The 72,089-nt window shown below is 41.4% G+C and overlaps 1 long non-coding RNA gene across 2 annotated transcripts; it reads right to left on the bottom strand.

Annotated features, from left to right (window-relative positions):
- Positions 1-17,391: 17,391 nt before the first annotated feature.
- On the bottom strand, positions 17,392-67,435 carry LOC117355595. Of its 2 annotated transcripts, none has more exons than XR_004538404.1 (4): positions 67,313-67,435; positions 65,535-65,571; positions 39,328-39,458; positions 17,392-18,282 (listed from the first exon to the last, which is right to left on the bottom strand). It is a non-coding gene; the product is annotated as an uncharacterized LOC117355595 (long non-coding RNA). The 2 variants fall into 2 exon arrangements; XR_004538403.1 differs by lacking the exon at positions 17,392-18,282 and adding an exon at positions 38,831-39,125.
- Between the last annotated feature and the right edge of the window lie 4,654 nt (positions 67,436-72,089).

Raw genomic sequence — 72,089 nt, 5'->3', positions numbered from 1 at the left:
GATGCTAAGAATTATTAAAAAAGGGATGGTTAACAAGACTAAGAATGTTATAATGCCCCTGTATCACTCCATGTTGCAACTTCATCTGGAGTATTGCGTTCAGTTCTGGTCTCCTTATCTCAAGAAAGATATAGTGGCGCTAGAAAAGGTTGAAAGAAGAGCGACCAAGATGATTAAGGGGATGGAACTCCTCTTGTATGAGGAAAGACTAAAAAGGTTAGGGCTCTTCAACTTGGAAATGAGACGGCTGAAGGGAGATAGTACAAAATACTAGGGAGCACATAATGAAGTTACAGGAAAATACTTTTAAAATCAATAGGAAGAAAATTTTTTTCACTCAGAGATTAGTTAAGCTGTGGAACACATTGCCAAAGGTTGTGCTAAAAGCGGAGAGTGTAGCTGGCTTTAAGAAAGGTTTGAAAAATTTCCTGGAGGAAAAGTCCATAGTTTGGATCGATAGCATGGAATGTTGCTACTCCTTGGGTTTTGTCCAGGTGACCTGGTTTGTCCACCATGAGAACGGACTACTGGGCTTGATGAACCATTGTTCTGACCCAGTAAGGCTATTCTTATATTGTTAGAGCAATTAGGTCTTATATCATAGCTGCAAAGTTTGAAAGTACTTTTTTACCCATTAGCATTGCAGTAATTTAAGGTTTCCACATATTTTTAGTCTGAAACTAGATTAAAGAGAAAAATATATATACACACTTGTACTTTCTTTCTATGTGAATACTTTTATTGACATAGAGGTTGATATTCAAAGTACTTATGGCCCAGAATACTGTGGCGAGATTTTTAACTTTGAGTCTACAGCAAGCCAGCACCACTCAGATTGTATTTCAATTACATTGGCTGCCTATATGGGAGAGGAGTAGGTCTAAAATTATGTTTTTGACTTTTATAGTTCTGATATTCCATGTACTTCTTTTGCTTTGCTCATGAATTCATATGCATACTCTTGGATGCTAAGGAGTAGTGGCTCATGGCCAGTAGGGGGTGATGTCTATGGGACGGTAATGGAATGGATGTCAGGACATGATAGTGCAGTATTTTGTGAAGTTTTTCTACAAAAGCGCTGGTTTTTCGTATGATTCTGGGTAACTCTAGTTAGATACAAGCATATGTGTTAGTTAAGGCCACACCCAATAGAAGCGTATGAAAAATTGGTGAATAAAAATCTGAATATGGATGTAGGCAAGGCCAGAAAAACTCACTATAGATTAATATTAAGGAAAAGCATAATAATATTATTTTAATGTACTTTGCTATTAGGCTAGATCATGAAGGAAATCAGGATATACCTGACCTCCATCTTGAGGTAGTGACTACATTTTGGGTTCTTTGTCTTTCTGTATCTTCTGCCTGGTTTTACTCCATTTTGTGTTCAGCCTGTGTCCCTTTTGTTTAGTTTTCCGCTTCTAGCCTCGTGGTTCTAATTGATACCAGATGTGCCTTAGGCTGGTTAGGAAAAGTATATTAGATTATCCCAGGACAAGCAGGCAGGTATTCTCACTAGTGGGTGATGTCATCCGACAGAGCCCCGACACGGACATCTTGAAAGCATGTCTTGCTTGAAGAAACTTAGAAGTTTCGAGATGCCCGCACCGCGCATGCGCCAGTGCCTTCCCGCCCGATGTACCGGGCGTGTCTCCTCAGTTCTTTTCTTTCCGCGGAGCTGAGAAGTTCTCTTCAATCTGCGCTGACTGAATTTCAGTTTTTCTTTGCCTTCTTTACCCGCGTTTTGGTTTATTTCTTTGAATTTCAATTTACTTTATTTTACTTTAAAAAAAAAAAAAAGTTCTAAATTATTTCTTCCGGCGGTTCGGCCGGCCCGGCCTCGTGGCTGCGGCCTACCTCTTTCGACATTGCAGCGTCGATTTTCCGGCCTATGTCACGGCCAATCACCGGTTTTAAAAAGTGCAGCAAGTGCCAGCGTGCGATTTCGTTGACGGACCCGCATCGACGCTGCCTCCAGTATCTTGGTCCGGACCACGTTCCGAAATCGTGCAGGCCTTGTTCCACGCTCACTGCGCGCTCGTTCAAACGGCGCTGTTTACTTTGGGAGTCGATGTTCAAGATGGAGACTGCCAAGGATCTGTCTGCTTCTACATCTGCTGAGGTTTCGCCAGTCCGCTCGAAACCAGCATCGACGACTCCCGCATCCAGCATCGTGAAGCCAGCATCGTTTACACCGACTGCGGCTTCCAGTTCCGCTGCGGCGCCTGCCTCTGTCTCTTCGGTTCAGGTACCGCCTTCCACTGTCCCTCCCGTGGTCATTAAGGTGCCCAAAGCTACTAAGCAGAAGCACTTGGCTGCGAAGGAGCGCGAAGACCGTGCAGGAGGACCCCCTTTCGGTGCGGATCCATCCATATCGGCTTCGCTTCGATCCCTGCTGGAGGCTCAGTTTGTCGAGCTTATGCATACTATGGGGCCCCGGCTTATCGCCAACATTCAGGGTGAAGTCCGAGCACCGGTTCCTGAGGGCGGTCCGCCCCCTCCTCCTCCCCCTCGCCGCTCGACCTCGCTGCTCGACGAGGAGGATCGGCGAAAGGCGGCGGATGCCTCCAGGAGGGCTTCCCTTCCGGATATGCCGCCTTTAGAGCCCATTACTCCTCCTCGACAACAGGGCGCTGGGGCGGTCCCTGATATTCGGAGTCCTGGGCATACTGCATCGCAGGAAGAGTTCTTCCGCACTCCATACCAGACTTGGGTGGCGCTGCGTGAGTCCGCGTCCTTGCCACCTCTGCGATCCACCGCTTCGAGCCCCATCCATTCCTTAGAGGCTTCGGGGGATCGGGCGATGCACAGAAGTTCTCGCTCCCCATCCCGGCACCGGGAGGGGCATCGTTCTCGTCACTCATCTCGACACTCCTCTCGTCATTCGGAAGTGTCTCCACAGAAAAAGATGCAACGTTTGGGATACTCATCGTCCGATGTTTCCCAACCGGAGGGACCAGAGTATGAGGAACCATCTACCTCTTATTCTCCATGCCGGTCTCAGCTCTCCCTGGACCCGGAGGCTTCCACTTCGTCTAGTCCGTCTCGGCGGCCGGCCTTGGCGGATCAATTGTCTTTCTCATCTTTCCTCCGACAGATGGCGGATGACTTAGATGTGACTTTAGATACTGGCTCTAAATATTCTAAAGAGTATTTAGATACGATGCATTTGCCTCACCCTCCGGCGGAGACCCTTCGGCTTCCTTTGCATAAATTACTGGACCAGACTTTCATGCGCTGTTTTGAGACACCGTATTCTATCCCTGCGGTTCCCAGTAAACTGGATGCTCGATACCGCATCGTTCACCACAAAGGGTTTGAGGGAGCTCAACTTTCTCATCAGTCTCTTCTGGTCGAGTCTTCTCTCAAGCGTTCTCACCCTTCCCAGGTCTATGCTTCTGTGCCTCCGGGCAGAGAGGGGAGAACGATGGACAAGTTTGGTAGACGAGTTTACCAAAATTCGATGATGGCGACTCGAGTGCTCAATTACAATTTTTTCTTCGCTTCCTATTTGGATTTCTTCTTGCCGGTCCTCCGCAAGTTCGTCCCTTTCATCGATGCTGAAGCTCGCTTCCAGTTTGAGGAGGTAGTGGCAACCCTTTCCCAGTTGCGGCTGCAGCTGATGCAATCCTCCTACGATGCCTTCGAGCTTTCGGCACGGGCTGCGGCCTGCTCAGTCGCCATGCGTCGCCTGGCCTGGCTTCGCACTATTGATATGGATCCGAACCTCCAAGACAGATTGGCTAATGTGCCTTGTGCGGGAGCGGATCTATTCGATGAGTCTATCGAGACTGTTACTAAAAAGCTTTCGGACCACGAGAAGTCTTTCCAATCCATTCTGCGTCCTAAGCCTAAGCCTCAACAGTCTCGTCCATCTAGACCGCCTCAAATCTACCAGAGGCGTTATCAACCCCGACAGGCTCCCCTAGCGAGACAGCCTGCGAAGAGGCAGCCTCCACAGAAGTCTCAGCAGAAGCCTCAGATGCCGGCTGCACCCAAGGCTACTCAGCCCTTTTGACTCTCTTCCAGGGAGCATAACCAACGTTCTGTCTTCCCTTGTGTTTCCCATCGGGGGTCGACTCCACCATTTTTATCATCAATGGGAGTCGATAACCTCGGACCTTTGGGTCCTTACCATCGTAAGAGAGGGATACTCTCTTCATTTCCAACGGGTCCCCCCGGACCACCCTCCAAGAGAGTATCCTTCCAACTCGATGCAGTCCGCTCTTCTTCTACAGGAAGCGCAGGCTCTTCTTCGGCTTCGAGCCGTCGAGCCGGTGCCAGTAGATCAGCAAAACCGGGGGTTCTACTCCCGGTATTTCTTGGTTCCGAAGAAGACGGGCGATCTGCGTCCCATTTTGGACCTTCGAGTCCTCAACAAGTTTTTGGTCAAGGAGCGGTTCCGCATGCTGACCCTTGCCTCTCTCTACCCCCTCCTCGAGCAGAACGATTGGTTATGCTCTCTGGACCTCAAGGAGGCCTACACTCACATCCCGATTCATCCGGCCTCCCGCAAGTTCCTCAGATTTCGGGTGGGACATCTACATCTGCAGTATCGAGTGCTTCCATTTGGCCTTTCCTCTTCGCCCAGAGTCTTCACGAAGTGTCTGGTGGTGGTGGCTGCGGCACTCCGGAACATGGGTCTTCAGGTGTTTCCATACCTCGACGACTGGCTCATCAAGGCCCCGTCGGCCCCAGAGGTCATTTCGGCGACCTTGACCACGATTTGTTTTCTGCAGAGCTTGGGCTTCGAGATCAACTTTCCCAAGTCACATCTTCAGCCCACCCAGACTCTCCCCTTCATCGGGGCGGTCCTGGATACCATCCAACTTCGAGCGTTCCTCCCTCCTCAGCGCATGGATGCTCTTCTTCTACTCTGCCAATCGGTGTCTTCTCGCCCGTCCATCTCAGCGAGACACATGATGGTCCTCTTGGGTCACATGGCATCCACAGTTCATGTGACGCCTTTTGCCAGACTACATCTCAGAATTCCTCAATGGACCTTGGCATCTCAGTGGACTCAGGTCTCCGACCCATTGTCCCGACACATTGTAGTCACTCCTGCTCTACGGCAGTCTCTTCTTTGGTGGATGACCTCTTCGAATCTATCCAGAGGTTTGCTGTTTCACTCTCCTCCCCACCAGAAGGTTCTCACGACCGATTCATCGAACTATGCATGGGGAGCTCATCTGGATGGTCTTCGCACTCAGGGGTTCTGGACCAATGTGGAACGACTCCATCAAATCAATCTTCTGGAGCTCAGAGCCATCTTCAATGCTCTTCAGGCTTTTCAACATCTCCTTCACGACATGGTGGTCCTCGTTCGCACCGACAATCAGGTCGCCATGTATTATGTAAACAAGCAAGGAGGCACGGGCTCGGCCTCCCTTTGCCAGGAAGCGCTTCGGGTCTGGGATTGGGCGGTCCGCCACAACACCTTCCTCAGGGCTGTCTACATTCAGGGGAAGGACAATGTCTTGGCAGACAAATTGAGCCGTCTTCTCCAACCTCACGAATGGACGCTCAATTCCAAACCCCTTCATCAGATATTTGCACAATGGGGGACACCTCAGATAGACCTCTTTGCAGCCCCCCACAACTTCAAGCTGCCTCAGTTTTGCTCCAGGATCTACACTCCTCTCCGCCTCGAGGCAGACGCTTTTCTACTGGAGTGGGGGAATCGCTTCCTTTATGCGTTTCCTCCCTTTCCTCTCATTCAGAAGACTCTGGTCAAGTTAAGATCAGACCGTGCCACCATGATCCTGATTGCTCCTCGGTGGCCCAGACAACCTTGGTTCTCCCTTCTACTTCAACTCAGCAGCAGGGAACCAATACTTCTTCCAGTGTTTCCTTCACTGCTTACTCAACATCAAGGTTCACTGCTTCATCCCAACCTGCAGTCTCTCCACCTGACAGCTTGGTTCCTTTCAACATAACCCCTCACCAGTTCTCTCAAGCTGTGAGGGAGGTCTTGGAGGCTTCCAGGAAGCCTGCTACTCGACAATGCTACTCCCAAAAATGGACGAGATTCTCGACCTGGTGTATTTCCAATGCTACAGAACCTCAGAAAGCTTCTCTGTCGTCTGTATTGGACTATCTTCTACACCTGTCCCAGTCTGGTCTCAAGTCTACTTCTATACGAGTCCACCTGAGCGCGATTGCGGCTTTCCATCAGCCTCTACAGGGGAAACCTTTGTCTGCTCATCCTGTGGTTTCCAAATTTATGAAAGGACTTTTTCATGTCAATCCTCCTATCAAACCTCCTCCTGTGGTTTGGGATCTCAATGTGGTCCTGTCTCATCTTATGAAGCCTCCGTTTGAGCCTCTCAAAACGGCTCCTCTTAAGTATCTCACCTGGAAGGTGGTTTTCCTGGTGGCCCTCACGTCAGCTCGCCGAGTCAGTGAGCTTCAGGCCCTAGTGGCAGATCCACCCTTCACTATATTCCATCATGACAAGGTGGTTCTCCGTACTCATCCGAAATTCTTACCTAAAGTGGTTTCTGAATTTCACATCAATCAATCCATCGTGCTTCCAGTGTTTTTTCCAAAGCCTCATTCTCATCCTGGAGAATCTGCTTTGCACACTCTGGACTGTAAACGTGCTCTAGCTTTCTACTTGGATCGCACAAAGCCACACAGAACTGCACCTCAACTTTTCATCTCCTTTGATCCAAATAAGTTGGGACGACCTGTATCGAAGCGCACCATTTCTAACTGGATGGCGGCTTGTATCTCTTCCTGCTATGCCCAGGCTGGATTATCCCTTCCCTGTAAGGTCACAGCCCACAAGGTCAGAGCAATGGCAGCCTCTGTAGCCTTCCTCAGATCGACACCGATTGAGGAGATTTGTAAGGCTGCCACTTGGTCCTCGGTTCATACCTTCACCTCTCATTATTGTCTGGATACTTTCTCCAGACGGGATGGACAGTTTGGCCAAACTGTATTACAAAATTTGTTTTCTTAAATTGCCAACTCTCCCACCATCCCATTGGGGTTAGCTTGGAGGTCACCCACTAGTGAGAATACCTGCCTGCTTGTCCTGGGATAAAGCAATGTTACTTACCGTAACAGTTGTTATCCAGGGACAGCAGGCAGCTATTCTCACGTCCCACCCACCTCCCCTGGGTTGGCTTCTCAGGCTAGCTACCTGAACTGAGGAGACACGCCCGGTACATCGGGCGGGAAGGCACTGGCGCATGCGCGGTGCGGGCATCTCGAAACTTCTAAGTTTCTTCAAGCAAGACATGCTTTCAAGATGTCCGTGTCGGGGCTCTGTCGGATGACATCACCCACTAGTGAGAATAGCTGCCTGCTGTCCCTGGATAACAACTGTTACGGTAAGTAACATTGCTTTACGTATCCCAACCTGAGATACATATAATGTGTGAAAATATGAATGGGGCCCCTGAATGTGATATGTGGTGATATGAATGATTTGTCAAAGAAGGGGTACTTAAAATGAAATGGTTTATAAAAAGAATACTAAGGAAAAATCCTGAACACAGCATCTGGAAATGGTTAAGTTAGAATCAGAGATCTGTAGCAGTCTCTAGCATAGAAAGGGGGGAAACAGCCCCTCTTTTTCCTCTAAGGCTGACCAGTTTTCAGCACTTTTTTTAGGTGTAACATGAAACTGTTAGTTGTTCAAAGCAGGAGGAGGGAGTACCCCTCTTCCAGGATAGGGCTGAGAACATTTCAGCAGCTTGCTTGATACATAGACAAACTGTCTGAAATAAGTTTTAAGAAGGACAAAAAGAATATTGGATATGGATTAAAATGTTAATGTATATTCAGAAATGAATGTAAACAAAACAAATATGATTTCTGAAACTTTTAAATATGTAGAGGAATTTTCTTTGTCTGAATTTAAAGACCACCTCTGTTTTTGCTCTGTATTTGGTTGGCCCACGACCAATGATATCATACTGGACTAAAGGTATATAATGGGGAGCTTTGAAGTATCGAGTTGAATTCGTGATCAGAAGGCCAGCATTTTGGCAACTATAACAACTTCCCGCTACCGCAACTAGCCTTTTGAGGTCCATGATGGAAAATAAAAGCAATAAAATTATATTTTGGTGAACCTTGTGTTATGCGTCATTTTCCATGTTTTTTGCACCTTGAGTGAAAGCTAGCAGCTTAATTGGCAGCTGCAGCTTTATGAGTTCGCTGGTGTCTCATGGTCCATGCTCAACGCTCACTGTTCTTTGCGCAAAAGAGTTTATTGCTTGATCCTGATAAAAGGATCTTTGGAAAACAAGAGGAGGAAAAAAGCATTTGGGCAGTTAGCAGCTGAGGGTTGGAATAAGCTGGGTATCCCTTATTGGATTCTGGAAGGTAGAGGATCACCATATTTAAGAATGTGAAAACCTGGACGCATGGCCCTGCCCCATTCTGCCGCAGCCCCACCTCCAAACCTCTCTGTTCCACCTCCAGCCCCATCTCAGAAAGCTTCATTTCTTTTTTACTGATCTCCAGGCTATGTCTGGAGGGCCTCGGCATGCACAGATGCATGTGATGCCATCTGTGCATGCTTGTTGAAGGCCCTCTAGATGTGGCTGGAGCTCGGAGCTTTCCAAAACCTGGATACACTGCCAGAGATGGAAATCTGCTGTTTTAACTTTGACTGCAAGGACTGCAAGGAGCTGATTGTGGAAGCACCCATGAGTTTTTGACATGCAAGATCAAGGTGAAGCTTCACAAGAAGATCATTAGAGCTCTGAAAATACAGCTTGAAAACATTCCATCAGACTATTGGATAAAACTAAACAACAGGTTTGCCTTGATTGATAGCCCGAAGAGTTATAGAACAACATCAAAACTATAATTAGTGATGAAGCTAAAAAAAAAAACAAACCTCCAGAAGAAAAAGAAAGCCATGAAATCACCTTGGCTCTCAGAAAAAAAAACAGAAAAGTAGCAGAAGAAAGAAGACAAGCAAATCTATCCGGTGATAGAGAAAAAGTATCACAAATAAACTGAGTGTTTCAACATCAAGTTCGGCAAGACAAAGAACAATATCTAAACTAAACTAAACCTTAAGTTTATATACCGCATCATCGCCACGGATGTTGTGGAGCTCAGCACGGTTTACAAGAACTTAAAATATAGGAAGAGAAGGAAAAAAAAGGTTTACATGAACTTATATACAGAAGAGAAGAGTAAGGGGGGAATAGAATTACATTTTAGTGAAAACCAGGTTTTCAGTTGCTTGCGGAATAATTGGAGGGAGCCCAGGTTCTGCAGCGGGGTAGTAAGGTCGTTCCAAAGACCTGTGATTCTGAAGAGAAGGGATTTTCCCAGTTTGCCTATATAGCAAATACCGTGTAGAGAGGGGAAGGATAATTTATACCTTTGGGCGGGTCTGGTAGAGTCAGGACTCGAGGAGTTATAAGATAAGGGGATTAAGGGAGGAAGGATGCCGTGAATGATCTCAAGGATATTTGTCAGAAAATTGAATCGGAACATGTAAATGGAAAAACCAGATTAGTTTTTCAGGAGATTAAGAAATTGCGTCAGAAATTCCAACCTCGACTAGGGATGCTTAAAGATGCCAATGGAATGATATTGAATGATCCAGAAATCATTAAAAAGAGATGGAAAGAATATACGGAAAATTTATGCAAACAAGGCAATGAGGATTACATTGTGGAAATTAAACTGGAAACTGAAGCTGAAGAAGAAACAGATATTTTAAAAGAAGTAACAGCAGCGATTAAAGCTTTATCGAAAACAAGTCACCTGGTATATACGGTATTCCAACTGAATTAATAAAAAGCTCAGAAGGTGCTATCATGGCTCTCACTCGTCTGTGTCAACAGATTTGGAAGAAAAAAACATGGCCAACCGATTTGAGAAGATCACTGTTCATAACTATATCGAAGAAAGGTGAAGCCAAGGACTGTAACAACTACATTACAATTGCATTAATTCCAAATGCCAGCAAAATATTGCTAAAAATAATACAATGAAGGCTCCAATCATATGTTGAGCAAGAACTACCCAAAGTTCAGGCTGGTTTCTGAAAAGGTTGAGGAACAAGAGACATTATTGCCAATGATAGATGGATATTGGAGAAAAGCAAAGAATACCCAAAATCCCTATATCTTTTCTTCATTGACTACAGCAAAGCTTTTGACTGTGTAGATCACAATAAACTATGGAGAACTCTAGTGCAAATGGGAATACCCAAACACATAACTCAGCTGATAGAGAGCCTATATGAAAATCAAGAAACTGCAGTGTGAACTGAACATGGCAACACTGATTGGTTTTCAATAAAATGTGGCATTAAGTAAGGATGCATTTTGTCACCTTACATGTTCAACTTGTACAGTGAAACCATTTTCAGAAAAATAAATTTGGAAGACAAGAGTGTTGGTTTCAAAGTTGGTGGCTGAAATATAAACAACCTGCGCTATGTAGATGATACAACACTCATCACCAGTAGCAAAGAAGACATGCTGTATATACTCAGAAAAGTCAAAGCTGAAAGTCATAACATGAGATTAGAACTGAACATAAACAAGATGAAGATCATGAACATGGAAAATGATGAAGATTTTGAGCTTAATGTGATAGAATAAAAGTTGTAAAGGATTTCAATCTCCTGGGCTCTTTTATAAATAAAGAAGTAGCTAGCAGGGAGGAAATACTCCACATAATAGCACTTGGTTGCTCTTCAATGAAGGCAAAGAGGTCACACTCAAACAAAGATCCGACTTGTCCACACACTCATTTTCTCAGATGTGAAAGCTGGACACTAACAGAAACAAGACAGAAATAATATTGACTCATTTGAGCTTTGGTGCTGGAGAATGATTTTAGGTGTACTGTTGACCACCAAAAGAGCTAACAAATCAATTCTGGAAGAGATCAAACCGGCTATGTCACTCGAAGCCCAAATGATGAAGTTATGACTGTCTTATTTTGGTTACACCATCAGAAGAGAGATCACTGGAAGAGGACATCATGTTTGTGAAGATCGAAGAAATCAGGCAAAGAGGGTGACCTGCAATCACAGGGGTGCCCAATAGGTCGATCGCGATCGATCATCCAGGACTCACTTTGCCTTGGCGATCTATCGGGCCGATCAGTCTTCCTCTCCCCGACGTCAATTCTGCCGTCGGAGAGGAAGTTCGGGCCAGCCAATCGCTGCCTGGCTGGGCAGAACTTCCTCTCCGACAGCAGAATTGACGTCGGGGAGAGGAATGCTGGTCGGCCCGAAGCAGGGAGAGCATGGCGCAGCGTCGGCGGCGTCTTTGGGGCCTGTTATCCATTGGTGGCAGTTTGGGTCCTTTTTCCCCGATGGCAGCGGCAGTAGCAGTGGCTTGGGGAAGGGCAGGGAGAAAGAAAGAAAGGGGGCAGGCAGGGAGACAGAAGGAAAGAAGAGAAACAGAAAAAAAGAAAGGGGGCATAAAGAGAGAAAGAAAGAAAGAAAGGTCAGGGAGACAGGAAGAAAAAGCTGGGGAGGGAAAGAGATGTGGAGGAGAGGAAGCATACAGGCTGAAAGAAAGATTGGATGCACAGTCAGAAGAAGAAAGTGCAACCAGAGACTCATGAAATCACCAGACAAGGTAGGAAAAATGATTTTATTTTAAATTTAGTGATCAAAATGTGTCTGAATTTATATCTGCTGTCTATATTTTACAATATGGTCCCCTTTTACTAAACCGCAATAGTGGTTTTTAGCGCAGGGAGCCTATGAGCGTCGAGAGCAGCGCTGGGCATTCAGCGCAGCTCCCTGCGCTAAAAACTGCTATTGTGGTTTAGTAAAAAGGGAAGGGGGGTGGGTATTTGTCTATTTTTGTATGGTTGTTACTGAGGTGACAGTGCATAGAGTCATCTGCTTTGACCTCTTTGAAAAAACCCAGGAATAGGAATGATAATTAACATTTTCTATGCGTACAGTGTGCGTTGTGTTTTTTTAAAATTTTATTGTTGGTAGATCATTTTGACTTGGTCATTTTAAAAGTAGCTCGCGAGTCAAAAAAGTGTGGGCACCCCTGTGCAATCAGATGACTAGACACATTGAAAACAACCACAAGGATGACACTGGAGAACCTTTCCAGACTAGCACAAAACCGATTTCTTTTTAGAACCGCAATTCATCAAGTCGCTAGGACTCTTTCATGAGTCGATGGCACCTAACAACAACTTGAGCATGTAAAATGTTTTTCTAAATGTCCAAGTCCCTTATAAAGTTACCTCCTTTAAACTATGGCAAATATGCTTAGTATACCTGACCCCTGTGAGCATTATTTGGTAGTTATACCTGAAACTAATTCTGACATGAGCTTTAGAATTCTAATTGCTCTCCCAGATGCCAATGCTATGATCCTCTTTGTGGACATAAAAACAAACATTGATGAAATCCTGTGCTCCAAACTGCAAAACCACAGAAAAAAAGAGAAGTTAAAAACTTAAAGTTAAATATGATACAGTTTTATTTTTCTAATGAGATGCTAGTAGAAGCAGCTCTTTAGATTTCTCCAGAGGCTTCTGGTTGCCGAAGGCAGACACAATATTTTCTCATTATTAGCTCTTCAGCAGAAAGGGAGCAAAGTATCACATTTTTACCAGTCACATAGAGGAAGGAGCACTTCAACCAGAAATTTAAGGTAAGCAAATGAAGGAAAGATGGCTGTGCATTTATAGTGGTGCATCATTACCATCATAAAGGACAGGAGCTGTGAATATGTCTGTTGATTTTGTTTCAAGGCAAGATCTCTAGAGGAATCTGATTTAGAAAAGGGAAAAAGCATCACAGCAAATTTCTTTTTCAATACATTTTACACATTTATTCCGGGTACTGCAACATCTTTAAGCAATGCAATTTCACACATTTCAAAACAAGTCTTCAAAATTTACAAGTTGTATTGTATATATTTGTCCCTATTGGTTTTCCATTGATTCTAAAATGTTCAGTGGGCAACCTGAGGAGTGGCCTAATGGTTAGAGGTGATAGGGGAATGGCAAGGCAACGAATAGAGAAAAACCAAAAATAACTTTTCGTATGTTATTCATGGTTTTTCTGTAAAAAAACCCAAACAAACCCAAAAAAAGAGACACAAAACTGTGAATAACCTGACCTGTTCCAGTGAAGAAAGTGCAGCTGGGAGCAGCGATTTTCTCTGTGCAATGCAGGGCAGGATTTTCTCTGTGCAACACTAGGAGCAGCAATTTCATGTGATGTAAATCTAGGGGTGGGGTGAACCATGGAGGGGAGGCCCCGGGCCCATAAGCCACTCTAATCACTGTATTCATGGTGAAAAATGTGCACTCCCAAAAAACCCTTTTGCACTGCCATATAAGTGGCTTCTGCAGCCATAAGGGCTATTGGGGTGGTAGATAAGTGGGTCTAGTAGGTTCTGGGGGTGTTTTGGGGTGCTGTAGTGAGATGTTTATGTGGCACCCTTTTTTTGAAGTTCACAGCAGTGCCATGTATGGTACCCCATTACTCTGGTGCCAGTCTGGGTGTCCAGTCCATCACTTTTCTGGCCCCTCCTGCACCCAAAAGGCCTTTTTCTAGGCATTTGTGACTTGGACGAATTTGTGGATGAAAATGGAGTATAAAGATAAATGACTTAGCGGTCTGGACAATCAGAAAGCAGGACATACAGTTGGACGATTTTCAAAATATATATATATATGTTGGACATATTTTTCAAAAATGAACCTTTTCCCGTGCCCGACTTTGGGCGACTTGCGACTTAGGCCCAAAACAGACTTAGACGTTTCTTTTGATTATGCCCCTCTGTAACTATATGACAAAAGAACTACTTCTGTATGCCAGTATAATATTGCTGAAAATAATACAAGAAAGGTTACAATCATACATTGAGCTAGAACTACCTGAAGTTCAGGCTGGTTTCAGAAAAGGTTGAGGAACTAGAGACATTATTGCTAATGTTAGAGGTATATTGAAGAAGAGTATAGAATATCAAAGGCCTGTATATTTTTGCTTCATTGATTACGGTAAGCATTTTACTGAGTGGATCACGATAAACTATGGGGAACCCTAGTGCAAATGGAAATACCAAAACATATCATTCAGCTGATAAAGAGTCTTTATGAAAATCGAGAAGCTGCAGTGAGAACTGAATATGGTAACACTGATTGGTTCTCAATAAAACGTGGCTTAAGGCAATGTTGCATTTTGTCACCCTATTTGTTTAATCTTTACAGCAAAGCTATTTTCAGAAAAGCAAATTTGAAAGAAGAGAGCGCTGATTTTAAATAACCTGCGCTATGCAGATGGCACAACGCTCATTGACAGTAGTAAAAAAGATTATGTACCTACTGAAAAAAAGTTAAAGCCGAAAGTTATAACATGGGATTAGAACTGAATACAAATAAAATATCAGAACATAAGAATTGCCATATTGGGACAGACTGGAGGTCCATCAAGCCCAGTATCCTTTTTCCAACAGTGGCCAACCCAGGTCCTAAGAACCTAGCTAGATTCCAAGCAGCAAAACAGATTCTATGCTGCTTATCCTAGGAATAAGCAGTGGATTTCCCAAAGTCATCTTAATAATGGCCTATGAACTTCTCTTTTAGGAAATTATTCCATCCTTTTTTAAACCCTGCTAAGCAAACTGATTTCACCACATTCTCCAGCAATGAATTCCAGAGTTTATTTTATTAGGTATTTATATACTGCCTATCAAGGTTATCTAAGTAGTTTACAGTATAATCCAGTTCTCAAGCATTTTCCCTATCTGTCCTGGTGGGCTCACAATCTATCTAACATACCATCCCTGAGGATTGAATGACTTGCTCAGGGTCACAAGGAGCAGTATGGGGTTTGAACCCACAACCTCAGGGTGCTGAGTCTGTAGCTCTAACCACTAGGCCACGCCTTCCTCCTTCTTTAATTACATATTCTCCTACTTTAATTATACATTGTGTAAAGAAATATTTTCTCCGGTTTTTTTTGTCTACTACTTAGTAGCTTTATCACATGTCCCCTAGTATTTTTGGAAAGAATAAACAAGCGATTCACATCTTTCCACTCCACTCATTATTTTATAGACCTCTTATCATATCACCCCTAAGCCGTCTCTTCTCCAAGCTGCTTTAGATTTTGAGCCTGAAGGTAATAGAATAGAAATTGTAAAGAGTTTTAATCTTTTGGGCTCTTTGGTAAAGGAACAACTAGCAGGGAAGAAATACTCCACAGACTAGCAATTCATAAGGTATTTAAAGGCAAGGAAATAATAGTTAAAATAAAGATCAGATTGGTCCATGCTCTCATTTTCTCAGTGGTCAATTATGGTTGTGAAAGCTGGACATTATGGAAACAAGATAGAAAAAGGATTGCCTCATTTGAACTCTGGGGTGTCAGGTCAAAAGCGCGCCGGGACAAAGGTGCGCCCAGACAATTGAGCGCAGCGCGGAGGCGCGCACCGCTCTAAATGACTGTTTTTAGGGCTCCGACGGGGAGGCATGGGGGAACCCCCCCACTTTACTTAATAGACATCGTGCCGCATTGTGGGGGTGTTGTGGGGGATGTGGGGGGTTGTAACCCCCCACATTTTACTGAAAACTGAACTTTTCTCCTGTTTTTAGGGAAAAACTTCTGTTTACAGTAAAATGTGGAGGGTTACAACCCCCCAAACCTCCCATAACGCCGGTGCGATGTCTATTAAGTAAACTGGGGGGGTTCCCCAACAAAACCCCCCCGTCGGAGCCGCTATAAACTGTAATTTTGTGCAGCGTGCGCCTCCGCGCTGCGCTCAATTGTCGGCGTGCGCTTTTGTCTTTCGCGCCGTTGTCTATGAACTGAACTCTGGTGCTGGAGAACGATTCTATGAACTGCCAGGAGAACTAAAAAATCAGTTTTGGAAGAGATTAGACCAGATATGTCACTCAAAGCCCACATGATGAAGCTACAACTATCTTATTTGGTCACACTGTTAGAAGAGAGAGATCACTGGAGTTGGGCATCATGTTTGGTAAGATTGAAGAAACTAGGCAAAGGGGATGACTGCAACTAGGTGGCTAGACACGTTGACAACTACTAAGTGGATGATGATGTACAGAATGACACAGGGACAGAATAACAGTGGGAAACTATCCCGTGTCATTCTTTAGTATCTATCTCAAACTCAGTCCTTCAACACCAGCATTCTTCAACGCAACACATGAGGGTCTGTGGCTGAGCCCATTCATACTCTGATTCTTCCCTCACTCCTTAAAGAATGACATGGGGATGGTTTTCCATGGTTAACTGTAGGGATGGGGACAAATTCTGTCCCTGTGTCATTCTCTAGGGAGGACCTTGTCAGTCTTGCACTTGACCGACTTCTTTTAGAATCTTTAACTCATCAAGTTGCTAAAGATTCAAACTAGAGTTGATGGCACCTAGCACACACACACAGTGTATGAACAAAAGTACCATGCAAATTGACTATGAAAAGCGTGGTGTGTATGAATTAGACAAATTAGAGCATTTTCAATTTAAGCCCCTTTCAAAAGAACTGAATGACAGTAGGGTGAGGGGAGGAAGAGATAGAGAATGATATGGACAGGCAGACTGCATGGGGCTTATGGCCTGTATCTGCCATCATTTTCTATATTTCAATGTAAGTTGAAACACATTTGTTCTACTTCTTTTCAGAAGTATATGTTGCACTGTTGCAGTAAAGAATCAGCAGAACAAAGCAACTTGGGGAAGGGAGGAAGAAACAGAAATCACATGAGCAGTCATGCTGGATACATTTTCACAGGCAGCCAAATAAGCCTATATCTACTTCCCTTCCCTCAAATCTCATGACATGATGTCAGCAGCTCAGCAGGAAACTGAAAAACACAAGCAATTCATCACCATTTTTTTCTTGTCACAGTAAAAAGGTGGTAGAAAGGTGCTGGATTCAGAAAGAGACTTTGTTGAATTTAAAATGTGTTAAAAATAAAAGGAGTAAAGTTCAGCCTATGGTGCTCAGATTTTATTTTTTTTTTAAGCTGCTTACAATCCTAGGTTGAATTAAGCCTGAATATTCAATGATGGGTTAGGTCCATGCACTGGCATTGACTATCCAAGTAAGAACAGACACATCATCTCTCCTAGAACTTATGTGAATTCTGGCTGATATTCAACCAGACACCCACATAAGACACATATGTAGGTCCTGATTGATTATCAGCCAGGACCTAGATAAGTGTATCTGGACAGATACAAACCCTTACCCCCTCTGATTTGGTTCACCCCATCCCTCCCTGCTGTGAGGCTGCAACTAGAGGTCACAGCATCCATTTTGAGATGGAAGCCATGACAGGCAGAAGTGTGAGTGGGCAATGTTCCTGCTCCTTCTCTATTAAACCACCAGAAATCAGAAAGGTAAGCCCAAAGGAGCCTAAAGGGGGGGGATTGCTGTTAAAGGGACAATGTTCTTTGGGGAGGGGAGAACAAGAAGGGAGATCAGGTGCAAGGTGATTCACCAGTAGTCTTTCAAGGGGGAGGATGGCCATGCTCTTCACAGGGATTGGGTGGGAAGGAAAAATACTAGCAGTCACTACTGGAGTGCCAGTGTCTAGACAGCTAAATTGGGAGAAGATAGGACTGATTTTTGTGTGGTCCTATATGCCCTGTTTGCTATGTAGGCACTGGTACTGAATATAGCCGGCACCTGCATAATTGATGGTTCCTCCCCGATTCTGCAACTATAAAACTCTGCTCCTGCCCAGTTTCAGATTATCTCGTTAGTGCCGATATTCAGCCCCACTGCCCAGTTGAATGCCACTAAATAATCAGCAGAAGGTCAATTGAGCACAATTTAAGCAGACAGGAACCTCTCCTGTATGCCAACTCATTTGTATATTGACCCCAGAGAAATCAAGTCAAAGAATACAAGTAGGACTTTGAGAAAGTAAAGAAACACTGGGCATGATATTCACATAAGTGATTGTTGTTTTGCTGCCAGTATCAAACCCTAAAATTCAATGGGCACCATCACTGAATTAAATTCCTCCTCAGTTTTATTTCATAGCTACCATATTAGTGAGATGTGTCCATAACCTAGTGCAGTGTCCATCTGAAAAAGAAAAAAAACAGCTTCTTAAACACAATTTCTCAATAAGTGCACTGAAAAATGATAAAACAAATGCATTTCAGTTTAACCAGCAGACTGGAGATGGTCCGATGAGTTGCCCCATTTCGAATCTTCCTTGGGGGCCTTCTCTAAGAGGTCAAGTCTGCCACTTTCAAAGATGCTCAGCTAATTTTTCTTCCAACGGGCTTACCACTCGCATGTGAAAGATGCCTTCTTGAACAATTTCCTGCATCGAAAGGACACTAACATGAGGGACGTCTTAAAAGACGTAAGGGCTTGTTTGATGAAGCAGTTATTTAGCACCTGTTCATAGACTGTGTGTGTTTACTATCTTTTATAAATATTGAATCACTAGCTGATGCCCCGGCATTGCACGGGTATTTAATTATAGCAATAACACTGTAAATGGATTCAAATAAAGATACTTTATAGTGGTGAATGAAATTATTTTTTTACAGCTTTATAAAAAGTACAATATTCAAATTATAATGTGAAATATTTGACAAAATGAAGACAATACAACACACACAAAACTTGAATATAAACAACATTTTTAGTTTCACCTCCAGGAGCAAGAACATATAAATTCTTGGGTGAAGAGACCCCCAGAACATATCACCCCAGGTAGTGAGGGATCTGCATACCAAGTTTCGTTCAAATCGGTCAAGCCGTTTTTGATTTACTGTGAGAATGGCAGCTGTTTACATTTTTTCCATTGACATGAATGGGTGAAATCTGATTTTCTGTTTGTAGCTCCGCCCACGTGTGCAGGTGGGCCGCGAGACCCCCAGAACATATCACCCCAGGTAGTGAGGGATCTGCATACCAAGTTTCGTTCAAATCGGTCAAGCCGGTTTTGATTTACTGTGAGAATGGCAGCTGTTTACATTTTTTCCATTGACATGAATGGGTGAAATCTGATTTTATGTTTGTAGCTCCGCCCACGTGTGCAGGTGGGCTGCGAGACCCCCAGAACATATCACCCCAAGGTAGTTGGAATTACTGTGAGAATGGCAGCTTTTTACGTTTTTTCCATTGACATGACTGGGTGAAATCTGATTTTCTGTTTGTAGCTCCGCCCACGTGTGCAGGTGGGCCACGAGACCCCCAGAACATATCACCCCAGGTAGTGAGGGATCTGCATACCAAGGTTCGTTCAAATCGGTCAAGCCGTTTTTGAATTACTGTGAGAATGGCAGCTTTTTACATTTTTTCCATTGACATGAATGGGTGAAATATGATGTTCTGTTTGTAGCTCCACCCACGTGTGCAGGTGGGCCGCGAGACCCCCAGAACATATCACCTCAGGTAGTGAGGGATCTGCATACCAAGGTTCGTTCAAATCGGTCAAGCCGTTTTTGAATTACTGTGAGAATGGCAGCTTTTTACTTTTTTTCCATTGACATGAATGGGAGAAATCTGTTGTTCTGTTTGTAGCTCCGCCCACGTGTGCAGGTGGGCCGCGAGACCCACAGAACATATCACCCCAGGTAGTTTGAATTACTGTGAGAATGGCAGCTTTTTACATTTTTTCCATTGACATGAATGGGTGAAATCTGATTTTCTGTTTGTAGCTCCGCCTACGTGTGCAGGTGGGCCGCGAGACCCCCAGAACATATCACCCCAGGTAGTGAGGGATCTGCATACCAAGGTTCGTTCAAATCGGTCAAGCCGTGTTTGAATTACTGTGAGAATGGCAGCTTTTTACATTTTTTCCATTGACATGAATGGGTGAAATCTGATGTTCTGTTTGTAGCTCCGCCCTCGTGTGCAGGTGGGCTGCGAGACCCCCAGAACATATCACCCCAGGTAGTGAGGGATCTGCATACCAAGATTCGTTCAAATCGGTCAAGCCGTTTTTGCGTGATCACGGCACATACACACACACACACATACATACATACACACATACATACCTCCGATTTTATATACAGTGGTGCCTCACACAACGAACTTAATTGGTTCCAGGAGCAAGTTTGTTATGTGAAACGTTCGTTATGTGAAACGCGTTTTCCCATAGGAATACATGTAAAAAAAAATAATTCGTTCTGCAGCATAAAATATGCTAAGATGACATAAAAAAGATAAATTTTTTGTTATTATTTTTATTTAGATACATCTAAAAACATACATCTCCCTGTCCTTTTACTTCCACTATCTTCCTATCCCATCTCTATTCCCTTTTGTCCCTCTCCCCATGATCAATCATCTCACCACCTCTCTCTGCCCTCACCCTCAGGGTTCAAGATTGCTTCCACTCTTTTTCCTGTTGTTCTCTCTGCCTGTCACCCTATGATTTAGCATCCCTTCTGCCCTTGTCCAATATTTCCCCTTCTCTCCCTCCCTCTCATCCCCTGCTCCAACATGTGCTTTCAGCGGCCTTCTCCCCCCTTAAGCGTCTTTTCTTCTCCACTCCACCTTTCCTCCCTCCCTGCCTCCACCTTTGTGGCGCTTTTGCACCCGACCGACAACAGAACAGGCCCGGTCGGACAAATCTCCCTGTCCTGTAGCCGCGAATCTAAATTACCTTCTTACCGCAGCTGGATTATTGAAGCTGCTGTAAGAGGTAATTTAGATTCGCGGCTACAGGGCAGGGAGGTTTGTCGGCCGGGCCTGTTGTCGGTCGATCGGGGGACCTGACCAGCTGTGCACATTCTTCGGGGCGGACCACCCCCTCCCCCCTCTTTCGTTCGCCATTGCCTTCTTCCTACCTGCCCTGCCGCAGCCGCACACAGCCGAACGGAAGTCTTCCTGATGTCAGCGCTGACGTCGGAGGAAGGGAGGGCTTTGCTTAAGCCCTCCCTCCGACGTCAGCGCTGACATCGGGAAGATTTCCGTTCGGCTGTGTGCTGCGACAGGGCAGGTAAGGAGAAGGAGACTACCCTCGCGGCTCGACCAACCCCGCTGCGATCCAACCCCGCAGGAACCCCGGACTTCGTTGTGTGAAACGAAGTCCGTTGTACGAATCAAGACATAAAGTTCGTTGTGCGCAGCGTTCGCTGTGCGAGGCGTTCGCTGTGCGAGGCACCACTGTATATAGATTGACAGCAAGCAGCTACTATTTAGTGATAGTGTTAAGTGTCCTTTCCATATCACATATAGAGAGTTATATGAGGATTAGGATTAGGATTCTCCTACTATGAACATTCATAACAAAGCTGCAAGTAGATGTGAGGCATAACCTGATGATGTAACCAACGCAATGGATTGAGAAGCAAGGGACCATGTTCATATCCCACTGCCACTCTCTTTATTTGTTTTCATTGTAAGCCCCCCAGGGACAGAGAAATACCCACTGTACCTGAGTTTATGACACCTGCAAATCCGAAGGTTATTGAAGAGGTGTACATTCAGGTACAGTCGGTATTTTTCGGCATCCTTTAATGTTTCGTGTGTCTATATTAAACTCTCTAGTTGCTTAGGATCTAGAAAAATATCATCTATCCCCTGAAATTTCATGTTATACTGTCAGGAAAAAAAGTCATACACAGGGACAAAGCCCTAGATTTCAATTGAAGAAACTCCCTATGGATCATCACAGTTCTTCGAGAGACATCAGGACAAATATATACTGTATAAGAGAGCTATGAAAATTAGTCAATCTTTTTGTAAAGAGATTTATCAAAGCTTTATCTCTATCCTCACCACAAGAGAAGGTAACCATTAAGGTACATCTTAATGTAGTTTCTAGAATAGATGGCTCTAGCATAGTAGTTAGGTCTACTGCCAATGTCTCCTTCAGCCCCCCACCTGTAGTATTCTTAATTGATGAAGAAATATAATATGCTTTAGAAATTTGTGAGGAAGAATTTAGAGATATAATATCCAACATATACTGTTTTAACATCTCTTTAGGGGAAATAGAATTATTATAAGGAAATTTAAAAAAAAGCAAAGATTATTGGCTCTAAATGGGTTCTCCAACTTCGCTAATCTATTCCCAAGTATAATATTTCCTTTTACCAAAGAGACACTAGTAGCTTCTAATGATTCTATTTTCCCTGAGCACTCATTTAATTAATCATTACATGAAACCAAATCAGTCTCTAATGAAGCCACCTTGGTTGCTGCTTTCCCAGTAAAGGATCACAACTGAGTCAGTTAGTTAATTAGTTAATGTCCCCTCCATTCTAGTTATTAACTTCCAAATTTCCACATTAGGGACCTTTTTAGGAACCAATGGAATAACAGAATCCTGTCTCAAGCAGCCTCCAAATGTGACTGGTTTAAGGGTCAGTTTAATAGATATCGCATCCTTAGAAGGCGACTCAGTCAATGATGGTAATGACTCAGAATGAACTGCATCATCTGGTTGAGAAACTCCCACAGGTTCCAATTGCTGACAAAGAGCTCCAACCCCATGTACACATAAAAAAGGACTAGAAGTCACTGGAGCAGAGTCTGTGGATACATTGGATGGACTAAGTACTATACATTGATCTGGATTTAAAGAAGGAGCTTCCAAACTGCTATCTCCTAGGAAGAGGAGTTGACTCTACAGCATTGTTAGAATGAGGACTTTTAGCTATAGATAAAGAGTCCACAGATCCTTGCACCACTGTTTTAGGTCCTTTAACTACTCCTTTTCTTTTCTCCATAGCAAAAAAAAAAAAAAAGTACCACAAAAAAATTATCTTATAGAAAATACCTGAGAGAAAACTGGAACAATCCACAGATGACAAATCTCATATTCCTCAACTGACTCTTCAGTTGGCTCCTCAGCTGGCGCCGAAGGGGCTCCAAAGGGGCATTCCCATTTGGTCACGCCCCTTCAGGCACACACCCAAAGGCATGTGACCATGGGCAATATACTGCAACACCCCAACACCAAAGAATGATGTCACATGCCCAGGACAGCTCTCCCCTTGAGGCTTCTCTTTCTTCCACCAACGATCACCTGGAGCAGTGAAAAGCTGGCTATTACGGCCTCCACCGATAGACCACTCGACTCTCTTTATGCTGGTTCAAATAATATAAATTTAATAATCAAACAGCAATAGCTTGCATGAACAAATCATACAGCATACAGAATAATAGAGCATACACCAGGCTGGCCAGACTGAAGGAGAACTTCGGGTCAGTTCTGAAAACTTAGTTCAAGGAGCTTTCTTTTATATGATTCTGACAGCTCTGGCCCACGTTGGTGCATGTTACATCTCACATTTTTATTGGTTAATCATATTCATTATCTCACTTATTAATCTATTGATTGGTCAACATTTCTGAGTGATACTGTGTGTCACGCCCTTTCTATCTATATCTATTCTATTTCCCAGTAAATGTCCTGTTAATATACCAAGTTCCCCTTCTTGAATACCTGGGCCCAACAGCTTTCAACTCTGTGGTTAAATTTTCTTAAGTTTTCACATCCTTAGTCTTGCGAAGCATCCCGTCAGCATCGTAGTGAAGCTTTCCATCAGCATCCTTATTCTTGTTAAACTTCCAATAGCTGCTGGCCTTGCTAACAGGGAGGGGGGGGGGGGCAGGATACCTTTTTCACTAGAATTGTTTTTCTTTCCAGCTGTGCCTTCTGTTTGACCTTGCTCTTTTCATAAAAGCAGAAGTGTGCCTTACAGAGCTGACAGCTTTTAGTCAGTGTGTGTTTTTCAGCCATTTTGCTCTTCCAGCAACCATTTTAGGTTTTAGCTGTATTGGCCCGTTTCTGCTATATTGGGGAATTCTCAGGGGTCTTCACCTGGGCTTTTCCTACACAGGACTTCTCTTCCCTTCCTCAGCAGGTACAAACAGCAACTCTCCTCCCACCTTTGCTATCTTCAAACAGGACAGAGGAGTGGCATAGTGGTTAGAGCACCTGCCTCAGCATCCTGAGGTTGTGAGTTCAATTCCCACTGTAGCTCCTTCTGACCCTGGGAAAGTCACATTGAACTTTATTACCCCAGGTACAAAATAAGTACCTATCTAAAATATGTAAACTGCTTTGATTGTAACCACACATAGTAAAAGCAGGATACAAGTCCCATCCCTTTACCCTTTATATCTCAGTTGCCTGAACATCCCCTTCACATCTTCACCTAATCTGATTTGGTGCTATCAATTGCATTTGCATCTGAGAGGATGATGATCTAAGCCTCATCTTCCTTTTTTTCTGCTCCAGTAATTAGATCCATGTACATTTATGAAGTGGTTCTTATATACCAAATTTTAAAGTAAAACTACATGTGCTTTCATTTTAGCAATTGCCTAAGGAAAAACAACCCCGAAAGAAATACATTTAAAAATAGAAATTTACAAGTTGCTTCAATCCTTGCCCTAATGCCACCCCCTGCAATGTCTCTGCTAAATTCTGATAACAGCATGAATGACTTTAAAAATTTCTCTCTTGATCTCTTTTTCTCCCTCTAATACTGACTTCATGTTTATTCCTTGGATTAGAATGGTGGCCATTTTCAATATGATGCCCAAATCAGAAATTGGATGTTTTGCAGAAGATGCACAAAAATCCAGTAACAAACATGCCCATTTTCATAACTGTAAAATATCTAGCTTGTTTTTTTGAAAATGACCATTTTTCAGATATGTGTCTACCTTATTGAACAATTAAAAAAAAAACTCATCCAAAAGAAAAACACACAAAGCAAGCCATTGGGATATAGGAGGAGCCGGCATTTGTAGTCACACAGACAGCCCAGCAGAGCAAAGAGGCTAAGGGGACACTACAATGAACTTCATATAAAAGGTCACAGGTATACATCTTACCATAACTCCCTTATTTTGTGTGGTGAGCTCTCCAAAACCTACTGGACCTAACTGTATACCACAACAAGCTCCTTTGCTTACAGATGGCACCTCTATGATGGTCTAATCAGTGGCATAGTGAGGATGAGAGGCACCCGGAGCATTGATGCCTCTCGCCTGCCCTTGTCTCTGCCCCCCCCCCCCCTGCTCCTTCCCTGATCCCGCCTGCTGAGTGTGCCTCCCCGCTCCTTTCCTGATCCCACTTGCTGTACGTGGCCCTCCTTCCTTTTCCTTCCCCCATACCGCTAGTTGAAGTTGTTGCTCACGGTGGTCAATAACATGTTCCTCATGACCTTGTCAGCTCTCCCGCTGATGTCACTTCCTATGTGTGGCACTCAAAAGTGATGTCAGTGGGAGAGCCGAAAGGGTCACGAAGAGCATCTTGTTGACTTCCGCAAACAACAGCTTCATCTAGAGGTATGAGGGAAGGGGCAGGGAGGGGGGCAGAGAAGAGGAAGGGTGCCAGCACCCCCACCAACATAGTGCCCAGGGCAGACCACCCCCCTTGCTCCCCCCCTTACTACACCACTTGGTCTAGTGAGTTTTAGGTGGGTTTGGTGGGCTCATATGCCCCACAAGTATAGAATTTAAAGTAGGACATGGGCCTGGGTCCCGTTCTTTGCAGTTCACTGCATTGACCACCAGGCAACTCTAATAGAACTGCCCAAAACATCTGAGGCTTTCATACAGGTAAGTATGGCTTTTTCATTTACATTTTGGGGGGGGTGGAAGGAGTCAGTAACTACTGGGAGAGTATGGGTGATTATGCCTATACCCCTCTAGTGGTCGTCTGATCAGTTTGGGCACCTTTTGGCACTTATACATTGTTATAACAGGTCTAGCCTAAACATCCAACTTGTGCCCTGGATGTTTCTAAAATTTTCTATTATGGCAGAAAAGCATCCGGGTCATAAGCCTGCCCTAGTCCTGCCCAACCCACACCTCTAATATGCCCCCTTGAGATTAAATGAACTGCAGATGAACAGCCTAGAACTCCATCTAGAAAATAGGTTTTGAAAATAATGAATTGGAAGGGTTTGGTGAGAAAAATGTCTGTCTGTCCCTTTATGCCACTTTTTGGATGTTCTTTTTTGAAAATGAACCCTCCTGATCTGTGTTTGATAAATGACATAAACAACATAAAACTCTACTAATGATTCCAACAATTTAAAAAGAAAAGAAGAAGTGATGCCTTTACAGTGAAAATAATTAATACTTTCTATGTTCAAAAGCAAAATGTTATGTTGAAATCCAGTTTTACAGGTCTGGCCAATTCTTAGCTATGTATCTTTTTAAAGGGCATTAAGTCACTCATCAGTTAGAACTGAATCTGTAGTCTCAGCGTTAAACAATGAAACAAACAATTAAATGGCTCGTAAATACAAGGGGGTGCTGAAATGTTCTCAGCCCAACCAACCAACTTCTTAATTCTGGGTTTTATTTTGCCACTATAGCTGAAAAGAGTGTTATCTTATTTCGTTAAGTGCCAATTTGCAGAAACAAAATTCTATGTTTTGACATTATTGCAGATCGTTGATTGAACCATATCCATGTCATTCTCTCATAAGGTTACTTCTGTACTATAAGGAATTAGAACTCATCTTTAGACAAATTAGATTGCTTTAGATATGTTCCTTTACAAAACAGAGATAACAATAGAATACTCATCTTGTCTGGATTTGTAGCTCATGTGTTTTGCAACCTTTACTCCCCAGCTAGAGCCAGGGACTGTGTATTGATATTCTGAAGGGAATTTGCACAGCATTGTAAAGAATGGGCAAATGATCTGAAAGCCTCAACAAAGCCATGACCATTCTGGTTAGAGCCTGGCATTTGTTTGTTTGCTCTTTACCTCAGACAGTATGCTAGCTGGAATTAGAAATACAAAAGGCAAAGGAACTTCCCACTGGGAAGAGAATATTTTATTTTGTTTTCATGAGACATTGAGGTTGTCAAACTGTTGTTTGGTTTTTTTTTTACCTGAATCATTAAAATAGGATCATGCTTAGGTTTTTTTTCACTCTATAGAACTGAATTGCTTTATATAGTTTCAAATTCTAAATTCCAAATACAATACAATGCAATACAATACCATGTCTTACTGTATATACACTTCTGTATATACACTTTCAGTATCCGTGGATTCGGTTATTCACGATTTTTTTTTTTTTTTTTTACAAACAACCTATCTTCATTTTTTGCCTATTTTTAAGCCGTCCAAGCCGCCCCAGAACCTTACCTGGTGGTCTAGTAGTGAAGCGGGGCAGGAGCGATCGTCCTATGCTCCTGCCCTGTGCAGAGCCGTCATCAGAATGGCTGTCGGAAGTTCCCATTGTAGTCTCCTGCCCCACTTCACTACTAAACCACCAGGTAAGGTTCCGGGGACACAGGAGGGAGACTGGGATGGGTCAGAGCTAGCCGAGAAGTTATTCGTGATTTTTCATACTTCGCGGTCCAGCTCTGCACCTAACCCCCGCGAATACCGAGGGAGAAGTGTACCACAATTTTCTGCTTGGAATCTGCAGTTTACAATATAATTTGGATCAAGTTCTTAAGTTGCATTATTAGCATGATCATTAGTTTAGGAGGAGCGTGGAGGGTTCAAAGAGAAGAGGTAAGTCATTAGTTTCTTTTGGAATCCAAGGTAGTTGATGGGTTGTCTTAGGTGTATCGGCAGTTTGTTCCAAATTAGGTCTTTGGTACTCAATTTGAATATCTTCTTTCTTATTTGATGAGGAGAAGGGAATGACAGTTTGTAGCATTGCATGGTGCGTAAATTGAAAAAGGAGTGTGGACTTTAATGATCAAAGGCATATAATTGATTTGCATTTTAATATAAATTAAATATTTCATATTGAAAAAAATGCATATCTTTGTATGAGTTATTGGCTTAGGGAGTAACCATGTTGGGTGGGGACACCGTATCCCGCGCTGAAGGTATAGCACTAGGACTGACTGCGCTATTGTCCTGAAGCTGCCCTTGGTCAAGGCTGGTCTTATTGCCCTTAGGTGTCTCATCTTAAATAATTTTTTTTTTCAGAGTGGTCAATGTGTGTGCTTATAGTTAGGTTCAAGTCTAGAGTGACTCCCAGGACTTTAGAGTTATTCTCTATCTTTAGGCTCTCTCCAGTGGACAGCTCTAGCTCTGTGCTCTGCTGATTCTAACTTATCCTTGTAATTCCAAATTGCTAAACAGATTGCTAATATACTCCCCTTTTACTAAGCTCGGTAGAGGTTTCTACCACTGCCCAGAGCACTAAATGCTCCAACACTCATAGAATTCTTGTGAGCATCTGAGCATTTAGGCCCAAATTCTGTAACCAGCGCCTAAAGTTAGGCACCTATTTCGGAGGTGCCAACTAGATAGGCGCCTATCTAAATTGAACAACAAGCTCAATTAAGCTTTTAAATCAGCACTAATTGAAACATAGGCGCCTATCATGAAAAGCGTGATTCTGTAACAAGGCGCCTCTAAAAATTTAGGCGGCCTTAAAAAAAATAGGTGCTATGCATGTTAGGCGTGGGCGCGTGGTTACATGTTAGGCACCTTCTTACAGAATCACTGCTCTTAAGTGTGCTTAAGCACTTGCATGGGTGCCTAACTTTTAGTTGTGCGTAGAACCAGGGCAGGATTAACCAATAGGCCAAGTAGGCACGTGCCTAGGGCCCAAAGTTGTCAGGGGGGCCCGATGAAACAGAGGACTCGTTTTGTTTTTTTTCCCTTGGCAACGCGGGCCCCCCGGGAAAGATCAGCAGCGGTGGACCGGCAGAAGCAAAGAGTTGCTGCAAGGTCCCATGATGACTGCATCTGCCGGTTCTGCTCAGAAAAGAGGTAAATGATGTCGGAGGGGTTAGACCAGCAGACGCAGTCATCGCGGGACTTTGCAGCAATTCTTTGCATCTGCCAGTTGAGCAAGGGTCATTGACGCCTTTGTGAAAGCTTCAGGTTTGAAAATAATTATACATGCAAAATGACACCAGCGCAAGGTTTTAAAATTATAACCAAGATTTATTGAATTATTGTTTCTATTTTTCCATTATTAGATCAAAAGAACAGCATAATTGCTTACGTTGCGCTCATGGGAGATCATCATCGTGGCCAAAGGCTGGCCTTCTCACAATAGTCTCGTTTTTCTATCTCATTACATTCTATTATATAACTTTTAGCTCAGTGACATCATCAGTATACTAACGAATGACAATTCACCAAAGAGGTGGTCTTAAAAGTTTTGACAAAGGAAAATAAATCCCTCCATGTTTCCATGTTTAAAAGTTTAGAACAGTACATTTGATTTCTGGATTAATATTATAACATTATGCAAAAGAATTCTACAATTATTAATATGGTGCTGAGAAATTCTCAGCCTCTCCCTAAATTGACAGTAACTTTAGTCTGGAAGAGGAAAGCTGACAGCTTCATGTTACACACAGTGATAAGCATGGGCTTCCAATGCCCCCCTTCCTATGCTGGAGACTGAAGCAACAGTCTCTGACTCTAATTACTCCCAGATGTTGCCTCAGGATTTTCCTTAGTGTTTCTTCAGGTTTAAAATATATAAAATATTAGAATTTAAGTACACACCATTCTTTCATATATCTCTCATATCAATCATTCCTTCGTTCATTCGGGGCCCCTTGCACACATTCATACTTAATGCATTTTATCTCTTAGTTTAGGACACTTGATCTTCCTAGCCAGTCTACAGTACATGTGGTATTACTTAACACCACGCTGCTGGGAGCGGGATAACTCAGAGAGGACAAAGAAGGCAGAAAACTAATCACTGGCACAAGATGGTGTCCAAACAGAGAACCCAAACTGGATTTCATGTAATCATGATTTCCACCATGATTTAGCTCAACAGCAAAGTACACAAGAAAACACCATTCTTTCCCTTATATTAATCTTTAGTGTGTTTTTTCTTCTGGCCTTAGCTACATTATATTTAAATGTTTTATTCACCTGTTTTTCCGTACGCTTCTATTTGGGCGTGGTCCTTAACTAACACAGATGTTTGTCTAACTAGAATTACCCAGAATCATACGAAAAACTGGCCTTTTGTAGAAAACAATTCCACAAAAAATACTGCACTTATCATGTCCTAACATCCATTCCCATTTCCGTCCCATAACCAGCCACGAGCCACTACTCACAGTTCACTCCCTCCGACGTCACTTATTCAGGTTGGTTGATGGTGATGGCGATGCCGGGGGAGGTTGGTGTTGTCGATATCCCGGGGGGGGGGGCAGCGCTGCCGATCTTTCCAGGGGGGACTCAACACTGCTGATCTTTCCCGGGGGGGGGGAGGGGCAGCACTGCCTATCTTTTCCAGGGGGCCTGCATTGCCAAGGAAAAAAAAAACACTGAGTCTTCTGTTTCTTCAGCGGGCCACCTCTGACCTAGAAGATTGGTGGAGGGAGAGAAAGGGGGCAGGGTGATATGGAAGGATGGTTGAAGGAGAGAAAGAGGGCAGATGCTGATGGAATTGGCGTGCAGGGAAAAGGGAGAGATATAAGGGGAAAGATATTAAACTAAACTAAACTAAGCCTTAGGTTTATATACCGCATCTTCTCCACTGAAGTGGAGCTCGACACGGTTTACAGAGTTTAAAAAATATGGGAAGAGAGAAGAGAAAGAGTTTGGGTTGAAAGGAAACAAAGAGGGCAGATACTGATGGAATTGGGGTGCAGGGAAAGGGAGAAGGATACTGGATGGAATTGAGTTGGAGGGAAAGAAAGGGGGCTGATGCTGATGGAAGTGAAATTCCAGACCGTGTGGGTGTGGGAGAGGGAAGGGAAGGGAAGAAGAGGAGAGAGATGCCATACCATTGGAGAAGGGAATGGAAGAAGATGGATTCCAGACCAATGGGAGTAAGAGAAAGATGGAAGGGGGAGGCATAAATTTTCTGGAAGTGGCACAGAATGACAGAAGATGAAAGGAAGAGAGTGACAAGAAGATGAGGACAGCTGAAACCAGACAAGACAAAGGTAGAAAAAAAATTTTCTATTTATTTTTTATTTTTTGCTTTAGGGGATGTACATTGCTGTTTCTGTGGTGTTGCATTGTATGCAGAGTCCAGCGTCTTGGTGGTTTTATTTAACCTTTGTCTACGTATTTCTATTTTATCCCCCTTTTTACAAAACTGTAGAGCATTTTTTTAGCGCTGGCTGTGGCTAAAAACCATACACCAGTTTTGTAAAAGGGAGGAGAGGTTAGTTTGTGATTACTTATTCCATACTAGGCAAAGGTGTTTTCTGTGTTCTGTTTGTATGAAAGATATTTTTTTTTGTTAGCCTTGTTTGGCGAAATGCATCAGGCAGGGTTCTTGGGAGTACCTTGAATTAACCTGATTTGAATCTCCTTATTTTCTGCCAATCTTCTTTTGTTTCACGTTGGATTCTTTGGTGGACTGCTTGCCTTGTTGTTTTGTTGCACATTAACATACATGGAGTGGAACGTACTAGAGGAGTTATAGATTTGGTTGTTTGTACATACATATGGGTTACAGTTGGTCGATGTAGAGTGAGGCAGTTGAGAGGCGTTGTAAACTTGGTTATTAATAGACTTATATTTCAGATAGTATTACTGCTTTACAAATATTTGAACACTTTCATATATGCATGGAAAGAGTTCAGAGTTAAATTTCTGGGTAAGTAGGTGGGAAGGAAGGGGGATTTGTTCAGAGATGTTTGGGAGTTGCATAGAAGAAAAACTGTGCACTGGTATATTAATCTTTGTTTTGAATTAAAAAAAAGAAATACAAGTGGAAATAAAAAAGTAAAGAAAAAAAATAGATAAATGAGGGCGGGACATGAGCAGGGTAGGGTCGGGGCAGGGCCAGGAGGGCCCAGTGTACTTGTGTGCCTAGGAACCGAAGAATTAATCCTGCCCTCCCTAGAGCTGGCCTATTTACTGGGCACCTCCAAAATCGGTGCCGCTCAGCGTGATTCACTAAACAGCACCTAATTGTGTTAGAATCGCGCTGAACGGTGCCTATATTGGCGCCTAACTTTTGGGCTCTTATAGAATTTGCCCCTTAGTGCTCCTGGCTGCAGTAGAAAACTCTACTGCAACTTAGAAAAAAAAGGGGGGAGGGGCAAGCAAAATGCATATTTAAAATGTACTCTAGACATCTTAAAAATAGGCAGATGAAGAGATAGACCTGGTAGAAGAAGTTCAAGTTCAAATTCATTAGTTTTTATATATCACCTATCAATGGAGGTTATCTAAACCATAGTTCTTCAACCGCCGGATTATGCTGGATTATGAGGAGAGGGAAAAATGTGATATAGGTGTTGTTGGAAGGGGATGGTAGACCCAGGAGGGGGGATTGGTGTGACAGAAGGAAGATGGTGGATCCCCTTGTGGGAGGATAGTTCTTGGAACTAGGTGGGAATTGGAAGAATAGGGACACAAAGATAGATGCTGGACCTTGCAGGGGGCAGAGAGACATGGAAAATGTTGAACATGAGGATGGAGTATAAAGACAGCAGTCAAATATTAGACATGGGTAGAGGGAGTAGGGAGACAGAGGTCCATAGGTGTAAAAAGGTTGAAAAACACTGGTCTAAGCGGTTTACTTTCAATGGAACACTGCAATACCAAGGTACAAAGTAGATTTAAATGATAGGGGGATCAAATTCATAGATGAATGAAGCTATACTGTATGTTAAAGAGTCATACATGTTAAAAATTCTGCAAGAACAAAACTAACTAATTTTATGGATAGAAATTCCCTCTGTGAAGAAGAAAATACTAGTGGGGGTACATTACATCCACTTGGCTTGAAAGAACAGATTATGAAATGTTAACAGAAACTAAAGCAGATAAAGTTGAAATAAAGATGGCAAAAATCACATGCAGAAGAAAAATAGCTAAAGACATAAAGTAAGGTAGCAATGCTTTTTCAGGTATTTTAAAAGAAAGAAGAAGTTTTTAAGGCCAATTACGGCTCCTCTTAGAAAGCCACAATAGATAATATTTTCCTAAGGAAGAAACTGGAAGTACTGGAAAACCAAAGTAGAGTTAATAATTTACGTATACACTTCCCCCTCCAAATTCACGAATTCCGTATCTACGGATTCGATTATTCGCGGTTTTAAATTTTAAAAATTTATTTTCATTTTTTGGGGCTATTTTAAGCCAGATTGTCCAAGTACCGATAATCAAAGATGGTTTTAGATGTATCTAAAACCAGCTTAAGCCTTTCCCCTGCCTCTAAATGCCTAGAGTGAAAAGCGGCGTTTTTAGAGGAGGAGAAAGGGCGGGAGGTGGGCAGACCTAGACTTACTCATACAGCAAGTATAACCAAACAGTTTAACCGGTTGCCCAGTTGGAACTTATACTTTTTGACTTAGACCAGGTATACGCTCCGAATAGGGGCCGCTGAGCTGATCATGGCTGCCATGATCAGCTCAGTAGCCCCGGTAAACCTGCCCACCCCACCACAATGATCGCAGCAGAAGAGAAGGTTCATCTCCCCTGTCGTGATCGCGTTCCCCCCCACTTCCAAACTACCACGACCCGTGGCAGGAGAGATGCCCAATCTCTCCTGCCATGGTTCACAGCAATTCGGGGGGGAGGGTATCGCGATCATGGCAGGAGAGATTCCCAATCTCTCCTGCCACGATCATGATCCACCCCCCCACCCCTGAACCCTGACACAATACCGGCAGGAGGTAACCCAACCCCTCCTGCCGAGGAGCGAGCCCCCCCCCACCAGACACAATACCGGTAGGAGGGAGCCCAACACCTCATGCCAAGGCACGAGCCCCGCGACCCCCCCCCCCACCCCCTTTAAAATATGGGCAGGAGGGATCCCAGGCCCTTCTGCCCACTGCGATCTCCCCCCATCCAGCTCAATATCCTGTTTCCAACAGTGGCCAATCCAGGTCACAAATACCTGGCAGAAACCCAAAGAGCAACATTCCATGCCACCAATCCCAGTGCAAGCAGTGATTTCCCCCACGTCTGTCTCAATAGAAAACTATGGACTTTTCCTCTAGGAATTTGCCCAAAACTTTTTAAAACCCAGCTATACTAACCACTGTTATCACATCCTCTAGCAATGAGTTCCAGTGCTTAACTATTCTTTGAATAAAAAATATTTCCTTCTATTTGTTTTAACAGTACTTCCATGTAATTTCATTGAGTGTCCCCTAGTCTTCATAATTTTTGAAAAAGTAACAAATTGATTCAGTTTTACCTGTTCTACAACACTCAGGATTTTGTAGACCTCAATCATATTTCCTCTCAGCTGTCTTTTTTCCAGGTTGAGGAACCCAACCCTCTTAATCCTTTCCTGATATGAGAGGGGTTCCATCCTCTGTATCAATTTGGTCACTCTACTTTGAACTTTTTCTAACTCCAGTATCTTGAGAGCATAAGAACATAAGAATAGCCTTACTGGGCCAGACCAATGGTCCATCTAGCCCAGTAGCACGTCCTTATGGTAGCCAATCCAGGTCACTAGTACCTGGTAAAAACCCAAATAGTAGCAACATTCCATGCTACTGATCCAGGGCAAGCAGTGGCTTCCCCATGTCTATCTCAATAACAGACTATAGACTTTTCCTGCTGGAAATTGTTCAAACCTTTCTTACAACCAGCTAAATTAACCACTCTTACCACAATCTCTGGCAACACATTTCAGAGTGTAAGTATTCCCTGAGTGAAAAAAAATATTTCCTCCTAAAAGTTTTAAAGGTATTTCCCTGTAATTTCATCAAGCGTCCCCTAGTTTTTGTAATTTTTGACACACAAAACTTTGTAGAATTTCCACTATCAATATTCAGCAGTACTGCACCGCTTAGTACCATTGAATATCGGCAGTTAGGTAGCCCACATAAATCACTCTGAATATCATAGAAACATAAAAATATATAAAAATGACCATATGGTCTATCTATTTGCCTAACCATGCTATCTAATATCCCCTTCTCTCATTTAGAGATCCAACATACTAGTCCCAAGTTTTCTTGAATTCAGCAACACACTTCACTTTTTTGGCCAGTATATGGACAGTACTGCAATGGAGTAGTTTTGAAATGAACTTTTAGTGGGTTGGTTGGGTGGGTTGTGAAGGTTTTAGTAAGTTATTCATGTGTATATTTATATTAAATGAAGTATTAACATGTGTGGGGTGAAAAAATCCTTTAAAAAAAAAGTATAAAATAAATAGAAGTAATTTATGAATGTGTGGAAATTCAGTTTATCAATCTATATTAAATATAGCTCTTTTTGTTCACAAAATGCATATTCATTGGGGAAATCCTGAAAACCCGACTGGATTGTAGCCCTCAAGGAGGGACTTTGACACCCCTGATATAATGGATGCCTTAGCATTTAGCACGCGCTAAATCGTTTAGCGCGCCTTAATAAAAGGACTCCACTGTTCTCTACATGCCCTCTAGAGATCAAATGATTTTGGGTCAATCAAGTCCATTGTACTTACATCTGATCTTTTGTTAGATTCATTGTCACACATTTTTCACAGTGCCACTCAGAATTTCTTCATGTCACTTGGTATAGCCTACATTAATATAATTCTAATTGCATTATAACAAGTGGGCTCAATTTTAATGTATTCTCCTAAAATTAATCAAGAAATAAAAGAAGTCTCTATCAATGTCCAATTTCACCCAGTCCTCCCTCTTAGATCTTCTTCTACAATATATTCTTGAATGGTTAGAAAAATCAATAGTCTCATACTTCTGGAGTTATGGGATTATCTCATTTTTAAGAGAAAATAAAATTTCTCATTAAATTTTCATCAAGCAATTCATGTACGGAAATAAAGTGAAATTACTTGCTCTATTTCTTCTGTTCTGACATAATATGCTCACATTTGACAAATGACACATTTCACAAATATCATTATGCCAATTCTTAACTGTAGAAGCAGCATGTAGTCTTACCCTGAGGTAGAGTAAATGGTCATTTTTCTAAATATGAGTTGCGATAACCACATTGGAAATGAATGAATAACAATGCCCTTTATATTCCAGAGCTAATATTTCCAAACAAGTGAGTTCCTAGAATATTCATCTTGGATTTGGATATTGGCAGGCATGCAGATTGAGAAAAACATTTCTCCATAAAACGCCTAATAGATTTTATTTAAATACCTTCCTACTTATTTATTATGGTAAAGATCTTATCAAACAATGCTAAACTAAACTAACTTAACTAAATCTTAGGTTTGTATACCGCGCCATCTCCATGGTCATAGAGCTCGGCACGGTTTACAGGGATTGTGAAGAGAAAGGAACTCCAAGGAAAGGGTTAGATGAAGATCGGAGGAAAGAGGAATGTTAAAGAGCTAGGATGTCAGATGAGGAGGGAGTGATTAAGTTTTTGAGAAAAGCCAGGTTTTAAGATGTTTACGGAAGGGTTGGAGAGCACTCAGGTTCCGAAGAGGGGAGGTAAGGTTATTCCAGAGCTCGGTGAATCTGAAGAGGAGGGAAGTCCCCAGTTTTCCTGGGTGGGAAATGCCTTTTAATGAGGGGAAGGATAGTTTTGATTTTTGGGTAGATCTGGTGGTACTAAGATTCAAGGAATTCCAGGACAGTGGGATTAATGGAGGAAGGATGCCGTGGAGGATCTTGAAAGTTAGGCAGATGCATTTGAAGTGGACTCTGGAAATTATCGGAAGCCAGTGAAGCTTGGAAAGGAGTGGTGAGACGTGATCGAATTTACTTTTTGCAAAGATAAGCTTGGCCGCAGCATTTTGAATCCGCTGGAGTCTGTGGAGGTTTTTCTTCGTTAGGCATATGAAGATGGAATTGCAATAGTCCAGTCTGGAGAGGATGATGGATTGGACGAGAACGGCGAAATGTTTTTGATGGAAACAGGATCTTACTGTCCTCAGCATATGAAGGCTGAAGTAGCATTTTTTTACCAGGGAGTTGAGGTGATCGTTGAAGGACAGTGTAGAGTCAATGATGACGCCCAGGACCTTGCTGGAGAATTCGAGCTGCAGAGTGGAGCCGGAGGACAGTGGGATTGAGGTGGGTAGCTGAACTAATTTTGGGCCAAGCCAAAGAAGTTTTGTCTTGGATTCATTCAATTTCATTTGGACGATGTGGGCCGTATGCTGTATGAGAAAAATTACCCCTGAAGATTTATGAACATGAGGGGACCCATTTTGTGTTTTTTTTAATATTTCAAATTCAAAAATAAGATGCTGAAAAGTTCTCAGCCCAACCAAAGTTGGGGCAGTCTCCTTCGAGGGCTATACACGTGGGCCTCCTTTAATAAAACTGCAATAGCAGGGAGCCGAGCTGAATGGCCCCTGTGCTAGAAACTGCTATCGCTGTTTCAAAAAAATAGGGGGGTTAGTGCAGCGATTTTCCACTTTTTTTGTTCCATGTATTACGTGAAAATCACTGGACTAAGGGCCTTTCCTATCAAACTGTGCTAGCAGTTTTTAGCGCAGAATGCCGCACTGAATGGCCCGCACTGCTTCCTACGCTCATAGGAACTCTATGAGCATCGGTACAGCGCGGGCCATTCAACGCGGCTCACCGCACTACAAACTACACCCTTGATGGAGACTGCCCCAACTTTGTTGGTTGGGCTGAGAACTTTTCAGTGGCTCTTTGTAGACAGTTTTTAAGGTTACAATCTAGTTTCTGTGTTGGCCACAGAATGGAATTGGGTTTTCCTACTAGTGACAAAGGTTTATTAATAAACACATCTCAGATTATCCATGGAGTGGTCAGGATTGGACATATTAAATTTGCCCTATGAAAGAACTTATTCCAAAGCTATAGAATCTCAATGTTATAAAAACATTCTAAACTTTTTGCACTAAGAGGAATTTTGTTGCTGGAAATATTGTTTAAGGACTTTCTCATTGTATTTATGATGTATTCTCTACAACTTGATCTTTAAAAGTTGATTCTGTTTTTATAATAAGATCATTAATTTGGGAAGGTGTAAAGATTCCTGTAAATCCATTAGTTAGAGATCCTGAGGTTTGGTTAGATTATATCCTTAATTTTCAAGTGCATATATCCAGAAATGCATCCTTCTTAGTAAAATAACTTTTCAAGACCCTGTAAATGCTTGCCCAACACATCAAGAATACATTTTATATTTTTTTGAACCTTCCCAATTGGATCATTTTCTTAAGAATAAGTAATCTGGGTGATATTTATCCTTTAATTTAGAGTAGGGGTGTCCAACCTTTTGGCTTCCCTGGGCTGCATTGGCCGGAAAAAATGTTTCTGAGGCCGCGCAAACGCTGCAGCAAGACAGAAGAGGGAGCCGGCAAGACGGTAAACACCCAGGGGCAGCAGAGGAAAACACTGTATCATCCTCGACCGGGACTGCACAAAATACTTCATGGGGCCACAGGTTGGACACCCCTGATTTAGAGGGTGGGTTTGGGAAGTTTAAACATTGTAACATGCATATCAATACCTCTTCCTCATTTAATTAAACAACAGATATCAACATAAGTCAAAACAGGGCCAAAACTTTATTAACCCATCAATATCCAATATAATCTAAATTAAAACACTATAATTGTACAATCAAAACTCTTGCACCCCATTTTGCAGCCTACAAAAATATGTGGTGGGGCATTTTCGATAGGACAAATGGCTGAGGTTGGACGTTTTGGGCAGGACATCCACAAACTCAAGAGAAAAAAATGTCCATTTTCAAAACTGCCAGATGTTAATCTTTTATTTTTTTTAACATGGCCTAGGTATAAGTTTTGGTCCTTGGGACATCTATCTTATGGCCCTTTTGAAAAATAAATATCTCCCCATGAAAAACGCACAAAAGTAAGTTTTGTAGATATACCCAACTACCTTGTCTGATCGCAGGAGAGGAATCCTCATCAGCTGAGCCGGTTTCAGAGATTGCTGGTAGCTCAGCTGATGGAGATTCCCCCTGCCAGGATCAGCTGAGCCACAGAGCCCTATATCCCTTCCCTGATATCCCCCCCATCATTCCTCAATGTTTCTGCCCCATCCCCCCCTCCTGCTCCCACAGCACCCGACACCAATTCTATCAGCACTCTGGGATTTATACCATCTGGTCCAGGCAATTTGCTACTGTTCAATTTGTCAAATCGACCCATTACATTATTCAGTGTTACAAAGATTTACTTGAGTTTCTCCGATTCATCAGAATTGAATACCATTTCTGGCAACTCCCCCACAACTTCCTCGGTGAAGACCGAAGCAAAGAATTAATTTAATCTCTCCGCTATGGCCTTGTCTTCTCTGAGAGTCCCTTTAATCCCTCGGTCGTCTAGCATTCCAACTGATTCTCTTCCCAGCTTTTTGCTTTTAATATACCTTAAAAAAAAAAAGAGTGTGTTTTTGCTTCCAGCACAATATTCTTTTCAAGGTTTTTCTTCACCTTCCTTATTAGCACCTTGCATTTGACTTGACATTCCTTGTGCTGTTTACAATTATTTTCAGTCAGCTCCTTCTTCTACTTTCTGAAGAATTCTCTTTTAGCTCTAATAGCTTCCTTCACCTCACTCATTAAACATACCTGCTGCTGTTTGGTCTTGCTTCCTCCTTTCACATATGGCAGAATTATTGCGATGTTGATGGTACTGTTTATCTAACGTTTATAATATATACATTTGGGTTCTTGCAGGAATTCAGCATGGCAAATAGTTCCTAAGATTTAAAAAAAAAAGTACAATACATTCATGTGCATAACCTGGTATGATGGGAGGGGGATACATACAAAAAATACAATCTAGTATTTAGCGTCATCATGGATATACAAAGAGATAAACAACAGCTAGTAATTTGAAATAATCATAGGTGTTATAAGCTTTGAGAACAATATTGCAGAACAGGGTCCCAAACATCATGAAAACGATCTGTCTTTTCTTCTTATTTATGCTTTGCTACAGATGACGGATTTGTTATTACTTGATCCTTGCGATTGATGTTCTGTTATGTTTTGTTTTTCTCTTTGTTACAAAAACACTCAATAAAACTTATTGAACTTAAAAAAAAAAAAAAAAAAAAAGTTTTCCTCTCTTTTCTAAAGTGGAACAAATCTTAAACAGTCTTCCAATTTTTCTTTTTCTTTAATTAAAAAAAGATGGTTCCTAAAGAGGATGACTATGGGTTCCTAAAGAGTGACAAGGGTTGCAATGAAGACTGAATAAATGCACCAATTCATTCTCATAATCAGTTCAACTTTGCTGCCAGACAATTCTTTCAGGGCATCTGTAAGTCTCTAAGACAGGGGTGTCAAAGTCCCTCCTCGAGGGCCGCAATCCAGTCAGGTTTTCAGGATTTCCCCAAAGAATATACATGAGATCTATTAACATACAATGAAAGCAGTGCATGCAAATAGATCTCATGCACATTCATTGGGGAACTCCTGAAAACCCGACTGGATTGCGGCCCTCAAGGAGGGACTTTGACACCCCTGCTCTATGAGATGAAGGAGGAAGACAAATTAGTAGTAGGAGGGGTTACAGCACTATCATATATGTCAAGCTCTTTTCTAATTCACAAGGGTACATTTTATTTATTTATTTTATTAACCACCTTTATGAAGAGACTCAAATATGAACTGAGATAAAACATTTCTGAATACCCAGTTGGGAGCATATAGGGCTCATGTCCACTTCAGGGTCCACTTCGTGCAAAATATTTAGAGAGTCAATTTGAACCTCTTTTTTTCCCTATAGAAAAATCTTCTAGAATCTAAATATCTCACAATATGTACAAGGGGCTGCTGAAAAGTTCTCAGCCCAACCAACAAAGTTGGGGCAGTTTCCATCGAAGGCTATACATTTACAGTGAAGTTCTATATCAATGCTGAAACTTATCCTACCAGTGCCTAAGTTAATTGACAAATACCATTAGAAACTGCAAAAATAAAAAACAAACCAATGTTCAAGCACCTACTGATGCCTAAATAAAAGGCACTGTTTTCACACCTATGTAGGCACTTTCCGGCATATAATGCCTCTATGGGCATGGCTAATAATGGAAATGTCATTAGGCCTCAGAAAGCGCTTATTACATAGGTGCAATTCACAGCATAGATAGGTGCCGAAAATGTAGGTTCAGAAAATCCTAGCCTTCATTTCTGGCACCTACCTTGCCCAGAGGCACAATTTTGCCTACAACAATTGTGTGATTGACACACAATCAGCAGCCACCTTATAGGCAGCTGCTGATAGTGTCATCGTATACAGAATCTAGCTGTTAGCCCAGTGATTTTCCTTTTTTTTTTTTTTTTGTTCCATATTTTTCTGACGGAAAGAAAAAAGTGGAAAATCACTTGACTTAGACCCTCTTTTACTAAGGCGTGCTAACTGATTAGTGCACGCTAATCGAATTAGCGCGCGCTAAACACTAACGTGTGCATATTAGTCTATGGATGTGTTAGGGTTTAGCGTGCGCTAATTTGATTAGCTCCTGCTAATCGGTTAGCGCACCTTAGTAAAAGAGTAAGTGTATAGTAAGTGTATAGCCCTTGATGGAGACTGCCCCAACTTTGTTGGTTGGGCCGAGAACTTTTCAGCATCCCCTCGAATTCTGTAAAAAAAACCACTTGAAAGGCTCACAATAAACATACCGCACATAATATCAAAGGACATAACTTGATCTCCCAACAATTTAAAACAAAACAAAAGCAATAACAGTATAACAAGAATCAAAGGAAGAGTTCCATCATACAAAGTAAGTATGACCTTCTTACATAAATAAAAGGCTTGAGCAAAGAAATATGTTTTCAACAATTTTCTGAACTTCAACAAATCTCCACAAAATCGCAAAATTCCTGACAAATGCATTCCATAAAACATGTTCAAATGTTTTACACCAAAACTTGTTGCTCCACAAACTATGAAACATCTTGAGGTCAAAGAGAGTCTTCTGGTGAATGTTCAAGTACAATTACACAATTTTTTTTTAAATTTTTTTTTTAGGGGGGTATTTGATATTTTCTAGGCAATATCTCTGTTTTGTTATTATAGGTTATAAAGCAATATTGCATGCTAGGAATGCACTGAGCAGATTATTATATTAGCTCTAGGCATTGATGGCTTAAAAATACCCATCTATAGAAGCTTTTCATATATCAGATTCATTTAACAGGAGCCACAGAACAAATAAACACGAAGCCATATGTTTAATGCTGAAGCAACCAGGCTCTGTTTCAGCTGAGCTGAGCAATTCTTGCAGAGCATCATGGGAAATGACATGTCTTGCAGTGCAGTGGATGAAATCAGGTGTCAAGCACAGAGGGAGCACAATTTAGTATAAACAGTTTTAACAGTCTCAGCAAAAACTTTGTTTTCTGAAGGGGGGTGGGAAAATCCCTTGCAAACGAGGGTGTTAATAACTTTAGAAGATAAATGCTTTCCTATCTCCAGACATTAGGCCATATTTGTGCCGGCTTTGCAGAATTCTTAAACTGAATTATAGAACAATTTGCTGTGGCTTTTATGAAATAACTATAAAGCAACACTCAAAGGAATTCAGCTCTACAGGCAAGGTATAAACCTGGTCAGTTTTAATTGGCAAACAGTAGCTAATGAAAAAAGCTCCACAACTTCTTGTACCTGATTTTCTTAGCTTCATTTTCTCAAAATCAGCAAAAAAAACAATGGGAAAAAGTAGTGATTTCTAAGAGGAAGTAAATGCCTCTCACTGGCAAGACATCAAACTATACAACAGAGTTAATAGTTGTTTCTTTTCATCATCACATCAGGTTGCATTTTTATTATATGTAGAGTTATTGCAACAGATAATGAAGGATCAAGAAACTATAATAAAATAATATTGGCTTCATTTTACTCACCCCTAAGGTATAATTGATGCAAATCTTTATATATCTTTGATGGTACTTTTATAAATAATTTTCTGCACATTAAGTTGGGTTTATGAGCAGAAAAGACCTTTTATACAGTTATACAGCTATTAACACACATATGTACTTGTGTCTACAAGATCACGTAAACTTATTCATGCATTGCTTATTGGCATTCCTGGGAATGTAGTTTGTGCAAAGAGGTGACAGAGTAGTAATGTGCGCATATGGTATATTTTATAAAATACATGGTTACATGCATTGAGTACATGGACAGATTAGCACCCACTTTGAAACAGGTACGAGGGGCCGCTGAAAAGTTCTCAACCTAACCCACAAAGTTGGGGCAGTCTCCATTGAGGACTATACACTTAGGGGCAGATTCTGTATAGGATGCCGGTTTTAGTGGCCGTTAAAGAAGCTTCTCGAGAATCGTGTTCTGGCATCCTATACAGAATCGCTTCTGTTTGGGGTTTTTTTTCCCATATCTTTATTCATTTTAAAAACCAACATCAAGTGCAACATATTATCAAACAATGTACAAAATAAACAGCACTTAATTCCTCAAATTATATAATAAATACATATCCCTTCCCCTCCCTTTCCCCTGATTCTTTAACTAGCGCCCATGTCATGGGCGCTGGTTACAGAATCGTACCTCACATGTTAAAACTGGAAGCAGCCAGCTGGGCCGATTGTGGCAAGAGAATCCTCGATCAGCTGAGCTGGCAGGACTCCCTGAAGCCCCAAAGCCATAGGAGGGGCCTTATGCACTTGGGCCAATCAGAGTCTTAGGCCTCCTTCCTGGTACATCCTGGGATGCAATGGATGTGGCCTAAGATTCCGATTGGCCCCTTAGTCCAGCCCCTTAATCCAGTGATATTCCACTTTTTTTGTTCCTTATTTTTCTTATTTTTCTTTATTTAGTTCAAAAAGTTTTATTGGTATTTAAAAACAAAATGCAAACAGATGAGACATGAACAAAAAACATCATCAACAATAGAGCAATGTCTGGACAATACATCAAGAGTACCAAAAACTAGGGTATGTATATCAGAGGAACAGGAATAATAGTAGAAAATATACATCATGTATAGACATGCAGATAATCAGTATAGCAATATAAGTGTTCAGTAAAGCAGCTATATATAAAGCAGTCATAAGCAAAAATAAATAAGTGGGTCCCATATCGCTTGAAATGTGGTTAAGGATCCGAACCTTTAAGTATGTTCACGTTCATATTTAACAACAAGAGAAACAGTAGACCACCAAGTAGAATAATTAGCAAGAGGTAATGGATTTCCAATTGGAAAGAATTACCTTAAGGACTATTAATATAAGGGTTCTCAGTAGTCGGGCCTGTGGAACATCGAGAGGGGAAGATAAGGCACCAGAGCCTATCACAATAATATCAAAGGATAGCATCTGTCGCAAATGAAGAATTGAAGTAATCGTCTTCCATACATGCTTCCAGAAAGGCTGAAGTAAACTTCAATCTAGGAACATATGTTGAAACGATGCCCCATCAACTTTACAAGACCAACACACATCAGAAATTGATCCCCCATCTTGGCAAGCCTGCGAGATTCCATTAAGCTCTATTCATGAGGAAGTATGCAGTTTGCATCATAGCAGAGGAATGGAGAGATTTAGATACTGAGATCCACAAATCTAACCAGATGTCCTCTGAAGGGGGTCATGTTAAATTCCTTGCGCCATGTTTCCCGCAAGTGTGTGTCAGAGATAAATCTATGTTGTTGTAGTAACTTGTACCACTGAGAGGCTTCATGGCGCTTGTGTATAATTTTATCGCACAGCGAAAGTATGGAAGGATGTGAAACAATACTGAATTTGGTCAATACATCCTTTTTAATAGTGAGCTAAAGCCAACAAAAAAATTGGGATGGCGGAAGGTTAAATTCTCTACAGATTTGTTTGAAGGGATACCAATGTGAGCCGTCATAAAAGTGTCCAAGGTATCATATGCAACAGCTCTGCCAAATCTTCCAAGAGATAGCTTTATTCTGTATAAGAATCCGAGGATTTTTCTACAGTGGAGTTAGTATGGAGTCTTCCCATTTAACATCCGAGAAGTCATCAACATCTCTCAAGGCTAATACAGTAGAATTGAGGATAGGATGTTCCATCACAAAAGTCTGTTTAGTCATCACAGGTAGGAATCTCAGCGGCATGGGACTTGAGCTAATTTCAATTATCTCCCATGATGGTAAAACAGACTTAGTGTCAGAAAAATACCATAAAGCCCCATGTCGCAATATAAATGCCAGATGGTATTCATATAGACTTGGAAATGATACATCTCCATTACCTTTGGCACATTTGAGTTTGTGAATACTAATCCGTGGAGTTTTATGAACCCATAGAAAATTTGTCAATAATGTTTCCATTTTTTTGTACGTGGCACAAGGGAAGAGGCATGGGATCGTACTGTGTACATACTTGATTACAGGAGAAATTACAATCTTTATAGTATCCAAGCGACCCCACCAGGATAGTTTAAGTGGAGTCCATTGGGCAGTGAGGCGTTTAGATTCAAACAGTTTTTATTGATACAAATATCATCAAATACAATAATACAGCATCAAAAAAAAAAAACCTTCAATATACATCAATTATTAATAAATTCCAATATCAATAAACCCCACTTATCTATATGAGTTTGAACCTTTACCTTCCCTCTCTATACCCTTCCCACCCAATAGTACTCTCTACCCAAAAATAATTACAGACCTTAGAATACAAAACTTGCAAATAAATACAGCATCAAAAGACATCAATAATACATCAATTATTAATATACATAATAAATAAATAAATTATTTTTTTTTAAAAAATCCAATATCATTAAACCCCACTTATCTATATGAATTTGAACCTTAACCATCCTTCTCCACACCCACCCCTTCTCATCTAAGCGAGACAGGGATGTCCGTTATCTCCGCTATTATTTGTGCTTACTTTGGACCCCCTTATTAGAGATATATATGCTATGTCATCTATAGTGGGATTGATATTGGAAATACAACTTTTAAACTTTCGGCTTTTGCAGATGATATTTTAGTACACCTCACAGACCCTTTGTTTTCTTTATCGTCTTTATTGGAATTGATTAAAGAATATGGTGATTATGCAGGTTTCCGTATAAATTTTGGTAAATCTGAGGCATTTGCGTCCTCTGTTGCAGTAAAGGCTTTATGGGGGTCAGAATTTCCATTGACTTGGGCACAGGGGCAATTTATGTATTTGGGGATAGTAATGTCTATGTCAACTACTCAATTATATTGCCTTAATGTGGATTGGCTTCAACAGAATATGGAAATTTTGTTAGATAACTGGAAGGGGTTGCCCCTTTCTTTAATGGGTCGCATCTGCTTAGTTAAATTATTTATCTTTCCTAAATGGTTGTATATGTTACAAACTTTGCCATTATGTTTATTCAAGAGGGAATTAAATATCTTTTATAAAAAAATTACTCATTTTTGTTGGGCTGCTAAGAAACCTAAATTAAAGATGACCCACTTGTTAGGTAATTGGAATAGAGGGGGGTTGGGCTTGCCGGATATGCAGATTTATAATTATGTATGTTTGCTTCGTCATTTGGGTGATTGGGTAAATATGACAAGCATTTATACTCCACTTCAGATGGAACAGGAGTTTTTAGCTCCTTATGATATATTTGCGTTATTACATAGTACGCGAAATGCGTTACCATATTATATTCGTTCAAGTGTTGTATTTAAAACTTTACAGAAGGTATAGTGTTGGTTTGTGCACTTATTGGGAGGAAATCCATTGGTCACTGATCTCTTGCCTTTGCAGGGTAATCCGGCTTTTCTTCCGGGTAGAGATTCTAGAGAGTATAGATTATGGGGTATAAGAGGAATTTTAAGATTGGAACACATACTGGGAAATGAGGGGGAACTATTGAATCGCACTGAATTAATGGCTAAGGTGGGAGAAACTTGGGGAGCGCAATTTGCATGCATACAAGTGGAACATTATGTGAGATCTCTTGACAGAGTGCAGTTGAATATGTATTTGGGTATTAGATTAAGAGAGTTCTTTGCTCAAGAGGAGGGAATGACTCTTTCGGTGTCTTATATTCAGTGAGGTGTTTAATTTTGTCCATAAGATATTAAGATTGATGGTATCATCTAAGGAGGGTCCAAAAATACTCCCAGGTATTTAATCTTATGTGGCAACCATATAAATCCCATCCTTTTAATATCACCACCAATTTCTGGGCATTTGATTGGCATAATCTCAGATTTCATCAAATTTAGTTTATATCCGGAAACAGTAGAGAAGGTTTGAATTACTGTCAAAATCTGAGGAACAGATGAAGGTGAAGTGTAGATCAGGACGTCATCTGCATATGCTGACAGTTTTACCTCATAATCAGCGATACGGAATCCAGAGATGTTCTTATTGGATCTTAGCACTATCAGAAGTGGTTTCAAGGCGATGTTGAACAGTAAAGGTGAGAGAGGACATCCTTGGCGAGTTCCTCTGGCCAGTAGGAATTATGTAGAGAAATGGTTATTAATGCAAAGTTTTGTAGATAGATTAAAATAGAGTACTTTGACCAGGGATAAGAAATAAGTTGGAAACCGATACCATTGTAGAACTTGAAATATATAAGACTATTCCAGGCGATCAAATGCCTTTTCTGCGTCCAATCCCATCACAAGCAGCGGGGGTGCCCCATGATTGGACCGATGGATGATATTTGCAAAAGTCTTATATTGTCACTGGAGAGATGCCCAGTCATGAATCCAGTCTGGTCTGAAGCGATGATGGTGCTTAAAATAGGTTGGAGCCTAGAAGCAATGATTTACCATTAATGTATTAATTAATTAATGATAAAGGTCTAACGTTCTTAACATCCATAGGATCCTTACAAGGTTTAGGAAGGACTATAATTGTGGCTTCTGTAAAGGTTCCTTCCCTTTTATCATTATTAATAAGATTGAGAAAGAAATTTAGAAGATGAGGAAGGAGTTTAGGCATGAATGCATGATAGAATTCTGCGTTGAGGCCATCAGGTCCTGGCGCCTTTTTCTTGGCTAAAGAGTGAATGGCAGCAGAGATTTCCGAAGCAGAGAGAGGCTGAGCCAAAGTTGTGATGTGATTTTCGGTCATTGTGACGTGTAGTAGTGGCTCAAGAAAAGATCCTGCTGAGACAGTGGTATCGAGTTCAGATTAGTATAAGTCACAGTAAAATTGTTGAAAAAGGTGTACAATGGTAGTTGTATCAGTAGTTGAGCAACAATCAGGGGTATGAAGAGCGGCCACAAAGGTTTTGTTGGGTTTTCCTTTTAAATACTGGGCTAGTGAGTGACCACTGCGGTTGTTTTCAAGGTAATAAGTGTCATGTTTCATCAACAGATGCTGAGAAGCTACTTGACTAGTAAGCAAACTATGTTGGAGTCTGAGATCACGGAGAGTAGAAAGTATAGAAAAATCATTGGAAGATTGAATATGGTCTCTTTCAAGCTGTTTGATACGTTCTTCCAAGGATTCAATATTCTTCAGTTTTTGTTTCTGAGAAGAAGCAGAGTAGGATATTATACGTCCACGAATGAACGCCTTAAAGGAGTCCCAGGTATTCACAACAGATGTATCACTAGCCAGGTTATTAGAGAAGAATTCCTCAATCGCTGAGTTGACATAGGGGACGAAATCAGAGTCTTGTAAAAGTGAAATGTTAAACCTCCACTGTCTCCAACATCTGGATTCAAGTAGGTTACAGCGTGATCTGAGACAAGTATGCCACCAATCTCAGAGGATTGTACCAATGAAGATAATGATTAGCTAACTAGAAAAAAAATCAATGCGGGAATATGTGTCATGGGGCGTGGAGTAGAAGGAAAAAGATTGGTCTCAAGTATGCTGGATACGCCAAGGATCAGTCAAATCAAAATTAATCATCAGATCCTGAAGTTTATACCATGATCTGGATTTCTTATATTGGGTACGTGCCTTCCTAGCTAGGTCAGGATTTAGTATCATGTTGAAATCGCCTCCTAGTATAAAACAATGATCTTCTGCTTTCAATAGGTGTTCAGAGAGTTCATCATAGAAACCAGGGTCGTCAAGATTTTGGCTATATATGTTGAAACAATTTATATGTCTACCATTAATCCGTATAACCGCCCATATCCATCAGCCATTCATATCATTACTGTGAGAGATCAATGATACATCAGGCCTATTCCGAATTATGGTGAGGATACCATTTTTTTTTCAATAGCAGGGGAATATAACATAGGTATTGTCCAGGGGAATGAGAATTTAGAGGCATCAGCAGCTGATAGATGAGATTCCTGTATGTAAACTATGTCAGGCTGGAGTCTGGTAATGTAATCCTTGATTTTCAACTGTTTAGTGGCATTATTCAAACCTTTAACATTTAAAGAACAAGAGGAGAGAATTGGTTAATCAACAGGTAGAACTCAGCAAACAACATAATGTATGTAAGTAGAATAGCCACAATACAGGAGACATATGCAATCAGCGCTGGAGTATAGTGGTCAATAATAAAAACAAGCATCAGCATTACATTGATATTAGCAGATGTGGGACAACAGTTGATGAAAAGAAATAACAGCATAAACAGTAGTCGGAACATAAATCATACTAGCACTAGAGTTATAGTGAAGAGACCACTCACAGATGATTGAGATCGAGAAGAGAATACCATAGTTATACTGATCAGACAACCACATAAGGAGAAAACCAGTATACACATAATACAAAAAGCAGTACGACTTCAGCCATTCCCATTGTGTTGCATTCCTACCTTTATAGAAGGAAAGTAGCAGAGGATATATAACAATGGAAGATACAGAACAAGATAATGAGAACAGACCAGACAATGTCGAATAGCAAAGTGTAAGGAAGAAAAGATGGGATAGAAAGACCACAAGGGTGACCAGCAGCCACAATAGAGCTGGCAAAAGCACAGATAGATGTTAAGAAAAGGATTCATATAAGCTGTTCACAGGGAGAGGTAAGGCCTCAGTAACATGGATGAAGTGAGCACAGCCTCCATCAGAGTGGGTACTATACAGTATTGGTATTTATAGTGGGTGAGACAGAAGACTGAAAGATAAGTGCTGTAAAATCAGCAAAAAGTAATATTATCCTGAGGTATGCAAAGCCAGACATATTGCAAGTAAAAGAACATCATTACGTGTAGTTAAACAGTATAAGCAACTAGCTATATAAACAACTGATAAGCAATCACATTACTATAAGTAAGTATAATTGTGAAAAACTTTATATAGATTCTTCTTAGGGAATGCGATCAGCAGTAAATGTTAAATCAATCCTCCACAGGATAAAAACAGGAGGATGTGGTAGCACAGGTACATCAGAAAGTGAAGAAAGATTGTTGGAGGAAGCCTCAGGTTTTATCGATGGTACTCAGTGCATGTTTCTCCAAAAAGTCAGCCAGTTCCATGGGGTCGGATAAGTTTTTTTGGGATGTTATTATGTGTGACCCTTAGGGAAGCTGGATAAAACATTCTGTATGTGGCGCCAATAGACTTTACTTTGGGGCAGTATTCCAGTAGAAGTTTCCTTTGTTTAGCAGTCACCGTAGATAAATCAGGTACGATCAGGATGGAGCTGCTTTCAAACTTTAATGGAAATTTCAATTTGGCCTATCGCATAATCTCCATGACTTGTGCATAACGCAGCAAGCATACCGCTATGGGTCATGGGTATTTGACATTCATATCCTGCTTGTGAGTTGGAATGCGATGGGCTCTGTCAATCTCGAAGTTGTGTTGAAAGGTCACATCTATAAATTTGGGTATCATACCTTGGACAAAGGAGATCACATCACGCCCCTCCCGACCCTCAGGTACCCCGAGTATGCGCAAATTGTTACGCCTTGAGCAGTTCTGAGCTTCCTCAAGTTCCAATTCGAGGATCGATATCTTTTTGATTTGGCACTGGAGCGTTTTAACATTCATAGTGTTCGTCTCAACTCTTTGTTCCGTGATGTCCATTCTTTATCAAAAAACTGCCATCTCAGTTTTTAAAGATGTTAGATCTGACATAATTTCATCAGTGTTTTCTTTCATTGGTTGCAGCAATTCCCAGAGAGAGTGCAGTTCTGCTTTGACCATGTGTAAGGCCTCAGTCTCGCAGTCCAGTTTACCAGATAAAGATTTCAGCAGATACACCGGGTCTTCGCTCTTCCGTTTGTTGGTTTTGCTAGTAGCCATATTCACGAGTGTTTTAGAATGATTTTTAAAGACTGCGAAGTGCGATGAACAGCTATATTAGAGGCTTTCAGAAATTCACCAGCGGAGCTCAGCCACTAAGCAGCCATATCTTGTAGTGTTCTCTAGTGCCCCCTCTAAATATGCTATCTTAATATATCAAAGAAGGTGGATAAAGGAGTGATGTCTTCAGAACAGAATTTAGATAAGCAGCATTTGGACTTAAATAATTTTTCATCTATATTGGAGGATTCTTTATTTGAAATTAGTCAGAGAACTACCATGACAATTTCCTTTGTTTTTGAACAGGACTTAAATAATTTGATGGAAATCTTTCCACAATTTAAAAACACCATTCTATGGACAAAGGGTGTGGATATTTCCAGATGTTACTAAAATGACACAGGAAGGTGTTTCTTTCCTATATACAAGAAGTCCTGGAATTACGTGCAACTTTCAGGTTATCTGATCCTTGTAAATGCTTTATAAGAATTGTTGGGTTGAAGTAAACTGTATATTTTATGAAGCCAGAAAAATTATCTGATGAACATTTGAAGTCGCTACTTGTAATTAGTTTAATAAGATTTTTAAAAACACAAAAACAATTCTATCATTCACATTAATGGCTTTATTATAATAATCTATATATATAAAATCGGAGGTATTTATGTGTGTATGTATGTGTGTGTATATGTGCCGCGATCACGCAAAAACGGCTTGACCGATTTGAACGAAACTTGGTATGCAGATCCCTCACTACCTGGTGTGATATGTTCTGGGGGTCTCGCGGCCCACCTGCACACGTGGGCGGAGCTACAAACAGAAAATCAGATTTCACCCATTCATGTCAATGGAAAAAATGTAAAATGCTGCCATTCTCACAGTAATTCCAACTACCTGGGGTGATATGTTCTGGGGGTCTATCGGCCCACCTGCTCACGTGGGCGGAGCTACAAACAGAACATCAGATTTCACCCTTTCATGTCAATAGAAAAAAAGTAAAAAGCTGCCATTCTCACAGTACTTCAAAAACGGCTTGACCGATTTGAACGAAACTTGGTATGCAGATCCCTCACTACCTGGGGTGATATGTTCTGGGGGTCTCGCGGCCCACCTGCACACGTGGGCGGCGCTACAAACAGAAATTCAGATTTCACCCATTCATGTCAATGGAAAAAATGTAAAATGCTGCCATTCTCACTGTAATTCCAACTACCTGGGGTGATATGTTCTGGGGGGTCTCTCGGCCCACCTGCTCACGTGGGCGGAGCTACAAACAGAACATCAGATTTCACCCATTCATGTCAAAGGAAAAAAAGTAGAAAGCTGCCATTCTCACAGTACTTCAAAAACGGCTTGACCGATTTGAACGAAACTTGGTATGCAGATCCCTCACTACCTGGGGTGATATGTTCTGGGGGTCTCGCGGCCCACCTGCACACGTGGGCGGAGCTACAAACAGAAAATCAGATTTCACCCATTCATGTCAATGGAAAAAATGTAAACAGCTGCCATTCTCACAGTAAATCAAAAACGGCTTGACCGATTTGAACGAAACTTGGTATGCAGATCCCTCACTACCTGGGGTGATATGTTCTGGGGGTCTCTTCACCCAAGAATTTATATGTTCTTGCTCCTGGAGGTGAAACTAAAATTGTTGTTTATAATCAAGTTTTGTGTTTGTTGTATTGTATTCATTTTGTCAAATATTTCACATTATAATTTGAATATTGTACTTTTTATAAAGCTGTAAAAAATAATTTCATTCACCACTATAAAGTATCTTTATTTGAATTCATTTACAGTGTTATTGCTATAATTAAATACCCGTGCAACGCCGGGGCATCAGCTAGTTTGTGATAAAAATATGAGACAGACAGAAGGCCCATCATGCTCAAATATTACTGTTTCCAATAGTGGCCAACCCAGTTCACAAGTACGGGGCAAGATCCCAAGGTGTAAAACATATTTTTTGCTGCTTATTTTAGGAATAAGCAGTGGGTTTCCCTAAAACCATATTAATTACTTATGGACTTTTCTTTTAGGAAGTTATCCAAACTAAGCTAACTATTCACCACATTCTCTGGCAATGAATTCCACAGTTTAATTACACATTGACCGACAAAATATTTTCTCCAGTTTATTTCAAATCTACTGCTTAGTAGGTTCATTGCATGTCCCCTAGTCCTAGTATTTTTAGAAAGAATAAACAAGCAACTCGCACCTAACTCATTCCACTCTATGCAATATTTATAGACCTCTAATCTAAGATTTCAAAATCATTCTAATACCATTTAGTTCAAGGCAATTTACATAAAAAAGAAGCCATAATAATTCTGAGAAAATGCAATTCCTTGGATAAAAAGATGTCCTTACAATTCTTTAACTAAAAAGTACTAACTTTACAATCTATCATATAAAAATGTTTTAGACATTCTACGAAATTTCCAAAAACTAAATTATGTCCTTAATTGTATAGGTTAACCATTCCAAATAACAATAGTAGCATATGTAAAAAAAGAGTTAAATTGACGTTTAAAATGTCCAGTAAACCTCTCATCTCTTGCTACTTTTGATTCTATCAGGGACACTTATACTTCAGAAAATACTCCAGGATGGCTTTCTTTCTCTCTCCCCCCTCCTTAAGAAACAAGCAACCTAAAGCTTGTTAACCCAAATCATTCTACAACAGTGAACTCAAACCCGCGGCCAGGAGGCCACATGCGGCCTGCCAAGTACTATTTTGAGGCCCTCAGTATGTTTATCATAATCACAAAAGTAAAATAAAATAGTTTCTTGATCATATGTCTCTTTAGCTATAAATTACAATATTATTATTCAGATTTAGCCAAAAGGAAAGATTTATAAATATAAAGAGTTTTACCTCATGAAAAATTGTCATTTCTTTAATAAGACATTAACTCCTGTATTTTTTTGCTCCATAAGACGCACTTTTTTTCCACCCAAAAATGGGTGGAAATCTCGGTGCATCTTATGAAGCGAAGGTGAAAAATTTGAATCCCCCAAATGGCTGCTACATCCCCCCTCCCCCGTGCACTGCCCAACGCTCCCCCATATAACTGCAACCCCCCTCCCAATGGCCGCACCACCTTTCAGTTGCACCACCTTTTTAAACACTGCCTCGCCGCCCCACATACAATTGCAACCCCCCTCGCCACAGCTACACCACCTTTCAGCCACACACCTTTTTAAAACAACCTCCTCCCCCGCCAACGCTGCCGTCTTCACCGCTGTACCTTTTTCAAGCCTGGTGATCCAGCGTATATCCCTCCCTCCATGGCTCTGCATTATTTTCTAGCAGCATGCACGCAAGTCAGGAGTGCAGCGGTCAGGTCAAAGCTATACACGCTCTCACTTGAGCCCGCGCTGCTTTCTGAATGGCTGGCAGCAGTTCTCATGGGACTCATGAGAACTGCAGGCAGCCATTCAGAAAGCAGCGCGGGGCCAGGTGGGAATGCGGAAAGCTCACGCCTGAGTTCTGAGCTCCTGACTCACGCACCTGCTGCCGGAAAATAATGCTGAGCCATGGAAGGAGGGAGGGAAGAATGTAAAAAGGCATGTTTGTTTTTTTAAAAAAAAGTACAAAGGGGGGGGCAAATGATTTAAAACGGTACAAGGGGGGATATGATTAAAAAAAGGTACAAGGGGGGTATGGCGCAGTGGTTGAAGCTACAGCCTCAGCACCCTGGGGTTGTGGGTTCAAACCCCGTGCTGCTCCTTGTGACCCTGGGCAAGTCAATTAATCCTCCATAGCACCAGGTACATTCGATAGATTGTGAGCCCACCGGGACAGATAGGGAAAATGCTTGAGTACCTGATTGTAAAACCGCTTAGATAACCTTGATAGGCAGTATATAAAATCCTAATAAAACTTGAAACAAGGGGGGTATGATTAAAAAAGCTTCAAGAGGGGGTATGATTAAAGGTACAAGAGGGGTTATGATTAAAAAGATAAAAAAGGGGGTATGATTAAAGGTATGGGGAATGATTAGAAAAGGTACTGGCGGGTACTTGGGAGGATGATTTAAAGCTTTTCAGATATCAAAGCAGCCAGCATTCTTAGCAAACTGTTCACAGATAGCTGAGCACAACACAGGGGAACTCTAGGGGGTACTGCAGTGAATGTCACATTTCAAAGCCCCAGGTACACATCACTAAAAACTGCTTACATTATATGGTGAGACCTCTAAAACCCACCCAAAATTTGGTGCAGTGGTTAAAGCTACAGCCTCAGTACCCTGAGGTTGTGGGTTCAAACCCACGCTGCTCCTTGTGACCCTGGGCAAGTCATTTAATCCTCCCAATGCCCTAGGTACAGTAGATAGATTGTGAGCCCGCCAGGATAGACAGGGAAAAATGCTTAAGTACCTGAATAAATTCAGGTAAACCGTTTTGAGCTCCCTTGGAAGAATGGTATAGAAAATTGTATATATAATTATCATAATTTGGTTTGGCTGAGAACTTTTCAGCATTCCCTCATAATACAGGCTAGAATATATTGTTTTTTTCACATCTGTGTGTGGTATGAGGGAGTCAGTGACCACTAGGGGAGTACGGGAGGGGTCTTGCCTTAGTCTCTCCAGTGGTCATCTGGTCATTTTGGGCACCTTTTTGACCCTTGTTCATTTTTAAAACAGGTCTAGTTCCAAATGTATTAAAAAAAAAAAAAAAAAAACCCTGGACATTTTGTTAAAGGTTTGATTATCTCTGTAGGATGTCCAAGTCCTATGCACACTGAAAGCACTCCTCCTAAGTCCTAAGCTCTTTCAAAACACGCCCACTCTTGCAGGATGTTCAAGTCCTAAGCCCACTCAAAACACTCCTCCGAAGTCCTAAGTCCACTCAAACTATTCCTCTATCACATACCCTTAAGATTTAGATGCAATAGAGACAAAAAGACGTCTGGAAAGTCAGTAAGACATCCAAGTGCCAGTTTATGCTTTCTTTTGGAAGTATATCTGGACCGACTCCATCCTTTTTATATCTTTTTGAAGGTGTGGCCTCCAGAATTGTACATTCTAAATGAGGTATGTAACTGTGAGCATATACTTTATCAGAGAAAGATTCTGCCCTGTTTAAATTGTCCTTGGCTACACAACTGCCAATATTTAGTGGCATCGCCCAGCTCATAAAAACTGGTCCAGTCAGGGGTGGCCACCAGGGAGGAGCTAGGGCTTATGTGGTGCTGACAATATTCAGTCAAGGTCCCCACAATCTAAGCAGATTAATTTAGGACAGCTGAAAAGTTGTCCTAAATTTACCCACTTAGCTTTATGTGGGTCCAGGCCGCATATTGGGCTGGGATCTGAATACATCTTTTTATTTTTGTTTAAAAAAAAACATGACCTGGACTCCCCAATCCCATATTGCCCCCCCCCCCAAAAAAAAAAAAAACACCCAAATGCCCCCCCAGCTGGTACCACAAGAGAGATCCAGTCATATGTAGTTTACCCAAAGACTATCTTGATAGCTATATTCTGTATTAACTTGTGTTTGGATGGAGGATTACGTCAATGAATTGTTTAGATGGGAACATCTGGATGGAGTGGAAATACAGTGGGCAAAACTGAAAGGCATAATTGTGAGAGCAACAAACCTTTTTGTGAGGCAAATAAGTAAAAGTAAGAGGGATAAAAAAAAGCAGCTTTGATTCTCAAAAGTAGTAGCTGAGAAGGTAAGAAATAAGAGGTTAGTTTTCATAAGCTACAAATCATCACAGAAAGAGAAGACAGGCAAAAATATCTGGAAAAGTTGAGAGGCTGATCGTGTAATCAAGAAAGAAAAGATGCAAATGGGGCATTATGAGACTCTAAGGTGAAGGGGAGAAATATATAGAAGATGAAAAAGAAAAGGATTAAATGCTTAACAAATATTTCTGTTCTGTGGTCATGGCTGAAGTGCCATGAGCAAGACTGCAGAACACAAACATGAATAGGGATGAGGAGTGATAGACCCTGATCAATTTTCAGAGGGTTGTGTTTGGGAGGAGCTAGCTAAAATAAAAGTAGACAAAGGGAAGGGGCCAGATGATGTACATCTGAGGATGCTGAAGGAACTTAGGGAAGTTCTAATGGTTTCATTGACTGACCTTTTCAATGAGTCTCGAGTCGGGAGTGATACTGGAGGACTGGAGAAGGGCAGATTTAGTCCCTCTCCACAAAAGTGGAAGTAAGGAAGAAGTAGGGAATTACAGCCAGTAAGTATGGTAAGCAAATTAATGGAAACACTTTTAAAACAGAGAATGGTCAAGTTTCTGGAATCCTGTGGATTATAGGACCGGAGGCAATATGGATTCACTAGAGGTAGGTCTTGTCAGACAAATCTGATGAATTTCTTTGACTATGTGACCAGAGAATAGGATAGAGGGAGTGCGCTGGAAGTGGTGTATTTAGATTTTAGACATCTAATAAATAAACTGAATGAACTCGGGATGGGTTCCAAAGTGATGGACTGTTTCAGGAACTGGTTGAATTGAAAGTGACAGAGGATAGTGATCAATGGAGATTGCTTGGAGGAAAGGGATGTTACCAATAGTGTGCCTCAAGGTTCTGTTCTTGGGCCTGTTCTTTTTAACACTTTTATAAACAATATTGCGGAAGGTCTGTCAGGTAAGATTTGCTTCTTGGCAGATGATACCAAAATCTGAAATAGAGTGGACACCCAGGATGGTCTGAATAATATGAAGAAAGACCTGGTGAAGCTTGAATTTGAAATTTGGCAGCTAAAATGTAATGTTAAGAAATGCAAAGTCATGCATTTGAGCTGCAAAAACCCGAGGGAGCATTACAGTTTAGGGGGCGAAGAACTTATGTGCACGACAGAAGAGCGGGGCTTGGGTGTGATTGTATGTGATGATCTTAAGGTGGTGAAACAGTTTGAAAAGGTGATGGCAAAAGCTAGAAGGATGTTAGGGTGCATAGGGAGAAGTATGGCTAGTAGAAAAAAGGAGGTATTGATGCCTCTGAATAAGACCCTGGTGAGACCTCATTTAGAATATTGTGTACATTTGGCCTTTTTCTGTCATCATGTTTCTATGTAACTGTCAATGAGATAGTAGTGACTGTGACACATTCCCAGGAGGAAACAATTACAATAGTACAAGGGGTAGTACTAACTTTTCTAGTTTATTCATAGAAATAAAGGGTAAATCTGATGCAATAAGCGTTTCCATGGTAATCACAATTGTAAAGCATGTCCTGCCATATAAAATAGTAGGAATGTCCCTAATAAGTGCCACATCAAATCTGCAGCTACATCTGCAAATTTTACCATAGTTTAGTAAAAGGCTCCATAAGTGTTAATGCTAAATTCTTTTCTTCAATAACAATGGGAGTGAGGGAGGGAACAAAAAGCATACTACTGTCTTGTATGATTTACAGTATTAATTACGAACATGCTGGCAGCACTTTCCTTATTAGTATATATTATATTGGAAGATATACAGACAGACTGCTGCTGCACAAACTGTCACCTGTATTAACCACAATTAGAGGCACCTCCTGTCTTACTAAAGTATGTGTATGCTGAATAACTCGGACAGAACGACTGTTGCCATCAACTTTTTATTGGACTTACATATAAGGGCAGCAACTTCCTAACAGCTTCAAGAATCCTATTGAGAGGGGATCCGATCGAAACATTCAAGGTACTCAAGGTACTTAGTAGATAAGGGCAGGTTGTTCACCCTCTCAAGGTAGGGAGAACGAGAGGGCACTCTCTAAGTTGAAAGGGGATAGATTCCGTTCGAACGTAAGGAAGTTCTTCTTCACCCAGACAGTGGTAGAAAACTGAAACGCTCTTCCGGAGTCTGTCATTGGGGGAAACACTCTTCAGGGATTCAAGACAAAGTTAGACAAGTTCCTGGTGAACAAGAACATACGCTGGTAGGGCTAGTCTCAGTTAGCAGTGCTGTAAATTAAACACACAATTGCAGAATCTACAGGATAAGGAATAGGCACTGTGGGTCAATCTGACAGAAGAAGTGGATAGAGATTTAATAGTAGACATTCAAAATATACAGTAGCTGCAAAAGGGTGATTTTAAAATGCTAAATGTTGATTGGGATATCCCTATTGCAGGACCTCTTGCAGGAAGATCCTGGATTCTCTACAAGAGGAACTGTTCTAGCAGTTGGTAATGAAATCCACGCAACAAAGCCACATTGGACTTAGGGCCAGATTCTTCCTCCAAAACCAGCACCAGTCACAGAATCACAGCCACGTGAAACCTAGGCACTAGAAATAAAGATTTTGGATGTTTTTAGTGTAAGCCATCTAGGTTTTAGGCAGTTAATAAATATTTTAAATAAACATAGGACAGGGTTTTGAAGGCCTACATTTCCAGTGCCTATATTTGCTGTGAATTACAGCTAAGCCTCACCTAAGGATGCTTAAGAGTATTTCCAGCATTAACCGTACCTTCTTTGACCTCCATAGCCACCGGATTGAGAGGTAGCAGCAGGCAGCTAAACTTTTTTTTGTTTAGGGGGCTTTTAAGGTAGGTTTGGTCACTTAAGTTAAGCAGTAGTACCACCACCAACTTGAAGCGTCATTTGTAGAATCAGCCCCGTAGTGCTTACAAATAGAGACAGTGCTTCTGATGTTATAGTGAATGATTATCTGGCATCCAGTATAGAAACATAGAAACATATAGAAACATAGAAGATGACGGCAGATAAGGGCCATAGCCCATCAGGTCTGCCCACTCTACTGACCCACCCCCAAGTCTACTATCCTAGGGATCCCACTCCTGGTGACAGGTTCCCTTGGCTTAACCCTCTAAGGGATCCCACATGGGCATCCCATTTGCTCTTAAATTCTTGCACGCTGTTTGCCTCGATCACCTGCACCGGGAGCTCGTTCCAAGGATTAACCACTCTCGGTGAAGAAATATTTCCTGGTGTCGCCATGAAATTTCCCGCCCCTGAGTTTGAGTGGATGCCCTCTTGTGGCTGAGGGTCCTTTGAGAAAGAGAATCTCTTCTTCCATCTCGATACGGCCGGTAATATACTTAAACGTCTCGATCATGCCTCCTCTCTCCCTATGTTCCTCGAATGAGTACAGCCGCAAATTTTTCAGCCTTTCCTCGTACGATAGATCCTTGAGCCCCGAGACCATCCTGGTGGCCATCCGTTGCACCGACTCTACTCTTAGCACATCTTTTCGGTAGTGTGGCCTCCAGAATTGCACACAGTATTCCAAATGAGGTCTCACCATGGTTCTGTATAATGGCATTATGACTTCAGGCTGACGAAACTTCTGCGGATGCAACCTAACAACTGTCTTGCCTTAGATGAAGCCTTCTCCACATGATCAGCAGTTTTCATGTCTGCGCTGATGATCACTCCCAAGTCTTATTCTGTTGAAGCTCTAGCTAAGGTCTCACCATTCAAGGTGTAAGTTCTGCATGGATTTCTGCTGCCAAGGTGCATGATCTTGCATTTCTTAGCGTTGAAGCCCAGCTGCCAGGTCGAGGACCAAAGTAATCACCACATGATATGGTTTAATATTGAGACAAGTGTAGAGAGAACTCATTTGAAAGTGAAGGTTCTAGACTTTAAAAAAAAAAAACCTAATAACTAACTTTGTTCAATGTGGGATTATGTCAAGAAATTGTTGTCTGGATGGTACTATCTGTAAGAAGTAGGAGAGCAGTGGGAAAAATTGAAAGGGGCTACTGTAAGGGTAATGAACCATTTTATAAGGAAAGTATGTAAAAGTAGGAGGAAAAGAAGGGCACTTTGGTTCTCAAAAGTAGTAGCTGAGAAGGTAAGGAAAAAGAAGATCGACTGTCGGCTCCAGGCGGCTTTCCCGCAGAGGAGAGAATCCTGCATTCACCGTGGGCCTCATCTGGGGCAGCCTCCTTGGAGCGGCTGGGGCACGGGCAGTGTGTCTGGGAGGGAATGCATGGATGGGAGAACATCGCAGGGGAGGAGACATAGGAAACGACAATCGCTCCTCCTAAACTTACTTGCTCCACTTCATCACTGACGCTGAAACCGTGGATTGAAGACAAAGTTTTATTTTATTTTTCTTTCCAGCTTATGATTTATCTTTAATCTTATCTATTGTTTTGCCTTTTGTCTTTGTTTTGTTCTATTTCTATCATTTAAATTTCTCTAGAATTCTACTGTTCAACGGCTCCCCCTTCTGCTTCTATTCCTTTCTCTCCTCTCTTCTACCTTCCAAAGTATTTAGATCAATGCTGTCTTGTTAAAATGTTTATTTTATTTTTATTTTTCCTCTAACTCTACTTTTCACTTCTCTATTACCCTCCAGGTACTTTAGTTAGATTGTGAGCCTTCGGGACAGTAAGGGAATTTTTCAAGTACCTTTCTTATTTCTAATCTTAATGTATATTTTCTGTAAACCGCTTAGAACCTAACGGATGTAGCGGTATATAAGAAATAAATTACATTTCCTAACCTACAAAAGATTGCAGAAAGAGGAAGATAGTCAAAAATATATTGAAAAGTTAAGAGAGGCAAGTCGAGTAGTCAGGAAAGCAAAGATGCAAATGGAACTTTTTTTTTTAGATATATTAGTGATAGGAAGAAGTGTAAAAGTGTCATTTTGAGACTCAAAGGTGAAGGGGAGAAATATGTAGAAGCTGATGAAGATAAGGCTGAATTGCTTAACAAATATTTCTGTTCTATGTTCACAGCTGAAGCGCTGGGAGCAGGACCGCAGAAGACAGACATGAATAGGGATGGAGGAGTGGTAGATCCTGATTGATTTTCAAAGGATTGTGTTTGTGAAGAGCTAGCTAAACTAAATGTGCACAAAGCAATGGGGCCAGATGGTGTACATCTGAAGGTGCTGAAAAAAACAAACAAACAAAAAAAAAACTTATGGAAGTTCTGGTAGCTCCACTGGCTGACTTTTTCATTGCTTCTCAATTGTGATATCAAAAAGGAGAATGCTTGATTTTTCACAACTGCAACAATCATTTGCCATAGCAAAGTCTCAATTTTATAAATGGTTGCAGTTGAAGCAGCACTTCCACATGAGTTCCCACTTACTGATGTAACACTCTGTTTATAATTTCCAACCAAACATTTGGTATAAGGGGCTCAGTTAGCTCGAAACCCTTCAGGTGTCTAGAGTGCAGGTCTGGTTTTTGGAGCTGCAGTTGAAGCAGGCCATTCAGAAGGGGGTTCTCCGATTGGTGAAATTTAAAGGATCAGTATAGTTTGCCTGGCCTTTGCTTCCAGATTGATTTCCTAGGAAATCAGGCCTAGGACATCAGTGGTATACATTAATATCGGAATATTTGAACAAAAAACCAAAAACTAGTCTGAGAAACATTTGGAGCATTGAGATTAAGCAGCAGATTTTTGCTTCTCAATGGCCATGGATTAAGACTTGGAGGATGAGGTGTACAGTGTCAGCGTCTATGAAACAAAACATGTTTTGTTTTGTTTTTGTTATATAGAAGTTTCTGGACCCCTGTTTATTTGCAGAAAGTAGATAGTTCTAGGTCTAATAGATGCTGGCACTGTCATCTAGATATAGGGACACTGAATCATATGTTGTTCTATTGTCCTTTAATACTCAACTCTTGGGAGGTCAATATGGGGACAGATTAATATCGTACTAGAGTCATCAATTCCATTGACATATGATGTAGTCATATGTGGGATGATAATGCATATTAAATCCCCCATTGGACCGATATAAATGTTGGCTTTTCCTTATTATGACTAGGACAGCCATGCAAATGGTTAATCACAATTGGAAAAACTGCGATCGCCTTAATTTTACTTTTTGGTGGGTGAATCTATGCTTATGTTATGAGTATGCAAAGATGAATGCTGATATGCTGGGGCACAATAGGTTATTTAAATTAGTTTGGGGTCCATTGACGTCTTTTGTGGCTTCATTATAGTTGTTTTTATTTTATTTTTATTTTTTTCATTGATTAGCTCACACACATCCAGGGGAGGGTGGGAGGGTTTATTTTTGTTCCCTAATGGAATAATTGGATGGGAATGGGGGTTCATTTTTCTGTATTATAATTGATTGATTATAAGTGCTTATTATGATTATTATTATTATTATTATATGTATGTATATTGTTTTGCACTTTTGTTGGCTTTGGAAAATTAATAAAGATTATATATATATATATATAAAAAAGTCGGGAGTTGTACTAGAGGACTGGAGAAGTGCAGAGGTGGTCCCTCTCAACAAAAGTGGAAGCAAGGAAGAAGTAGGGAACTACAGGCTGATACATCTGACTTCTGTGGTAAGTAAAATAATGGAAATGCTTTTAAAACAGAGAATAGTGATGTTTCTGGAATCCAGTGGATCACAGGTCCTGAGGCAACATTGATTCACTAGAGGCAGCTCTTGTCAAACAAATCTGATCAATTTCTTAGAGTGGGTGGCCAGAGAATTGGATAAAGGGAGTGTGCTAGATGTGGTGTATTTAGATTTTAGCAAAGCTTTGACAGTGTTCCTTACAGGCATCTAATAAATAAACTGAGTGCCCTGGGTATGGGTCCCAAAGTGACAAACCGGGTCAGTGGAAAATGACAGAGGGTAGTGGTTAATGGAGATCGCTCTCAGGAAAGGAATGTTACCAGAAGTGTGCCTCAAGGTTCTGCCTTGGGCCTGTTCTTTTTAACATTTTTTATAAGCAATACTGCTGAAGGGCTGTCAGGTAAGATTTCCCTCTTTGCAGATGATGCCAAAATCTGCAATAGAGTAGACACCCCTGCTGGTATGAATAAAATAAGGACGGACCTACTGAATCTTGAGGAATGATCTAAAATTTGGCAGTTAAGATTTAATGCTAAGAAATGCAAGGTCATGCATTTGGGTGCAAAAAGTCAAGGGAACAGTACAGTTTAGGGGGTGAAGAACTTTTGTGCATAATAGAAGAGCGGGGCTTGGGTGTGATAGTATGTGATGATCTTAAAGTGACCAAATAGGTTGAAAAGGTGATGGCAAAAGCTAGAGGGTTGCAAGGGTGCATAGGGAGAAGTGTGACCAGTAAGAAAAAGGAGGCATTTATGCCCCTGTATAAGACTCTAGTGAGACTTCATTTAGAATATTGTGTACAGTTCTGGTTTCCACACCTTCAAAAAGATATAAACAGGATGGAGTCGATCCAGAGGAAGGCTATTAAAATGGTTGGTGGTCTTCGTCATAAGTAGAATATGGACAGACTTAAAGATCTCAATATGTATACTTTGGAGGAAAGGCAGGAGAGGGGAGATATAGAAGCATTAAAATTCCTCTATGGCAGAAATGTGTACGAGGCAAGTCTCTTTCTTTTGAAAGGGAGCTCCGGAATGAGAAGGCATAGGATGAACTAAAGAGGTGACAGACTCAGGAGTAATCTCAGGAAATACTTTTTTATAGTAAGGGTGGTGATGCATGGAATAGTCTCCTGGTAGAGGTGGAGGAGATAATGATTGTGCCTGAATTCATGAAAGCATTGGGCAGGCATGTAGGATCTCGTAAGGAGAGGAGGAGATAGTGGATGCTGCGGACTGACAGACTGGATGGGCCAGTTAGCCTTTTTATCTGCTATAATGTTTCTATGTTTAAAAAAATAGAAACGGCCATTTTTACCGCTTCGGTAAAACTAGCCTTAGCACATGATAAAAACCTGTGCAAGGGCACACTAAGGACACTTTTTATTGCAGCTTGGTAAAAGGACCCCTATAATTTTTCATGTCTTGCCAGTTTTTGTTTGTTTCTCATATTCTTGCCTAATTATTTGGTTCTTTCAGTTTGCATTCTTTTTCATATTATTAACCCAACCTTCCTAGCTGAGAGGTACTCTAAAAGGGTAAAGAGGAAGCATGCAATCTGTCACAGAGAGACAGAAATATAATGAAAAGAACCAGATGGGATAACTTTATAACTTTTTAAATCAAGCAAGCAATCACCTAATTTACATGTGATTCACAGATCAAATTTTGATGGGCTCTCTCATCTAGAAAGCTAGTGGATCATAAATATACAAGACCCAAAGAGAGCATCTGAACTTTATTTGTGAATTATTATCTCCCCTAAAATAAAATTCTATCAACTGTATTCCTTTTCACTGACCGGGACCTACATGTAGATTTTTCCATGTCTTTTTATTGAATGTAATCATTAGACTCCTAATTTGTGCAGGTGATAGATCTGGGTTAGTACTGAGAAATAGTTGTATAGGTGGCAGTAGGTGCTGGCGGCACAAGTGTTTTCTATTTAGAATTTTCCCCAACCCCCAATCCCAATACACATATGCACAGAACACATCAATTCTGGTTACTCAAATCACTGAATGGCCATAATTTATGCATCAGATTTGGGAGGAGACATGGCAAAGAATGAGAAAATTCAGCCAATCTTACATAGCCATATTAAAGTTATACATGTAAATTTAGTGACAGCACTTTGGAATTTATGGTCACGGAACATCACATAACAACAGTCCCATTAATGGGTGTTTCATGCCACTTCTCAAGGGTCATTTCCTTTAAAAAACAACCCAACTTAGAAAAATGCAAGTCTTGTTGGACAGGGGAGGCAACCTTCCTACAAGATCACATTGCCAGATTGACAAAAAAAGCAAAGGTCTTGCTCCTCCCCCCCAAAAAAAAAAGTCCACAAAGTGTACTTGTTATAACCTCACCTTTATTTGGTGCTTCCTTCCCCGATGCAAAACTGTGCTACAAAGAACACAAGAAAATCAATTTAGATGGTAAGACAGGAAACATAATGCAAATGAGTAAAAAAAAAAAAAAAAAAAAAAAGGTTCCAAACAAAAGCAGTCTCTTTAAAATAACTTTTCACAGTAACGGGTATCTCCTTTATTCCTCAGTTATAGCTACACAGGCTCTCTTCGAGATCAATGATTCTCAACCCAGTCCACAGAGATTACCTGGCACGTCAAGTTTTCAAGATATTCCTAAATCAATATGCATGAAAGCATATAAGAGAGGTAAGAAAAGTTATTATAATTCAAACATATTTCACTATTAATGTCCAGGAAGTGTCCAAAGGCTGGGTTGAGAACCTAGGTCAGGACTGCCCAAGTCCGGTCCTCGAGATCTACTGGCAGACCAAGTTTTCAGAATATCGACAATGAATATGCATGAGAGAGATTTGCATATCAAGAAGGCAGTGCAGGCAAATCTCTCTCATGCATATTCATTCTGAATATCCTGAAAACCTGGCCTGCTAGTAGATCTCGAGGACCGGACTTGAGCAACCCTGACCTAGATCCTTTGGTAGGTCAATCATCAGACTGGTTAACTCATCTCACTCTCCAAATCTACTCTTGGCCTACTCTCCTGGGTCCCAAGACAACTGTCTTTTTTCCTCTGAAAAATATTCAAAAGGAATATTATACACACAGTTTCAACTCATTCATTGCACTATAGCCATGCCCCTTCCTGTTGACTGTACTCTACTTTTTTTCTGAAAATGTCCCCATAATACAGATGCCCTCTCCTTTCTGCAAAGAGGTAAGGCAAAGGGGAATTTCAAAGATCTCCCAAAGTGTAAAGATTTACAAAGTCATCCAAAAGTCACTAAAGTCAGCGATTGACAATAAACCTGTTTTCAAAACTTTAGCAACAATCACTTTTACCAACCCGATTCACAAAACAGCTCACTGCATGTTTTTCCCCTCAATCACCCATTTTCCGATCTGGCTTTGCAAATTAGCTAAAACCCCATACAAAGTAGCCAAGCGATAGATGCTGTAACCAACACTAGAGCCTTCAGCTTAGACTCCTCAGTGCCCCTATTGGTTACAGCAAAAACTGCACCAGCGTATGACCAAGTATGGAGTCACCCTGCAGGCACTGCATCAATATGAGTAAAACCAAAATACAAAACCAATGCATAAAGTTCCAGGTTTGGTTTTGAAAGAAAATTTAATGTCAGAATGAACAGAATGGCAAAATCCCAAAACAATGCAACTTACAAAACAAAAAATCCCAAAGAGAAAACTAGGTGAGTTCAGGATTTCTCCTCACCAAAGTCAATAATCTCCTCTGTGATTTTGTTCTCTACAGAGCTTCTTGCAATGAGGATTTCAAAGCCTGCTCCTTAGCAGGTTGCAAAGAGTTCAGTTCCCTGTCTTATTTCACCAATACGTAACAGTCTTAAATAGTAAAGCCTCCAGCTTATCTTATCACACTTCTGGGTCTAGGGGAGTGCCTCAAGTTTGCCTGACAAAAGCTAAAAAAAAAACCAAAACAGCTTTCAAAATCCCTCCCAGGTGTTGGCAAACTTTTCCCCACAAAAAGGCACTCTCAACTGCTTAACCAAAAATGTGCAGAGAACAAAACAGTAAAGTAACAAAACCCCACAGTTCAAGCAGTCAATGTCCCAGGCTGACAAAAACACAACCTCAGCCAAAATAGCAAACAAAAAAAAACCTCACAGTTCTCCAGCTCAGACCTTCAAAATGGTTGCCAAGCCTCTTTCCTTTCCTTGCTGCTCCACAGCACACACTGACTTGTGCTGCAAATAGTGGTGTGGGTCCAGCCTCTTCCACACCCAGGTCTACAGCATATCTTCCCTCTCACCTCCCCTGCCAAGTGCAAACTACTGGCTTTTCATGGGAGGAGCCACGCCCTGCTCTCATCTGGGATTCTCTCTGGCTCCCCCGGTGGACACTAGGGAAACCACAGGGACCAAGGCAGGCACGGAGCCTGACTGGTCACAATGCACTAACGTTGCTTGTCTATGCAAAAAAACAGGGGTTTTAGCAATTGGAAAAAAAACAAAACAACCAGGTCTGTCTGATTTTGTTTTGTTTTTCATTTTTTCAATGGCACAGATATTTTGCATGTGTTACACACACAAAATTGCTGTCTCATGAAAAAAAAAAAATAAAAAAGTCCCCCATTGCCATGCAGCACCGGTAATCACCCCCCAAGAGAGAAAATTGGCAGGAGGGATGCCCACTCCCTCCTGCCATGCTGACACCCCCCATGAGAGAAAATTGGCAGGAGGGATGCCTACTTCCTCCTGCCAATGGAAACCCCCACCAAAACATCACTTCCCCTCCCCCCTTCCTCCTGAAAAAGAAAAGGGCAGCAGGTATGCCTGCTCCCTCCTTCCACTGGATGCTCCCTTAACACCACCCCCACTCCCTGAGCTGACCCCCCCCCACCCCTTGTAACCTTTGGTAGACGGGAGCTGGAGAGAAGCACAGTCGCACAGACTCTTCAGCTAAGAGGCCCGTCCGTCAAAATGACAGGCGTTCCCCTCTCTGGTGCACCTTGTGATGCACAGGGAGGAGCCTCAGGCATCTGAGCCAGTCAGGCCCTTAGGCTCCTACCCATGCATCACATGGTACACCAAAGAGGGGAAGGCCAGTCATTTTCGACAGGTGGACCTCGGAGCTGGAGGAACCGTGCTTCCCTCCAGCTCCCAACGTCTACCACAGGTGCCTTCTTTTTCAGCAGGAAGGGGAGAGGGTAGGAGTTGATTTGGGGGGGGGCCGTTGGCAGGAGGGAGCGGACATCACTCCTGCTGTTTGTTTTTTAATGGGGCAGATATTATGCATGTGTAACACACGCACAACATTTGTCCATAAAAAAAAAAAAAAGGTTTCCTGCCCAGAACAGCTGAGTGGCAGGAGGCTGCCTTCTGGGCTTCACTCTTCAACAATAGATGGAATAAGCCGCAAACTGCCTATTAACTCAAAATTACTGTTAAGACCCAAAGGTTTAATAGACTGAGTTCTATAAATCCACCTTGCTTCTCTGTGGAGTAACTTCTTTTTTCTATTGCCTTCTCTAACAGAAACTGTTTCTTGGTCAATAGCGAATCATCTCAAATCCTTAAAGAGTTTAAAAATCTTCTTGATAGCAAAACTTATGATAGAGTTAAATTAAATTGCAGTTCATCCTATATAGTATATATCAGTGGTCTCAAACCCGTGGCCCGGGGACCACATGCAGCCTACCAGGTACTATTTTGAAGCCCTCAGCACGTTTATCATAATCACAAAAGTAAAATAAAACAGTTTCTTGATCATATGTCTCTTTAGCTATAAATTACAATATTATTATTAAGACTTAGCCAAAAGGAAAGATTTATAAACTATAAAGAGTTTTACCTCATGCAAAATTGTCATTTATTTTATTAGACATCACGTGTATGCGCATCACCTATATTAGTAATGCAGCAAAAGAAGTCAGTCAAAAGCTAAGCACATGTGCAGCATGCACATTAGAAATGTAGATCAGAAATGTAGGTTTTTGACCTACAAGAAGTTTTTTTAAAAATTAAAAGTGCATGCATGGTGCCTTTGAATTGACCGGCGCCGTTTTTTCAAAGTGAGCTTATTCATGACAAGCGTAGTAAGTGTTGATTTTTAGTTGTTTGATATATTCAGTAGCACAATATATTGAGGTTGAGTGTTTTAACACTTTTATATATTTGATTGCAAAATGAAATGTAGCTTTATTAATACAGCCCCAGAAGGAGCTGTTTCTACAGGCAAAACGGGTCCCATTGGGACATAGCTGCAAGTCAAGATAAGTGTTGTGGAATATTTAATACTGAGTTTGTTGACACCAGGTACTTTAAGTTTTGAGTTACCACATTAGCACTGTATCACATAAAAATTTGTTTTTCAGAGGTCAATGATAGAAATTGGTAACCGATAAATCTCAGAGGTACTGTATATTCCATTTAATATCTGAGCCAGTTTCTGAGACCTCTTTTCTCTCTTATAATTGATATTTGATGCATAAGTAAGAGGTTTTTGGTTTAGGCAGTTTGTACTTTTTGGGCTTCCCCTGCCTCTCAGCTGCTCAAGCTTCCCTTTGCTGGCAGTGCACATGTGTGAGAGTCACTCTCACACCGATCAGTCGGATGAGAGAGACTCAAACCTCTGCATGCAATCTTTTTGGTATATCGATCGCTCTTCTGCAATCGGCCAGAGAATTTGCCAACAGTGATCCAGTTGGTATTAGCAGTTATGTTTAGTGCATCCAGACCTTTGTCAACTATTTTTCACTTTCTGTTTAGAATTCACCAAGATATAGGAGTCATTCACGGACCAGGACAAGACAGCTGAGAAAGAGAGAGACACATAAACAAAACCTTCAGAAGCTTGAAATCTTCATATTTGCCTGGACTGGATCTCTCTAGGCTTCTTACTGTAAACACTTGCTTCATTGCTAACACTGGAACATCTCAGACCCTCTCTAGTCTGTATTTCTCTCAGACTCCTCTTTCCTCTTTGCTTAGCCCAAGCCAGCCTGAAAGACCTCCTCATTTTTTGTTGAAGACCCAGCCAGCCATAAAGAGAAGCAGCATCCTGCTTCTTCTTGACAGTCTCAATCAGATCCCCTCCCCCTGTCTTTTGATCAACTTTCTCAACCAATGCTTGCAAAAATACTCTTCCACCACCCCAACCCCGATTAACAACGTCATTTATAGTTTCCTCCAAAGCATAGGATGGTAGACACTTGGCCCATCATCTCAAGCCTTTAGTTGAAAAGTAAACTATCTAGCTAATCACACACAATGACTAATATAAACTGTCCCTACTGTAGCAGGATATGCTTATCCACTTTTTCACCAGGTGAGATCATTTCCATGTGCTTTTTCTTATTCCACATGCAGTTTTTATTTAACCCTCCCTCCCCCCCCCCAAAACACACACACAATCCAGTACCTGGCAAACCCCCCAAAAGTATCAAGATTCCATACTGTCAATCCCAGGGCAAACAGTGGCTTTTCCCATGTCCCATGCCAACCACTTATACAGACTTATACAGAATACGGCAATTCATCTAATTTTAGGGTTGAAAAAATATGACCATGTTTCCCCATTTTACAGACAGCCTTTTGAAGCCAGAATATTGTTTAAGTTTGGTTGCACCTGTTTTAAAGTATTGTTTGGTATGGCTCCTAACTACTTGTCTTTATGCTTTGAGTGATACAGTCCTAATAGGAATACTCGAGGGCAACGTTTGTTTACCTTTCCAACTATTAAGCCCTGTCGATACAAGAGATTTTTAGATAAACTGTTCAGCTTTCAGGCAAGTAAAATGGATCAATGGCTAAAAACCATTATTTCTCAAGCTCATTCATATATGTCCTTCAGGAAATTGCTAAAAACTGATCTATTCTAAAAATTTGTAAATTGATGTCCCAGATTATTTATTGGTAAATCATATACTGATCTTATAGCTAGTACATTTTTGCTGAATTGTATTGAATTATAGCATATTGTATTTTATTGTATTATAGCATATTGAATTTTATTCACCCAAACTTTTTAGAATACTGTATTTTATTCATTGACTGTATATTTTTAGTATTGTATGTTGTCGCACACCCGGTATTGGCTAGTCAGAATGGCTACCGGGTGCTGCGCACAAACACAGTTCCTGGACGTGCCTTCGCGAATTGAAAGGCCCTGCTGGTGATAATAATGTCAGGACACACAAAAATGCTCAGGATATCTGAGTTTTTTAAAGATAGCACACTTTATTTAATACAGTCACTGTGCTCATGTCCCAAATCAAAAAGTAAAAGAAACCAAAAGAAAGCTCAGTAGTCCAGCTTGTACAATAGCCAAACATGAGCAGCCCTTTCCTCAGGGTAAGCTTTATCAGGTAGTCCTTATTCTTTAAACTTAAAGTCAGTTTGTTTTAGCAAGCACACTGTGTTAGCCTGAGTATTCTACAGGCTTCTCCCCTTTTAAACCAGCCAAACTGGCGGGGGTGGGGGGTTGCTGAATTCACTTAATTAACTTGCCAGAGAATGGCCCCTCTATCCCAACCTTGGATCTTTGTGAATTCAAACCCCACAACTCCCACAGAAAAACAAACAGTAGCTCCTTATCCCAAAAGAAAAAGGAAAAACAAAACTCAAAACAGAGTTCACAGTCCTTAGAGTTTCTTTAGGGTGAGACTTAATAAAAATGCTCACACACACACAGTCCCAGCCAGCACAAGTCCCAGGTGCCTCAAAACACCAATCAGTTTTGTAAGAGAAGAAAAACATAGAAAAAAAACAACTTAACTTTCTTCCATGCAGTCTTCTCCAAGCTCACAGGTAATATCCATTGCTTCCTCAGGTAGGCTTGCCAAAGGGAAATTACTCAGGTCCTTCATCTCAATCTCGTTCCCTTGCTGAGCCACAGGAGCAGCACCTGGCCATGAGTCTCCTTCCAAGGTTGGATCCAGACTGAATCTTCCCAGCTTGG

Source organism: Geotrypetes seraphini, chromosome 2, assembly GCF_902459505.1.
Source record: "Geotrypetes seraphini chromosome 2, aGeoSer1.1, whole genome shotgun sequence".
Taxonomy (NCBI): Eukaryota; Metazoa; Chordata; class Amphibia; order Gymnophiona; family Dermophiidae; genus Geotrypetes; species Geotrypetes seraphini.
The sequence above is the reverse complement of the archived record's forward strand: the minus strand, read 5'-3'. Positions and strand labels throughout refer to the sequence as shown.